At 41.7% G+C, this 60,545-nt stretch overlaps 2 protein-coding genes and 1 long non-coding RNA gene across 3 annotated transcripts; 1 reads left to right on the top strand and 2 right to left on the bottom strand.

Moving 5' to 3' along the window:
- Window positions 1-6,547: 6,547 nt before the first annotated feature.
- On the bottom strand, window positions 6,548-11,739 carry LOC140582895 (uncharacterized). The gene is made up of 13 exons (XM_072707365.1): window positions 11,477-11,739; window positions 11,039-11,124; window positions 10,601-10,825; window positions 10,313-10,471; window positions 10,067-10,214; window positions 9,691-9,848; window positions 9,431-9,574; window positions 8,855-9,068; window positions 8,609-8,767; window positions 8,355-8,512; window positions 8,063-8,266; window positions 7,761-7,975; window positions 6,548-7,661 (listed from the first exon to the last, which is right to left on the bottom strand). Exons 2-13 carry the CDS (start codon window positions 11,050-11,052, stop codon window positions 7,006-7,008), a joined length of 2,454 nt encoding a protein of 817 aa, XP_072563466.1. The 5' UTR covers window positions 11,053-11,124; window positions 11,477-11,739; the 3' UTR covers window positions 6,548-7,005.
- Window positions 11,740-23,123: 11,384 nt separating this feature from the next.
- LOC111833180 (uncharacterized) lies at window positions 23,124-44,657 on the top strand. The gene is made up of 2 exons (XR_011985702.1): window positions 23,124-23,510; window positions 43,723-44,657. It is a non-coding gene; the product is annotated as an uncharacterized lncRNA (long non-coding RNA).
- Window positions 41,784-51,387, bottom strand: grxcr1b (glutaredoxin and cysteine rich domain containing 1 b). Its single transcript, XM_072707366.1, has 4 exons — window positions 49,599-51,387; window positions 43,770-44,009; window positions 43,483-43,548; window positions 41,784-42,166 (listed from the first exon to the last, which is right to left on the bottom strand). The coding sequence occupies exons 1-4, from the start codon at window positions 49,998-50,000 to the stop codon at window positions 41,987-41,989; spliced, it is 888 nt and encodes a 295-aa protein (XP_072563467.1). The 5' UTR covers window positions 50,001-51,387; the 3' UTR covers window positions 41,784-41,986.
- Window positions 51,388-60,545: the final 9,158 nt, after the last annotated feature.

The raw sequence follows: 60,545 nt of genomic DNA on the forward strand, positions 1-60,545 counted from the left end.
TCTCTGGCTCTTCTGTAAATGAACTTGAGATGGTGGAATTAGTACAGGATTGTTTTTTTACTCAGTTTGTTAATACTCCTACCAGGGGAGAAGCCCTTCTTGATCTGGTTTTCTGTAATAACCAGGATAGGATTGGAAAATTAGAGGTTTTAGACCCATTGTACGGTAGTGATCATAACATGGTTAAATTCGAGGTTAATTTTAGTGTCCGAAGAGCAAAGTCGAAATTAAAAGTATACAATGTTAGGAAGGCTAACTTTAATGGTATGAGACGGAAATTAGAAACTGTAAACTGGACAGAGTTAAATAGCAAAACAGTAGAAGAAGCATGGGAAGTTTTCAAAAGCACATTGTTGCAAGTGCAAGAGGACTTCATACCTGTTTCCAGCAAAACTAAATCTAGGAAACGACAACCAAGGTGGTTTACTAAGGAAATTAAGAATAAAGTCAGGAGGAAAAGGGCTCTGTTCCAAAAATGGAAAATAACTAATGATTTCAAAATTAAGCAGGAGTATCTAAGTCTACAGGCAGAGTTAAAAAATGACATTAGGCTATCCAAGAGGGATGTAGAAAGAAAAATTGCATTGGAGGCTAAGCATGACAGTAAAGGTTTCTTCCAATATTTTAACTCCAAGAGAGCACTAAAAGCTGAAATCACTAATTTGCAGGATAGTAAGGGACTTATAATTGATAATGAAATTGATATGGTAAATGAGTTTAATGATTATTTTTCAAGGGTGTTCACAATAGAGAACACAAGTAACTTACCACCAATTAATACGAATACAGCATCGTCTATGACCAATATATGTATAACTGAGGTTGATGTGATACTAAGCCTAGCTAAACTCAAAATAAATAAATCGCAGGGGCCTGATGGCATCTTACCTATAGTCTTAAAAGAGATGAGGGATATTATTAGCCAACCTTTAACTTTAATATTCCAGAAATCGTTATCTGCGGGTGTGGTACCATCAGATTGGAAGCATGCTAATATAACACCCATATTCAAAAAAGGGGATAGAAGTAATCCAGCAAACTATAGGCCAATCAGTTTAACTAGCATTACTGGAAAAATAATGGAAGCTATAATTCAAGTGAAAATGGTAGATTACCTAGATGCAAATAACATCATAAAGGATAGCCAACATGGATTTAGGAGAGGTAGATCCTGCTTAACGAATCTACTTGAGTTCTTTGAGGAAGCTACAAGTGAAATTGATCACAAAAAGGCCTATGATGTGATTTACTTAGATTTCCAGAAGGCCTTTGATGTTGTCCCCCACAAACGTCTCTTGCTAAAGCTTAAAGCTGCAGGGATTTTAGGAACTGTGGCAACTTGGATCAAAAACTGGCTAACTGACAGGAAGCAGCGAGTATTTATTAGAGGCACAATGTCACAGTGGGCCTCCGTTCATAGTGGGGTACTGCAGGGTTCAATTTTAGGACCTCTATTGTTCCTAATTTACATTAATGATATTGACACAAATACATACAGTAAACTGGTTAAATTTGCAGACGACACCAAGGTGGGCGGGGTAGCAGATACTACTCTAGCAGCAGAGAGGCTTCAACGGGATCTGGATTTAATTAGCGAATGGGCTGATACATGGCAGATGAAATTTAACACAGATAAATGCAAGGTAATCCATGCAGGGAGCAGAAATATAAAGTACAGATATTTTATGGGTTCCACTGAAATAAAGGTAGCTGATTACGAGAAAGATCTCGGTATGTATGTTGATGCTTCCATGTCCCCCTCTCGCCAGTGTGGGGAAGCAATAAAAAAGGCGAACAGAATGTTGGGTTATATCTCTAGATGTGTGGAGTTTAAGTCAAGGGAGGTGATGTTACACTTATATAATTCCTTGGTAAGACCCCACCTAGAATACTGTGTGCAGGTTTGGTCACCATACCTCAAGAAGGACATTGCTGCCTTGGAAAAGGTGCAACGAAGAGCTACGAGAATGATTCCTGGTCTTAGAGGAATGTCTTATGAGGAGAGGTTAGCGGAACTGAATCTGTTTAGCCTTGAGCAAAGGAGACTAAGGGGGGATATGATTCAGGTCTATAAGATTCTAACGGGTCTGGATGCTGTTCAGCCAAATGACTATTTCAATATTAGTCTAAATACTAGAACTCGTGGCCATAAGTGGAAATTAGCGGGAGAACATTTTAAAACAAATTTGAGGAAGCACTTCTTTACACAGCGTGTAGTTAGAGTATGGAATAGTCTTCCTGCTAGTGTAGTGGAAGCTAAAACCCTGGGTTCCTTTAAATCAGAGCTAGATAAGATTTTAACAACTCTGAGCTATTAGTTAAGTTCTCCCCAAACGAGCTTGATGGGCCGAATGGCCTCCTCTCGTTTGTAAATTTCTTATGTTCTTATGTTCTTAAGAAACCAATTTGAAATGATTCGAGCTTTGTGACATGGTGCATTATCCTGCTGGAAGTAGCCATCAGAGGATGGGTACATGGTGGTCATAAAGGGATGGACATGGTCAGAAACAATGCTCAGGTAGGCCGTGGCATTTAAACGATGCCCAATTGGCACTAAGGGGCCTAAAGTGTGCCAAGAAAACATCCCCCACACCATTACACCACCACCACCAGCCTGCACAGTGGTAACAAGGCATGATGGATCCATGTTCTCATTCTCTTTACGCCAAATTCTGACTCTACCATTTGAATGTCTCAACAGAAATCGAGACTCATCAGACCAGGCAACATTTTTCCAGTCTTCAACTGTCCAATTTTGGTGAGCTCGTGCAAATTGTAGCCTCTTTTTCCTATTTGTAGTGGAGATGAGTGGTACCCGGTGGGGTCTTCTGCTGTTGTAGCCCATCCGCCTCAAGGTTGTGCGTGTTGTGGCTTCACAAATGCTTTGCTGCATACCTCGGTTGTAACGAGTGGTTATTTCAGTCAAAGTTGCTCTTCTATCAGCTTGAATCAGTCGGCCCATTCTCCTCTGACCTCTAGCATCAACAAGGCATTTTCGCCCACAGGACTGCCGCATACTGGATGTTTTTCCCTTTGCACACCATTCTTTGTAAACCCTAGAAATGGTTGTGCGTGAAAATCCCAGTAACTGAGCAGATTGTGAAATACTCAGACCGGCCCGTCTGGCACCAACAACCATGCCACGCTCAAAATTGCTTAAATCACCTTTTTTTCCCATTCTGACATTCAGTTTGGAGTTCAGGAGATTGTCTTGACCAGGACCACACCCCTAAATGCATTGAAGCAACTGCCATGTGATTGGTTGATTAGATAATTGCATTAATGAGAAATTGAACAGGTGTTCCTAATAATCCTTTAGGTGAGTGTATTTGTACTTCTATACACATCAGAATGATAAAGAGCGTCTCCAACAACTCACCTGGATCTGAAGCAGGCAATTTGTGGGTGCTACAGTCCTGATTTCAATTTTTTTTCCCAGGACTAGTTGTGAGCAAAAAATTTGTGCACACATGCATCTGAATTAGACACTGAAGAAGACCTTGTCCTTCATTTAACGACACCAAAGGGCTCTGACCATGCGTTGGTTTTTCATGCACTGGGTATGAGAATGTGTTGATGATCTAGGTCTGAGGGAAGCGGGGATTTGGAAGGACGGGATCTATAAAGGAAGGTAAGGCACAGGAGATGCTGAGAACACAGAATAAAAGCTCAGTAGGTCGCATGAAAACAAAAATACCTGACATACAATGTGGGGGCAATCGAGGCATTAAAGGCAGTGGGACAGATGCAGTCACTTAGTCGTCTGACTAGGGTAGGTATGGGATGTGACAGTAAATTTCTGAAAATTTCTTAGAGGTGCTATATACTGGGTTTTATTAACATTGAACATGATTGGGGTGACAATTTCACAATAAAAATACATATAGAGCGCTTCAAGTGATACAAAAGTTGCTGTGTCCCATAGGCCTCATGAAGTACTACAATTGGTACTAGGTTTTGGGTCACAGGCTCCTATGGCCTAGGAGCTATTGGGGAAAAAAAGGCTAATTTTAGAGAAAAAAAATCATATCAAGTACACAAAGGGTTAAACTTGAATGAAAGTTGTTGTGTCCTATAGGCCTTAGGTAGTACTACAATTGGTACTAGGTTTTGGGTCACAGGCTCCTACGGGCTAGAAGCTATTGAAAAAAAGGCTAATTTTAGAGAAAAAAAATCATATCAAGTAAACAAAGGGTTAAACTTGAATGAAAGTTGCCGTGTCCTATAAGCCAAAGGTAGTCCTACAATTGGTACTAGGTTTTGGGTCACAGGCTCCTACGGGCTAGAAGCTATTGAAAGAAATCTATTTACCCACTTTTCCCTTTTAGAATGATACTTCAAAATGCAATAAAGTGTTAAAAACGTGTAAAGTTCACTGTGTCCTGTGCATGTCAGGTAGTTGCAGAATATGCACTCATTTTGGAGTTACTGGGTCCCATTGCATTGAAGTTATTGCAAGCAATCAGTATTTTATTATTCAGTGGTGCGCGAGGCTGTGGAATTGATCTGGCTGTCTTTCAACCGCCTTTTGCTGGCTAGTGTGAGTGATGCACCACTGCTAAGTCTGGAGAGTGTGGATCTGAATATCCGTCGAATATCCAACCTAAAACTGATTTCACCTCGGTATGGATCGTCACTCCCGGCGCTAGGGTCGTGGGAGAGGGACTGGGGCGATGCCCCCGACTGGGGAGAGCCACAGTCCAACTGATGAGAGGCGCGCGGTACTCGTAGTCGTGATCCGGGAAAAGAGGTCGATGCCAGGAAGATCAGTCCGACGAGGAGACGCAAAACTGGAACACACAGGGAGGGACGAACAGGAGGTTCCAGGCTTGGAGGTGCAGGTAGGTCAGGTACGGGATCTGGACTAAGTAAGGAAGGGGAGAATGTAAGGAATGAACACAAGGCTGACAGGTAAGATAAGGGCAACCGGGCAGACGGAGCACAGGAGAGTTGCTCAGTAAGGCTATGTGACATCAGCGCAATACTTCACGAGGGTTGTTTGGCATTGCTCTCCTTTTAAAGGGAGACTAATTGTCCGCAGATGTAGCTCACCTGTCCTGCCCCGCCCCCGTGGGCGTGACAGTCTGAACATCAGTGCTCCCGCTACACTACCACGGCCACGATGCTAATAATTACAAGAGTAACATGCCAGCATTTAGTTTGATTAACTTGATCTGGTATTTAAAATCTAACATTTGAAATAAACCAACAACGGCCAGCCAAACAACATAAATATGCACATGTTAACATGATTAAGAATATTTCGTATCGTTCATAATTGGCAAGAGAGTAACTCAAAAATGTACCATTTTTACACTTTACTAGCATGAACTTAGCAAATAGGAAACTCCCCGGTCACGCTTCCTGTTGTGGCTGAGCGTGCACATGACGTCAGTGGCTGAGCGTGCAGATGGCTGAGCGTGCACATGACGTCAGTGGCTGAGCGTGCACATGACGTCAGTGGTTGAGCGTGCACATGACATCAGTGGCTGAGCGTGCACATGACGTCAGTGGCTGAGCGTGCAGAAGGCTGAGCATGCAGATGACGTCAGTGGTTGAGAGTGCACATGACGTCAGTGGCTGAGCGTGCAGATGGCTGAGCGTGCAGATGGCTGAGTGCACGTTCTGAGCGGCTGCAGCCAGGCCCTTTTGTCTTGATAATTATACAGATGAATTCTGGGTAGTCGTTGTGTGAGCGGTATCAGAGAGAAATTGGAGTGATTTCAGCCTTAACCAAATTCTGCCCGCTCACGCTCTGCTCCACTCCACTCAAATGCTCTGGTGTGACCTAGTGTGCACCTAGCAATATCTTGTTGGTTCCTGCCTCATGCCATCTGCCATTTTTTTATTACATTAAATATAAACAATTACTTGATGAATGATCAGATTAATCTGTAGATTACTCGATTATTGATACTGTCGATATTGACACCTCTAATATTGACTCTAACCTATTGTCAAGCACAACAGATGACTGGTGATGACTTAGAGCTCCCAGGACCATGTCTGACTGTGACCAAGGGCTCATGTGCTGGCTGCTGGTGCCGGAGCCGGACTGGAGACGGTCACGGCGAGAGGGACTACAGCCAGATCCAAGATGGCTGTATGTGCTGACTGAAGAGTCTATAAATCCCTCACACTGCTTAATCTCCAGTAATGTTCTAAATGTGCCCCTGTAATACATGAATCCTTAACTCTAACTCTATGACTAAACACTTCTGGCACATGAAACACTGAGGAACATTGGAAGGTTCAGGTTCAGTTTCCTTTATTTGTACCCGTAAGGAAACACACATGGTACCCAGACCCCAAAGAACTTTTGTTGATCACTGACATGACATAGTCATAATAGAGTTCCTGGCCTGTGGGGAAGTTCTTTCCAGTGTATTGAAAGGTCCACAGTATAGCCATTGCTGGAGTCATATACATCATGAATGGAATGCTTTCTCTGTCCCCTTTTCATTCAGCTCCCACTCATTAAGACCTGGCAGAGGTTACCCAGATGAAGTGTGTTGTATACACGCGGTACAATAAAGCACTCCAAAAATATGTCTCTCCAAATCTTTTTATTTCACTCCATTCCTTTCCCTGCTCCTCACCCCCGTAATTCTCCTTAGCTCTCTTACCAACCATCTTTTCTTATTGTCCCCAGAGGAGAGGAGAATTGCACTATACAACAAGGTGCACAAGAAGGCACTCGGGCACAGAGGATGTGACAACCCAGACCAGGAACCAGAACGCAGGCAGAAAAACCCAAAACAAGGTCATAGGACTCCGAGCTAGTCCAGGTCCAGACCTATCCCAGTGTCACGATTCGGCGAGCAGGGAAGCAGGAGAGTAAGCCGAACTTACGGGTAATCAAGGGTTTTAATGGTCGGACTGGCGACAAACACCAAACATTACAACAATACATGACACCACAATGACTGATCTGGGGAAGACTGACTGAGACTCGGACTAAATACACAAGACAAGGCAAAAGGAATAGGCAACAGGTGATGACAATCAGGAATTAACACGAGGTAATGAGGTGGGCATGGCACACACAAGGATCGGACGGAGCTGGACGTGACACCCAGTAAAAGACTTTCTATTTTCCTCATAGTCAAACAGCAATTCTTCATCAACATTAATGTCTCTGAGGGCAATAAAGAGTATGACATCGCTGTCATCCAGGGCGTAAAGCCTTGATCTGAGGTTGGCCTGGCCCTGAGAATGATTAATGAATCTCCCAGGCGTGTCCTTGCCTGGATGACAGTCACAATTCTCATTATGTGCATCAATGTACATGGCCACTCCGCTACTATTCTTATAGAAAACCACGTTTTCAGTCTGTCCCTGTGCTGCAAACGCATGAATCTTTAGGCCGTCTTTTAGTGACCCTGTCTTGCCGTGATAGTCGCATACCACTTCACCACTGGCAAACACCCGTGTGGCAACAACACCTCTTCCTTTGCTCGGAATGTCATAAATGCACAAGCCTTTCCAATTCTGTGTCCTCACCAGCTTCTTCAGTATCTGACAATCCATATCAGTGTCAGTTGAGTTCTTCCGCTTCCATTGATCAAGGATGAACTGTACATCCGGAATATTTACAGTCCAGCCTTGTTTTTCTATCAATATGCGGATGTGCTTCTTTGTGGGCTTGCGCCGACAGTGCTCTGTGAAGAACAAGAATATGGCTTTATTAATCTATTATGTTCCACTGTGGTATTCCACTATTGCAGATATAAAGCCAAAGAAATATCATCACCACTCACCAAGAATATGCTGGTTACGCAGCAACCTCTGTTCTGAACGCCAGTGGTCGTAGCAATACCGATCGCAGGCGGAACCCACGATTTTAATTCGGTCAGTCTTACTGGGACACTTGTCATCCAGTGTGACTGGAAAGGCCTTCAAAAGCAGGTCATATGCAGTCTGCTCGCTAAACACATGACAGGAAGTGAAAGCCTCCGGCTCGTTACTGCTGGACCTGGAATGAAATGTAAGAATATTTCAAGTATCCATTAATTAAGTTGAGAAATATAAGAACAAATATGGGATGTTATTATATACTTACTGTGATTCACCACTGATATGGCTAAGAATCTGTGCAACAGAAATCACGTTTTCAGGTTCCCTCATGCGATCATATTTCTGTGTAGTGGTTGTGGTGTGAGCAAGGTACTCCGCCACTAAAGATTTCTGTGTGTCATCTAAAGCTTTTGTTGCTGTCTTAAAAGCACGTTGTGCCATCTGGCTTGTAATGATTGGCAGCTGGTACCTTCAAGAGAGAAGACGACACACGTTAACACCTCTTCATCGGTCACACAATTGGGCAGAAAGAAAAGAGGTATGTGTAGTGCACTCACTTTTCGTGGAGATGGTGGATATCGTTGGAGCAGTTGCAAATTTTCTTGCCACTGGAAGAGATGAAGAACGTCTCATTACTGTTCCTGAGGTCTTCATCAAGCTTCCTTTTTCTGGTTAACATGGTAGGACGGATGTATTTGTAGAAGAGATCAAACCACTGTGAAAATAAGGAAAATGAAGTGATGTGATGTATTTAGTTTCAAAATACATAGAAAATAGTTATTCTGAAAATAACTTCTGAACATTTGCTTACATTCTCCTCTTCCTGTGTTAGGGCAAAGCAGCAGGTAATGTGCTCTTCATTAATTTTCATAATAGGCACCTGTGTCTCCGTGGTTTTGTGCTTCACCACACTGACTACACAGTATCCAGGGTAACCTGGAATTCTCTTCCTGTTCCTCCAGTCCTCAACCTACATAGGGCACAGTCATAGAAACGGTCCCTTTTAATGCGTCATAATGATTGAGACCAAGTACAAGAAGAAAAAACAAAAACTTACGGTCATGTTCTCTACCAGCCCTGGCCGCTGCTGGTGCTTGAGTACCAGAAGTGCCTGTAGGTAGTAAAGCACCATCTGCTTCTGCTGACAGGAGATTGTCTTGTATCCTGGTTCCAGCAGCTTTCCCATGATTGCTAAAAAGTCTCCGCGGGCAGCGCGGAGGACCGCCAGACACTGGGGGGGCTTTGGGGACTCTCGGGTGAAAGATTCATATCTGTTTGGCATTAAGGAAACAATTTATGAGAAAAGAATGCCATTCCGGCAGAACAGATAATAGCTATATGCGTGTGGGTGTGTGTCTGTATGTGTGTGAGTGTGTGAAAAATGTTCCGCACAATGTGATAAAAACCTGTCATTCTGACGGTGTGGGGACCATTTTTCAGGTCTCTACAAAGATCTGGGAATGCAATCAAAAACCTAAAAACGGCAAAAGTCTTGAATTTTGTTTGGTTTCTTATGGTTAAGGCTAGGGCAGGGTAGGGTTATGGTCGTCATGTTGGTCAAGTTGAGTTTTCCCCAGATATTATTACAAACCTGTGTGTGTGAGTGTGTGTGCATGATAAGACAAATTCCAACCTTTTTTTCGTAGCCTCTTCGCTCACTTGTTTTGAAAGGGCTGCCTGAAGGCTCGCAACAAAATCAATGAAATTGTTGCACATCTGATGCAGCTGGCTGTCTTCAGAACACAAGTCAGTGCTGCGCGTGTGGAATTTAATGAACCTGAATTTGATAGAAAAGTAAAGAGATAACCACAGCATAAGTTTAAAGTATTTTGCAACAAGTCACATGTGAAAACTTTTACAAGTACATTATGTTTTGCAGTGACTGATACAGGCCTCTTCAGACTCTTCATATAATTTTGGATAGTCTGCTTGGAAAGCCCAACATCAGAAAGTTCCTTGAAGTACTTTCTGGTATCTTCATGCTTCCTAACAAAGTCCAAGCTGGGACGTGAGGGATCGATGTAGAACAGGAATCGGGCAACGTTTTCCACCTGAAACACATCAAACCAATTTAACAAAGTTGTCATCATCTTATCATACCTGTGCCATCTGGTTTATCAGTTGAAGGAGATGTAGCAGGCACCTCTGAAGAGGGGGCACGTCTAACACAACATGACCCTTTGCCTAGAGGTCCTTGACCAAGATAAAATAAATTTCCAATATAAAACTTGAAGTGAATAATTATGATAAATTATGAAGAGCACATTACCTCCTGCTTATAATTTTCGTTGATTAAATCTGTCATAAGGTACGCTCCAAAAGCCCTCAGGAGAGGATGGTTTGTGGAGTGCTTCTGATAGAGTCCTCGCTTCTCCATGGCCGCCCGCACTGAAGTAGTGCACTTAGAAGGCCTCTCCCTGAAATGACTATATGTCAACTATATGTTTTTTTAAATCCTGAAATTGCAAAAAGAAATGTGACATAGTGATTTGTGTCTTTAAACAGACACTCTTACCTCTGACAGAGCTCTTCAGATCCTTCTTCAGTGGTTTTGCCGGCTGCTGATCCTCCTGCCCCATCTGGTGTCTCCGTCAGAGGAGCCGGAGCAGGCTCCACTGGAACAGGGGGCACGTACAACACTGCATTTCCTCTGTCTTCCAGCTCCTTGATCAATCTGTAATGCAAAATGATTTACATTTCCAATATAAAAACTGAAATTGTGGTAAAAGTTAATGTTTCAATAAATTATTAAAATGAGAAAATTGCGTGCAAACAAGGACATAATCACAAAAAGAAATTATACCTGTTGATAGGAGAGGGGTTTTGCAAAATGGACACAATGAGTCCATACTCCCACAAAATGCCGGCCTGCAGCAGCTCTGCAACTCGTTTCTTTGCAGAGTCGAGGACGGCAGCGATCTCCTCGGCTGTGGCATTCTTCATGCAAGTCCTCTTTAAGTGCACAGACAGGCTGGGATATGTCTTCTTGCATCGAGTGCAGTAGAGGTAATGGCGGTTGGCAGAAGCACTGAGGGAGAGAAAATTTGTCCATTATTTTCTAAGTACAGCTACAGCAAAGCACAGGCTTTCAACAAAATATGCATGAATAAATGAAGCATGATACAGTTAAATAAACTTGAAATGATGTACTGCGTTGTAGCTAATTAAAATAACATAAAATATTAATTCTAAAACCAAACTTTATAATACTAGCAGTAAAGGAGAAAAAACATTCACTTACTACAGAGAATCCATTCTCAAATATAGGAGAGTTGTCCAGAAAAAAGGAGAAAAAAATGTATTCTTCCAAAAAGGAGAGGTTCCGACCTTGGCAGAGCAAGAAATGAGTGATGTTTTACTTGTGGAACTAGGTAATACAGGTTGTACCAAACCAATCAGAGAATATATTTCAGATGGCCTAATTATAATAATGCAAATTTCCCCTGAGTAAATAATGCATACCGATCTCTTTTCAGTTTTACACTCAGGTTCTCAATGTAACATTCCTATACTTATGGCCGTTCTTATCAAATTGAAATTTAACTGAGAGCCATTATACATGAGGAGAACTGAAAAATGTTCTTAACTGACAATCTGTGAATAGAAAACAATCCTGATACGGTTTCCCAGCTTCTCACCACATCTGCAACCACATGGAAATGAAAACATAGTTACTCACGGTTTTTTTCAGCAGTAGTTTTTAGGATCTGAATACAAACTTGTATAACGTGTAATTTGAGAGAAAAAAAGAAAAAAGGGGGACGATGAATTTCTCACGTTCAAAGAAGCACCTCCGCTTAGTTTATTAACAGACCAAAAGAACAACTCTAAAACGGCTTTGCTACTTCCTCCCTTTCCACAAGATGGCTGCCCCCATTCGAAACACGGGGCTCTTAAAGGGACCGCACTCTCCCAACACAAACTCGCTCAACGCACATTACCTGTTACATTTCTCTAACGCATAAGGTACAATATACCATAGCTAAACGCATAATCCACCTTGAGCTCTAATTGTGGTGAATTATGTTCGTAATAGACTGAGCACTGAAATGTAGTGAATAATGCTGTTGATGTCCCCTACAACAAGCCATTTGCAATGTATTATATGTTTGAATGCTGTTCCGTTTTATTTTAATCCACTAATATGCTGTAAAAGTGATTTGTAGGCCACCATTTCTGGACACCATTTTAAGAAATACTGAATGAATGTTTTTAAAAATACTCAGGAAAAAGTAATGCTACCCGACAGCTGCATACTATGGAACCCCGTTTCCGCCTCATAAAATAAAAATTAGTTTATTAGTTTTAAAATAGCTTATTAGTTTAATAATCATAATTATGATATTCTAAGTCAAAATCATGAGATACTAAGCCATAATTATGATACAAAGTCGAAATTATAATATACTAAGCCATAATTACGAGATACTACATCGAAATTATGAGATAGTCTAAACCAATCACATTTCTTTATATCATAGGCGTAGATTTAGTCGGGAATTGTTGGAGTAAGCCGTCTCCACCGGGTCCTTGGATGAGAAGAGATTCGCAGTTGACACGGGGAGAAGTTGCAAATCACCGGTTTATTTTCTGACAGATTGCAATCCGGGAGCGGCCGTCTGACATACATTCAGCTTGTACAGGAGGAGGCTCTGCCATGTGTATCAGCTGTATCCCTTTTAAAGCCCTTTAATTGGGCATCCCCCCCCCTCTCTCGGTACCTTCCATCTACGTGACAACCACATGTTTGACACTTGCCCTCGTTAGCCGGCTCGTAGTTGTCCTTCTAGAAGGCTAAAAGATAAGTAGGAGCCGCTGATATTCTCTGTCACCCCCCCTATCTGTTCCGGGGTGCGTTTCTCGAACAACGACGGAAGTTAGCATTAACGATGCATCGTACTATGGTAGTTCAAACTAACCAACATCCGACCAACGACTGTTTCTCGAAACCGTCGTACCACAGTTGTTCGAACCACGTTAGTTAGTTAGTTAGTTAGGACTTATGTAGTTGGAACTACAGTGGTTTCAGCGCTGATTGGTCAGACTCACGGCTAACCTACCGTAGTTTAAACCACAATGGTTCCAGCGCTGATTGGTCAGACTCACGGCAAGTCGTGCGCAACAACTAACAACGCACTTTCACAGCCGGTCGCGTACAAACACTCGCGAACTGTGTAAAATATATAATAATCACACACACACACACATGTATATTTATTTGTGACATCAATTTCTGTCAGTCACATAACGCCAATAAAATGAAAATTAGCAATCGGGGAAAAATAATGCGACGCTCCTTGGAGTGATAAACAGAATAACTTTTATTCCGACGTTGTCGCTTACAGAATATTGTTATACTGGCTGACTGGAATACACAGGTGTGTGTAATAACCAAACATTACAGACGTAATTTCCCGAGAACAAAGGCATGGATTCGTATCTGGCCGCTGTAGTGTCATTCTGCTAACATTACCCACCCCTGTGCTAATTAATACTTTGCAGTCTGAGATTTGCTCACTACAGACAGTTACCGTACTTATGACCAGAGACCCACACAACAATTACGTTTCAAACTACATTTTCAGACAACTTCACATTATATGTGATCGTAGAGCTAAATTATTTCTTATTAGGTATTAAAGATTATTAAATTTCTTACTTACACGGTGACTATACCCTTATTGCACTGTATTTTCCACCATCGCTGACGAATTTACATATAACTACGCTTCTAACTACAGCTCGTGAGCTGTAGTTCGAACTACACAACTTAACGACAGTGTTTGCGAACGTTCGTTCGAACTATGGTTTCGAGAAACACCTGCGTCGTTCAACGATACATCGCACCACGTAAGTCCGCAGTATCGTTACCTATGTAGTTTGAACTATGGTTTCGAGACACACCTGCGTCGTACTTACATAGTTTGAACCACGCAAGTTGCTAACGTAGGTAGCAACGATGGTTTCGAGAAACGCACCCCCGATTAGGTAGCCTTGCCTTGCCGGCGCGCCAGTCAGTTCTCGTTTTGATTAGTTACAGCTTTATAGAATCATTCCCTTTATTTCCCCTTATAAAATTATTCCCTCAGAAGCCCCCCTCTCCCCCAATGTTCAGATGGACGGACTATCCCGCTCAATAACATCATATAATATAATTCTTGGTTTACTAAAAGTGAAACACATACTATAAATAGAAGTCACCACGTAATGTAAAGCTTTTGTTTCTGACCGTTTTCACCAAGTGAGCCCCTACCCCCAGTTAAAGTGATGTAGTGTAAACTTCCGCTCCGGGCTGCGTTTCCCAGCAGCAGCCCTACAAGCAGAGGCAATAGGCGAGCGGGAAGGCGCAGCACGGCATTGATCGAAGGTCAACTCATAGACCCCGTATCGTAACAAGCAGTTAATCAATAAAATAATGTGTGAAACGGTGGGATTTAATCGTCTCGTTTCCTATAAATTTCAAAAGGTTACCTTGTTTGGTTGCAACTAGCTTAGTTAACATAACAAATTGCAGCGCTGATAAGGCAACCGGTGGGATTTAATCGTCTCGTTTCCTATAAATTTCAAAAGGTTACCTTGTTTGGTTGCAACTAGCTTAGTTAACATAACAAATTGCAGCGCTGATAAGGCAATAGCATTTGTGTCAGTCATCCCACGGTGTTTTCCGTAACAAAAACGATGCCAGACCTGGCAGTTGTTTGAAAGACACCATAGAATAAAGTTACTGTGTTATCAAAAACTCATTTAGTTCATAAACAGTGCTGGCAGAAAGTCCAATTTATAGCCAAGAATAGATTCAATAAATCCCCTATAATTACTTCTGTGGGTCTTTAGCGCAGAAGATCTCCTAGTCGAACCGTAAGGATGATCGCTGTGTACTGGATCAAAAATCTGTCTGGCTTGCTTCTGTAAAAAAAGATAATACAGCCGGTAAACTGAATATCGAATGGATTTATTATTGGCTTCATATATTTCAATATGCCTCCTTGGACCATTTGACATGAATGTTGTTACACTGCAAAGAGAATGTATTTCATAAAACATGGGAACCCTTTATGTCCTATATTGGTTTCAGGTTCTTCTTACAAGAGGATTTACATAGCTTATTCCTGTACTGTCTGCTTGTGTTGCCATGTCCCATTTTGATTACACGCCTGTCTAGATGTATGACTCTGTGAGCAGAGTTATTCTGCTGTTTTGTTTTATTGTGTTGACATGTTTGTTTATTTTGTCTCTTGTATTATACAGAAAAATCAATTTCCTACCTTAGCTATGTCTATCAAATGTTCATTCTTGCACAGAATCAATTTTTTGTCACACATTTGCAGCAGAATCTCAAAAAAGACTGCTATTTTGAAAGCAAATTTAATAAACGTTTAATGCTCATAAATGTAAAGAAGACAAATGTCTCAGTCAGAGGCAGTTCAGGTCTGACAGTTTCACAAACTGGGCGTCAGAATTCAGATCCAGACGACATGCTGCAAGAGGCCTCTTACCATTGCCTCACAGATGTTGAGGAAATATAATTTGTGGGGCATTGCTTATACATGATCTGCTATTTACAAATTAAATTTATTTACCATCTACACATTATAGCAGACGTGACACATTTACAAGTATTTTGATCATTTACATCTGACATTTAACACCAGAACCATCGGAGATTTCCTTCTTCTTCTTGTTTTTTCACCCCCTTTAACTGCAATGTACGGCGTATTGACACCTTTTGTTTCTGCTAATGGTCCATCGCGTTAGCATAACATTCATCCATTAGAAGCACAATGGGAAAGTCATTTAAATCGTCACAGCTACAGAGTTCCTGTGTACGGTGTTCATTTTAGGACATCCTCAGGTCTTATGAAAAAATCCGTCAAACTTCAGACAAAACGGCATCAGACATCGAACTCAGACAAAACGGACTCGGGTGTCAGGAAAAAAACCGTCAGACTTCAGACAAAACGGCATCAGAACTAACGGACTCAGACAAAACGGACTCGGGTGTCAGGAAAAAAACCGTCAGACTTCAGACAAAACGGCATCAGAACTAACGGACTCAGACAAAACGGACTCGGGTGTCAGGAAAAAAACCGTCAGACTTCAGACAAAACGGCATCAGAACTAACGGACTCAGACAAAACGGACTCGGGTGTCAGGAAAAAAACCGTCAGACTTCAGACAAAACGGCATCAGAACTAACGGACTCAGACAAAACGGACTCGGACAAAACTGCATCAGAAAAAGCTTAATTTATTTTTTTTTTTAATACATTTAATATAAAAATGTAGAACTATTATTGTTCGCTATTTTCCTTAGATTTATTTTTTTTCCAGACATTTGTTCAAGATGTCATCTGGCAAGGAATGCTCCAACTATGGCAGTTTGACACTGGCTTTGTTTGAAGCTGTTATCACAGTGTAAAATCTAGTAGTCTGATAGCAGAGGTGGAAAGAGTGCTGAAAAATCCTACTGTCACTACCTGTATATATTATTATTATATGATGTAAAGTTACTAGTCCACTAAGTTATTGAGAAGAAAAGTAGCCTTTTGAAAAAATGTTGAAATAAAATACATTTGTCTTACTTATGTGGTAATTATTTTTAATTTTGAATTTGGGGTGTAATTAGATTTAAATCCCATAACATGTTTGGCTGGTAGAGGTGGTAATAGAAAGGTGGTTGTCACATTTAATTTTGTAGATGCAATGATAATGTTGTTATTCAACCAGGGATTTAAACAGAGGGAAATTAGCTGTGTACTGGGCTCACAAGGACATCAAGTTAGGTAAGCCTACATTTAGAAAAGTGTGTTGCTGTATCAGCATTGATATGACACATCTAGCGTGACCACCTAATCCATGTCAGGAGGGACACTATGAGCTACTCCAGGTTTTACAAATACTTTAAAACTGAAAGGCTCCTTGGCTAATTAGTTCTTCTAGTTCTAAATAATAATTTTTGTGCTTTTACTGGTTTGTTTCCTTCATTCAAAGACTCATCCAGCTGTTTCACAGTAACATTACTGACACATGCATGACTGAAGGAGACTGACCAATCAGCACACAGCAAGAACTCCTTGCTCAAGTGAAATTCAGGTCCTTTTAATTGAAATGATTGAAATGGTAGTTTGCAAACCCTGTCATAGCTCATAGTGTCCCTCCTGACGTGGATTAGGTGGTCACCCTAGACACATCTCTGAGACTGGATAGGATGTGGTGTCTTTTGATAAAAAGAAAAAGTCTATGTTGTGGTTGGTTTGTGGCATAACAGTGAAAGACACTTGAGAAGAATTTTAGAACGTTTGGGGTTGAAGCGGAGATGCCCCCAGCGACCTGTCACTGAAATCCACAAAGCTTTTTCTTTATTTGAAGCTGCAGTAGCTTTTTGGCTTTTCCAAAAGCCTGTGCTGCACCTGTAATGCATATATATATCGTACCTGAAACCTATGCAAAGTGACTACTTCTCACAGTAACAATAGTAGAACTCACAAATGGGAATAATTTGGGCTTTCCTTACTGATAAATGCATTGGCACTCCTTGAGCTGGAGTCATCTGCAATATAAATGGGACAGTGCTTTGTAGAATCCTACTACTGCCACAGACATCTCTACAGTAAACTTGTGAAAATGTGTTGTCTCAAGGTAATACATTTGCTTGTCTGACACTAAATACTAATCAGATCATTAAATTAGGAGTCAAAATATTTTACATGCTGTGCAACAACCATCACTAGAAAAGCCTACCTGTTTTGTCTGCTGTCAATAGCTTTTTCACGTTGGTATCAAAGCCTTTTTGAGTAAGCTCACCTTCAAATAAAATTTTAAGAGGTAAGGAGTGAAAATAATGTAGTACTAAGCAGTAGGCACGAGGTCTTAGAAACAAAATTAATGACTTAGAGGCTTTAATTTCTTCAGACAATTACGACATTATAGGAATAACTGAAACATGGATGAGTGACAATGATGGTGATGAATATAATATGGATGGTTATACGTTGTTCCGTAGAGACCGGATAGGCAAGAAGGGAGGTGGTGTTGCAGTATACGTAAAAGAAAACTTGCAGGCAAGGGATCTCACTGATAAAAATAAAAATTCAGAAGCTGTATGGATCAAACTTGATGCTAAAGATTCAAATGGCCTAATTGTCGGGGTTTGTTATAGGGCACCTAATGTAGCTGTAGAGGAAAGCAGAATATTATATGATGATATCAGGATTATGAGTAATAAAAATGATGTGGTGGTTATGGGTGATTTTAATTTACCTGGGATACAGTGGGACACAGTCTCTGGCTCTTCTGTAAATGAACTTGAGATGGTGGAATTAGTACAGGATTGTTTTTTTACTCAGTTTGTTAATACTCTTACCAGGGGAGAAGCCCTTCTTGATCTCGTTTTTTGTAATAACCAGGATAGGATTGGAAAATTAGAGGTTTTAGACCCATTGTACGGTATTGATAATAACATGGTTAAATTCAAGGTTAATTTTAGTGTCCGAAGAGCAAAGTCTAAATTAAAAGTATACAATGTTAGGAAGGCTAACTTTAATGGTATGAGACGGAAATTAGAAACTGTAAACTGGACAGAGTTAAATAGCAAAACAGTTGAAGAGGCATGGGAATTTTTCAAAAGCACATTGTTGCAAGTGCAAGAGGACTTCATACCTGTTTCCAGCAAAACTAAATCTAGGAAACGACAACCAAGGTGGTTTACTAAGGAAATTAAGAATAAAGTCAGGAGGAAAAGGGCTCTGTTCCACAACTGGAAAATAACTAATGATTTCAAAATCAAGCAGGAGTATCTAAGTCTACAGGCAGAGTTAAAAAATGACATTAGGCTATCAAAGAGGGATGTAGAAAGAAAAATTGCATTGGAGGCTGAGCATGACAGTAAAGGTTTCTTCCAATATTTTAACTCCAAGAGAGCACTAAAAGCTGAAATCACTAATTTGCAGGATAGTAAGGGCCTTATAATTGATAACGAAATTGATATGGTAAACGAGTTTAATGATTATTTTTCAAGGGTGTTCACAATAGAGAACACAAGTAACTTACCACCAATTAATACGAATACAGCATCGTCTATGACCAATATATGTATAACTGAGGTTGATGTGATACTAAGCCTAGCTAAACTCAAAATAAATAAATCGCAGGGGCCTGATGGCATCTTACCTTTAGTCTTGAAAGAGATGAGGGATATTATTAGCCAACCTTTGACTTTAATATTCCAGAAATCGTTATCTGCGGGTGTGGTACCATCAGATTGGAAGCATGCTAATATAACACCCATATTCAAAAAAGGGGATAGAAGTAATCCAGCAAACTATAGGCTAATCAGTTTAACTAGCATTACTGGAAAAATAATGGAAGCTATAATTCAAGTGAAAATTGTAGATTACCTAGATGCAAATAACATTATAAAGGATAGCCAACATGGATTTAGGAGAGGTAGATCCTGCTTAACGAATCTGCTTGAGTTCTTTGAGGAAGCTACAAGTGAAATTGATCACAAAAAGGCCTATGATGTGATTTACTTAGATTTCCAGAAAGCCTTTGATGTTGTCCCCCACAAACGGCTCTTGTTAAAGCTTAAAGCTGCAGGAATTTTAGGAACTGTGGCAGCTTGGATCAAAAACTGGCTAACTGATAGGAAGCAGCGAGTAGTTATTAGAGGCACTATGTCACAGTGGGCCTCCGTTTATAGTGGGGTACCGCAGGGTTCAATTTTAGGACCACTATTGTTCCTAATTTACATTAATGATATTGACACGAATACATACAGTAAACTGGTTAAATTTGCAGACGACACTAAGGTGGGCGGGGTAGCAGATACTAATCTAGCAGCAGAGAGGCTTCAACGGGATCTGGATTTAATTAGCGAATGGGCTGATACTTGGCAGATGAAATTTAACACAGATAAATGTAAGGTAATCCATGCAGGGAGCAGAAATATACAGTACAGATATTTTATGGGTTCCACTGAAATAAAGGTAGCTGATTACGAGAAAGATCTCGGTATGTATGTTGATGCTTCCATGTCCCACTCTTGCCAATGTGGGGAAGCAATAAAAAAGGCGAACAGAATGTTGGGTTATATCTCTAGATGTGTGGAGTTTAAGTCAAGGGAGGTGATGTTACACTTATATAATTCCTTGGTAAGACCCCACCTAGAATACTGTGTGCAGGTTTGGTCACCATACCTCAAGAAGGACATTGCTGCCTTAGAAAAGGTGCAACGAAGAGCTACGAGAATGATTCCTGGTCTTAGAGGAATGTCTTACGAGGAGAGGTTAGCGGAACTGAATCTGTTCAGCCTTGAGCAAAGGAGACTAAGGGGGGATATGATTCAGGTCTATAAGATTCTAACGGGTCTGGATGCTGTTCAGCCAAATGACTATTTTAATATTAGTCTAAATACTAGAACTCGTGGCCATAAGTGGAAATTAGCGGGAGAACATTTTAAAACAAATTTGAGGAAGCACTTCTTTACACAGCGTGTAGTCAGAGTATGGAATAGTCTTCCTGCTATTGTAGTGGAAGCTAAAACCATGGGTTCCTTTAAATCAGAGCTAGATAAGATTTTAACAACTCTGAGCTATTAGCTAAGTTCTCCCCAAACGAGCTTGATGGGCCGAATGGCCTCCTCTCGTTTGTAAATTTCTTATGTTCTTATGTCTTACATCTGATTTACCTTTGATATTCTAAACACACACACAGAGACACACACACACACAAATTAACGTTAGTGAAACCTGTTTATTATAGCTTGACGGCTCGACTTTTCTGAAAAAATCATTTGCAACTGTAAACATGAAGACTGCCATTCTTACTCAAGTGGTAATCTGTACAGTCAATTAGATAGGAATGCTTAATTATCAAATTTAAATTAGCCCAGAACATCCTGTTAGCCTTATGAGGCAGTTTACGTCGATAGCAAGAATGTGCCAACATTAGGCAGAATAAACAGTCGTTACCGTTTTCGAGGTCTTTTTTAAGATCCTCATAGGCCTTTACTTTGTCCATAACCTGACAAATATACGGATCGTCAATTAAACTTAAAATCATTGCCACTACTTAAGCTAGCTAGCACGGATTCGGTCCACAAAATAACAACATTTAAATATTACAATTTTGAAATATAATAAAAAGCTAACTCTCTTCATCATCCGCTGTCGTAGCTTGATGACGCTTCATCAGGCTTTGAGGTCGAAAAATTTTTTTAAAATTTTTTTCTGATGCCGTTTTGTCCGAGTCCGTTTTGTCTGAGTCCGTTAGTTCTGATGCCGTTTTGTCTGAAGTCTGACGGTTTTTTCCCTGACACCCGAGTCCGTTTTGTCTGAGTTCGATGTCTGATGCCGTTTTGTCTGAAGTCTGACGGTTTTTTTCCTGACACCCGAGTCCGTTTTGTCTGAGTTCGATGTCTGATGCCGTTTTGTCTGAAGTCTGACGGATTTTTTCATAAGACCTGAGGATGTCCTAAAATGAACACCGTACCTGTGGCCCTAAAAAAGCCCGACAACCCACAATATAGTCGTGTTTACGTAACTCAGTGCGGAGCCGCCAACCGTCACACATACCGATTTCAGTATTGAGGAATAATTAAGTATACATTTTACCCTTTGCGTGCCTCCATACGGATTTTTTTTAAACCCAAGTAACATTAGAGTGCCCCTGAATGTTTGGATTTTAGTTTTTTTTATTCTGTAAAACGTCACGACCTAAATTATATTAATACATTATGCATAAATAATACTAATATTATTATATTCTGTTACTGTTCTCCCACGCATTAATGCGATATATTTCCCAGCTTTATAAATTTGTGTAATCTTTGTTAAGGATTTATAATAATAATAATAATAATAACACTTTTTTTATTAATCAATTATGAATCAATACATGCTTTACTAGATGCATCTGTCTCATGTTGTTTTAGATTAAATTAAAAAAAAATTATATTCTTTAGGTCATGATCGACTGGACACTCGAGGCACCTGTCTAAAGAATTAAACCTTTCATGCATGAATCATGATCCACTGAGTCAAAAAAACATATTTTAAAGTTTTGTTAACTTCATATGTAATATTTTCAGTTATGCAAACTGTACTCAAGTGCACTGCATGCATTTGCAACATAAAAATGTAATAGCAATACTGCATTTCTACAACAATACATAAAATATCTAGTGAAATAAACACTGAAACAGAATTACAATCAAATATATAAATTGAAGTTTTATTCAAAACACCACAATTAATGCACTTATACTCAAAACAAACTCTTCAAATGACAATAAAAGCAATCTTAAAATATAAGCAGTGCAATGGTCATTTTATTGTTAATTAGTTTTAGTGTTACTATTTAGTAGTCACGAATATCAAAATAATATATAAATAGCCAGTTTCAGGAAGATAATACTGACTTTTTGTAATAATGTGGTATTTCCTTGGGTGCACTGTAAAAAGCTCTTCAGGGGTGTTGTCTATAGGAATTAATTTTAAAAAGTATATTTCTTCCAATAAATTGATCCCCTTTTCTTTTTGAATTCATTTAAGTTTTACATAAGTAAAAAGTGTGATTGTTTTTGTAACTTATTATTACCTGTCAAAAAATTGTTTTTTACTGACCTTCACAAAAAGTTGCTTCTACAAAACTCTATTTAAGTGTTTATATCCAAAGTAAAACGTCACGACCCGCTCACGTGCTGCAGCAGAACAACGACATCGTTGCTCATTGTCACCTGTACCGGACCAGTTTCGGATTTCTTTGGGGTTTTGGGGGGCTTTATACAACGTGCAACACATGTAAGCAACTATTTACATCGCATAAAGTTAGATTTTAGCTGAATGAGCACGCATTTATTGAACTATAAAATGTAAAAGCGTCGCCAGGTTTCAGACAGTAACGTTAAGTTTGTCAGTTTTGCAGGCGCCATGCGGCCGTACCAAAGGTCTTGAAATTAACATTAATCTTAAAACAACTATCGTTAACGTTAACGTAGGATTGGTATATGTGAGATATATTGCCAGATTATGTTTCTGATTAGTCTGGGTACTAAAAAAAACATTTTGTTTGTTTTAGGAGTCTAATAACGTTAGCCTCGGTGAATGTGAATTATTTTGTCTCAAATCACTCGTCTTAAATGTTCTGCCTAGCAAAACACTAGTAGCATGGTCTCTCACCCTCGTACATGTACAGTTAAAACAGTGGTCCCCAACCTCCGGGCCGCGGACGGGTACCGGTATTTCATTTTGAAAATCCTTGTATTTTTAAAGATGACCGGATTATTCTCTCGGATACGTCTCGTGCGCCATTCCGAGAGCAACCGTCCCCCCGGTCCGCGAATTTTTTTTGACCGCGGTGATAAAACGGTTGGGGAACACTGAGTTAAAGTTTACGTTAACTGATAGATTTGTAGTCACAGTTGTTGCCCTTACATGATTAAAAAGATGAGGACATTATATTTTTGACGCTTCTCTCTGCAACGTATCATAAAAATTTGTATATGGCAGCTGTTATAGCCTAGAGCAGTGGTTCTCAACCGGTGGGGCGCGCCCCCCCGGGGGGGTGCGGACACTCTCGCGGGGGTGCGCAAGTAGGCTACAGGATGGGAGGAAAAAAAACTGCAAATAATTGCAAATTTGTGATTTGTTTGGATTCATCGGATCTATTTTCGCTGCTAAAATAGACCAAAACGGTCATTATTTCATCAAAAATGTAAGTGACTTAATATTATTAACTTGTATGTTGAACTGTTATATGAAATCAGTGTCACATTTTCAATCGTGAGGTGATGGTAAATTAAGTGATGGTCAATTGTCAGCTCTCTTGGTCGTCAGGTCGTGTGATGTATGCTGCTGAACTGTATTCAAATGTTATAAATATAAAACACCACATTTTGAAATTTAACTGCAGTATGTCAATTTAGTTTATTTGTGTGTGCTGCGCTCATAGACTTTAGAAAATGGCGCTCATTTGTTTGATTTCTCCTCGAGAAGCTGCGCAAGCCTCAAAAGTTTAAGGTCCTTGAAACTAGGGTTGCCACCCGTCCTTTAAAATACGGAATCGTCCCGTATTTGAGAATGAAATTGCGCGTCCCGTTTTGAATCAATACGGGACGGGTTTTGTCCCGTATTTTTTTATCATTTTTTTTTAAAGCAGCGTCTCATGCAAATCATCCCACACGCATTTTATGAAGATGTCTCCTTTCCTACTTTTGATTGGGTAATACTTGATGTCATCATTAGTTTGATTGGTCTTTTTAACTGTCCAGTGAGGAGGGCGGGTCTTTTAAGTAGGGTCTGCAAAGTGTTGGCAGAGAGTAATATTGAAAAAATGGCAGATGCTTCTCCAGGTAACCCCCGGCGTCTTAAAGTTTCAGAGCTTAAACGCAAGCGGCTGCAAAAATACCGCAGAGAGTGGGAGGAAACAAATACTTGGCTGCAGAGTGTTAGCGGAAATTGTTATCAAGCCAACTGCACAATTTGTCGGAGAGCGTTCTCTGTGGCTCATGGTGGTCTGTCAGACGTGACAACATGCCTCCGGAGAGCAGCATTCCCGCAATGACAGAGCTCACAAAAATCAAAGCACAGTCAGACAGTTCTTCGTACCCCAAGTCTCTCCCGAAGCAGACATGGTAATGACAGTATAATAATACATAAATAAATAAATAAATAAATAATTGCTAAATAATGTTAAAAATGTGACCCAGTCTGTGAAAACCTAGCTGGAGTAATTTTTTTTTTTGTAATTTACTGTTTTCTACATGAAATAAAGAACAGTATGTGAAAATAATAAAAATATATGTGTTTAATATTAACTGAGTAAAACCATGTCAACAACTGAAATCACAGTGAAATGAATTATGGCTAAAATCAAACTTTATCTCAGAATTAGATTTGGCCTGGTTTTCACACACTGGGTCACAAATTGTAATTTGTAAAAATTCTGTAAATAGCCTACAATGTAAGTGGATCACATTCCAATGTAATATTATGATTTGTTAAGGTTAAGTCAGACACATAAGCATTAATTTATTACATGAAACATTACATTTAATACATTAATAAACAACATAATGCCCATGTAAAGAAAATAGGGGATGTGGCCCCCGCTGCAGTATGCGTCCCTTATTTTTTTGTATAAAAAGTGGTAACCCTACTTGAAACTGTCGTATTCGTTTTTCATATTCGTCTTTTGGTGGCTCTCAATTGTCAAAAACACCCCTCAAAATATTTGCTACGGATACGAAAATTGCAGAAAATCGAACCATCCGAATTAATTTTTATGACGCACGGAAGTTGCAGAGGCTGCAAACGTATAAAACGTGAGGTCGTATTTAGTTATATATATATATATATGTGTGTGTGTGTATATATATATATATAAAAAACGAATAAACTAGTCAGAATATAGGCTACAGTTAAAGCTTTCCTTTAGTTTTTTTGAAATACACGCACGCACGCAGCCACGCACACACACATATGTTTAAATACATTTATGTTAATAAATAAACAACAATAAATTGTTGTAACAGCAATATCTCCAAGTTTTGTTTTTCACTGTAAAAATGTAATGATTTGCCAATGCAAAGTGAGTACCGCCACCTTTTTCCCCACTTCAAGCACTGATTATAGCACAAACAAATCATCCTCCTGACGACTTTTTTTTTTTTGTCAAAAGCGACAAATCCAGTGACTTTTACTGGTGTTTTTGGAGACTTTTGTGGTGAAAACAATTTGCGACGTACTTTAAAGAGGATTATCGCTCTTTTGCGTGGGTTCGAGATCCGTTTGTGTGCACAGCAAACGAGCTATCAATTGATATGCAGGAACAGCTTATTGAGCTGAAGAGTGACAGTAGACTGAAGGAACTCTTTAGCTCCTGCCCTCTTTCGTCATTCTGGGCAGCATTGATGCAGGAATATCCTGAACTCTGTGACGTCACCTTTAAGATTCTCCTTCCTTTCGCGTCGACATATTTGTGTGAGGCAGGATTCTCAAAAATGACTGCACTCAAAACTAAATACCGCAATCGTGCACAAATCGAGGATGATTTGAGGCTATGTTTATCAAACATTGAGCCAAGAATTGAGGATCTTTGCAAGGCAAAGCAGGCTCAGGTCTCACATTAACATCACCTACCTGCAAGCTTCTGTAAAAAATGCAGATGATGCCTACTATTAGGCCTAGTAATAATAACAATAATAAAGCATAAATTAATATCAGAGGTCTGGTGTCAATTCCCAATTATAGCAATAGCCTAGTAATGATAATAGGCCTATACTGATGATAATAATAATAATAACAACAACAATAATGCATGTAACCTCATTATTATATAGCAATAGCCTAGTAATGATGATAGGCCTACTACTACTCATAATAATAATAATGTCTGCAAGCTCACATTAGAAGTCTGGTGCTACTGCCAATTATAACAATAGCCTAGTAATGATAATAGGCCTACCTACCGCTACTGATGATGATAATAATAAATAATAACAATAATAATGTGGGCCTAAAAATAATAGCCTAGGGCTATCTATCTATCTATCTATCTATGCAAGGTGGTGTTTGGGATGTGGGGGGGGGGGGGCACTGGGGCCCCAACTGCAATGAGCCAGCTTTGGGGGGGACCAGCTTGCAAAAAGTTGAGAACCACTGGCCTAGAGTAATAAACGTTGGAAACGAATACCTCTCTTTCTTTATTAATTTAAAGTTATGGCAATGTTAACTAATTATTTCAAGTGGATTGAAGAAATTGTCTAAATTAATAGAGTAATAGAGTAAATTAATTAATTAAAATGAAAAAGTTTATTTTTTTATTTTAAATGTTACTTATTTTAACTAAGTATGATTTGGTCAATATGCTGCTCTTTGTCACAGTGGTTAAACTCAAATGTTTTGCTTTATATTGTAGACTCTACTTAATTTTTTAGCATACAGTAAAATGAATAATACTGGTTTTTACCAAATCAAAATAACAAGAAGTTCACTAAACTTACAAAAAGTAGTTGGAAAATGTTACTTTAATTTTTTTGAGTTGAATCTAAGTAACAGTTTTTACAGTGTGGAAACGATTGATGATGACGATCTCGTCCAATAATATGTAACTGTCTAGCTTCATCTTAAAGAAAACTAACTTTTTTTAAAAGAGTTCTTATGAGAATTTTTTGTGCTCACAACTGAAGAATGATAAAATACAAGAATATTTATAAAAACTTTTTTTATGTTCTCTTCTGTGTGTTATGTAGTGTGCCAAAACAAAAATTCGTCTCGGAGGAGTGGTCTAGGAAATGTCGCTAATCCTTGTGCTGTTCTTCTTGGCCTATCCATGCACTAAATCTCACTTACCCTAAATCTCTCACATATAAATCTGAGGCCTTTCAGAAGGTGATACTTGGATGCTTGTAAGTTTTCACCCAAAATGGCGTCCATTATGAATAAAATGCTTGATGGGCTACAACAGAGTTACTCAGCTTGCTATGGGTCCACATGATCAGGTGTTGCTATTCTTGGGAAAAAAACCTGCAGACACCGTGGCCTTTATTTAAATTAAACAGGTTGAATATCCCAAGTGTACTAGTTAAGTTCTTTGAAATATTAACAGTAAAGAGTAAAAGTTACATCCTAAAATGTAGTTTTCTGATGGTTCTTCAGACTACTGTTTCAGTTTTTGTGGAGTTCAGACCCAGGTCCTCAGTATAGTGATGGAGAAATTTGGGTCCAGAATATGGCCAATTCTTTTTTATTTTGTAATGGTTGTACATTTTGAAAATGTGCACACTTTTGTTTGGTAGATTTTTATGAAGCAGATTCAGAAACTGAACATTTGATTTTTGTGCTTTGTAATAGTACAGTTTATTTCATGACCATAAAACCTGTAAAATGTGTCATGACCGGCTCGTACGATCCTCCTGTTTGCCACGCCCACCTCGTTACATCATGTGAAATCCTGATTGTTCTCAGCTGTTCTGTATTTCCGTCCCTTAGGCTACGTTCACACTGCCAGCCACATCGTTCAATTCCGATTTTTTGCTGAGATCAGATTTGTCTATCTTGACGGTTCATATTCATAACTACAAGTGACTTGTATCTGACTGTAATGTGAACGCATCGGTCCTCCGAAACGTCACGCATGCGCACATTGATACGTTTTTACACGGGTAAAAAGCTCAAGAGTGAACTTTTGAGCGTTTGTGCCGCTTAGGCGCCATGTTTTCTGCTGGGTAAATGACGCTACGCAACGTGGAGACGTCATTCGAGGCGACTGGAATCGATAGGGAAATCGTTTGCAAAAATGGCAAACAATTCCAAGGAATTGAAACAGTGGGAACCGGTTCTCAACAAGAATTAAAAACTTACACAAAAGTAAAACAATAATTTTGTATATTTACTAAAAGCAGACATCCCAACCTGCAAAAACTAATTTCAGGGAGGTCCCCCCCGCCAAGAAGGGAAATGACTTTATTTCTCACAAGAGAATTTCTACATTGGCCATATGTATAATTTTTTGTTAATTAATTTTTTCTAGTCAGCCCACTAAATTTCGAAGGCTCCACTGAACCGATAACTTCGGTCCTCGAGAAGTTAAATAAAAGCCCGCCCGCACTGAAATCTGATTGGCTTATTTTGCTAAGTAGACCAATCATGATGCTGTCTGTCTAGCACCGGCTACATGAACAGGCACACACGCAGGGATCCATACATACGCACACTCTCTCTCTCTCTCATTCCGTCGTGCGCGCGATTTTCTCAAGTGCGCGATGGACACGTTACTGTCTCGCGCGCATGCTCTTGTGTGCTTGCTCTAGTTTCCGGGATATTTTATTCAATTTGCGGGCATCAGGGAGCCGCTATCAATATGCGGGAGACTCCCGGAACTTCCGGGAGACTTGGGATGTCTGCTAAAAGCAACTAAGAAATGGTACTGAAATTATTTTATAGTTATCTTAAATAATTAAGTAGAAAGAGCAGATTTTTTTTATGGTGCTGTTTTTGGACATGAATAATTGAAGCCATTTTACTTCATTCATTTACTTCCATTCCATTTCATTCCAAGTAGATATCACTTAAAGAAAAAGCTACTGAAATTTTCTCAAAAAATTGTTGCAATCATTTTTAAGTAGATACAACATCATGCTTTTTACAGTGCAGATGCTGAATAGGGCCCCTTAATAATGCTTATAATTTGCTAAATTTGGGGTTACTTTACTCAGTGAGTCAAAAATCTCATCCTAAGTGAATCTTATATGATGGTAATGTGAAAGACTTAGCTTAGTTTATTAAATTAGTTTCCTAAAATTGGGTATACAGTGGTACCTCAGTTGTCGAACTCATTAATTTCTTAAAAGTCGAACCAAACAGTTAGAAAAAAAATACCTAGAGCTCAATCTGAATCTCAGAAGTCAAACCGTGAACGCCGACCTAAGATAACTTGTAGGGGCGGGGAAATGAGTCATGCAGCACGTCTCTCAGCGGAAACAAAGGGTCAAGCTTCAGTCTCAGCCTCGAATTTGCTGTGATAGCATCATGCATGTTTATACTGGCTGAATACAAATATTTAGACAGTAAGAATACATTTAGACAATGATAGACAGTAACAGTAATTATTATTATATAATAAAATACATTTTAAAATAAATATTTCTTATTCATTATTTTAATATTAACAATAAACCATCAATACATTTAATTATAATAATACTGTCCTGCCGAGCGGGGACGGAACGGAGACAAAGGCGCAGACGTCAGGGTATTGTGGAATACGGGGTTTAATTACGGGTAAGGCAGGCAAAATGCAGACGGACAATACAATGACCGGACTGGGGAAACAAACTGAAATGCGGACGAAATACAGAGAGCTAATAAAAACAACCAGAAACATCTGATCACACAGGGATTCCACACAGGGTTAACGAGGGGGTGTGGCACACGGAAGGAGCGGACGATCGGGGCAGAACACATTGTTTAGATACATTTATTTTCTTAATTTACAAATTACTGTTTTCATAAATGTGCTTAGATGTGTTTAGTACAGTATACGCTCTTCTTGTTTTATCCGGTTCATTTTGTGTTTAAATGCTAAAAAAAAAAAACATATTTAGGTGTAATTTTTGGGGGCCGGGAACCAATTAATTGTTTTTTTATTATTTCTTATGGGGAAAATTCGATCACAACTCGAACTTTTTAGGATTCGATCTGGAGTTCTGAACGAATTAAGTTCGAGTATCGAGGTACCACTGTACTTTACTAACCAAAAAAAAAATCATTCAACCCAAGAAAAGTGACTGCAAATTACCTCATCTTATTTGAGTAAATTTTATATGTTTTTTTCCAGTGCATATACTGAATTACAGTACATGTTTTAATCAGTGAAATGGCAAGGTGCCCATAAATATAGCTCAGTTTTTTTAGTAATAAGATTGAACACAAATAGTAAAAAACTATCAGTGTGCATCGCTGTCTTTGTACTGGGCATAAAGAATTTCCGATTAAAATCCACTTACCTATCTTCTGTTGAAAGATCTTACAGCCGAAAAAATTTATATTGCATATTATATTGGCTAACTTGACCGCGGTACAACAATAATGTTTATATTAGATGTTCAAAAACTGAAGCAGAATTTAATTAAGTAGTTTTTTGAGCCGTACTTCATGTTCACACAATTGCATGTGCTCAACGGCCGGAATACACTATAATTTTTTGTGTCCTCACGATATTACGCGCACAACAAAATAATTTGTTGGCTCAAGATAATATCCATCCATCCATTGTCCAACCTGCTGATCCTACTGGGTCGCAGGGGGTCTGGAGCCTATCTTGGAAGCAACGGGCATGAGGCAGGGAACAACCCTGGATGGGGGGTTAGCCCATCACAGGGCACACTTGCACACCATTTACTCACACATGCACACCTAAGGACAAATTAGCAATGCCAATCAGCCTCAGTATGTCTTTGGACTGTGGGGGGAAACTGGAGCACCTGAAGGAAACCCCACGATGACACAGGAAGACACATGCAAACTCCACACACATGTGACCCAGGTGGAGACTCAAACCCAGGTCCCAGAGGTGTGAGGCAACAATGCTAACCACTGCACCACCATGCCGCCCCAGATAATATCCTTTGAGCTCAAAATAATTAAGTTGTGAAAAATGTATATATATCCTCTCCTGGAGCCGACACCTTATCGTGGAGGAGGGGTTTGCGTGTTCCAATGATCCAAGGACCTAAGTTGTCTGGGGCTTTATGCCCCTGGTAGGGTCACCCAAGGCAAACAGGTCCTGGATGAACAACCAGATGAAGTGCGGCTCACAAGGCCCCTAATGATGAGTAAAAACATTGATCCCCGATTTCCCTTGCCCTGACATGGGTCACTGGGGCCACCCCCTGGAGCCAGGCCTGGGGGTGGGGCTCGATGGCATCCATGGGGCCTGGTCGGGCACAGCCCAAACAAGGCACGTGGGCCCCCCTTCCAATGGGCTCACCACCTGTAGGAGGGGCCATAGGGGTTGGGTGCAGTGTGAGTTGGGCAGTGGCGGGGACCTTGGTGGTCCGATCCTCGGCCGCAGAAGTTAGCTCCAGTGACATGGAATGTCACCGCTCTGCTGGGGAAGGAGCCTGAGCTTGTGCACGAGGCTATGAGATTCGGACTAGATGTATTCGGGCTCACCTCGACGCACGGCTTGGGCTCTGGAACCAGTCTCCTCGAAGGGGGTTGGACACTTCCACTCTGTTGTTGCTCACGGGGAGAGGCGCCGAGCTGGGGTGGGCATACTTATTGCCCCCTGGCTGGGCGCCTGTACATTGGGGTTTACCGCAGTGGGCGAGAGGATAGCCTCCCTTCGCCTTCGAGTGGGGGGACGGGTCCTGAATGTTGTTTGTGCTTATGCGCCAAACGGCAGTTCAGAATACCCACCCTTTTTGAAGTCCTTGGAAGGGGTGTTGGAGAGCACTCCTCCCGGGGACTCTCTTGTTCTGCTGTGGGACTTCAATGCTCATGTGGGCAATGACAGTGAGACCTGGATGGGCGTGATTGGGAGGAATGCCCCCCCCCCCCCCCCGATCTGAACCTGAGTGGTGTTTTGTTGTTGGATTTCTGTGTTTGTCATGGATTGTCCATAATGTACACCGTGTTCAAGCATAAGGGTGTCCATATGTGGACTTGGCACCAGGACACCCTAGGCCGCAGTTCGATGATCGACTTTGTGGTCGTGTCATCGGATTTGCGGCCGCATGTATTGGACACTCGGGTGAGGAGAGGGGCAGAGCTGTCAACCGATAACCACCTGGTGGTCGGTTGGCTCCGCTGGTGGGGGAGGAAGCCGGTCAGACCTGGCAGACCCAAGCATATAGTGCGGGTCTGCTGGGAACGTCTGGCGGAATACCCCTGCCAGAGGGAGTTTCAACTCCTACCTCCAGCAGAACTTCGCCCATGTCCTGGGGGAGGTGGGGGACATCGAGTTCGAATGGGCAATGTTCCGCGCCTCCATTGTGGAGGCGGCTGACCGGAGCTGTGGCCATAAGGTGGTCGGTGCTTGTCACGGCGGCAATCCCCGAACCTACTGGTGGACACCGGCGGTGAGGGATGCCGTCAAGCTGAAGGAGTCCTATCGGGCCTTTTTAGCCTGTGGGACTCTGGAAGCAGCTGATGAGTACCGGCGGGCCAAGCGGAACGCGGTCGCTGAGGCAAAAACTCGGGTATGGGAGGAGTTTGGCGAGGCCATGGAGAATGACTTCTGGACGGCTTCGAGGAGATTCTGGTCCACCATCCAGTGTGCGTGGGAGGTTGCCCAACCAGTCTACATGTGCTTTGTGGACTTGGAGAAGGCATTCGACCGCGTCCCTCAGGGAGTCCTGTGGGGAGTGCTCTGGGAGTATGGGGTGCCGGACTGCCTTATAAGGGCTGTTCGGTCCTTGTACAACCGGTGTCAGTGCTTGGTCCGCATAGCCGGCAGTAAGTCGGACTCGTTCCCGGTGAGGGTTGGACTCCGCCAGGGCTGCCCTTTATCACTGATTCTGTTCATAACCTTTATGGACAGAATTTCTAGGCGCAGCCAGGGCGTTGAGGGTGTCCGGTTTGGTGACCTCAGGATTAGGTCTCTGCTTTTTGCAGATGATGTGGTTCTGTTGGCCTCATCAGATCGTGACCTTCGGCTCTCACTGGAACAGTTCGCAGCCGAGTGTGAAGCGGCTGGAATGAAAATCAGCACCTCCAAATCCGAGACCATGGTCCTCAGCCAGAAAAGGGTGGAGTGCTTTCTCTGGGTCGGGGAGGAGGTCTTTCCCCAAGTGGAGGAGTTTAAATATCTCGGGGTCTTGTTCACGAGTGAGGGAAGGATGCAGCGGGAGATCGACAGGCGGATCGGTGCGGCGTCAGCAGTGATGCAGGCGCTGCATCGGTCTGTCATAGTGAAGAATGAGCTGAGCCAAAAGGCAAAGCTCTCGATTTACCAATCGATCTATGTTCCTACCCTTACCTATGGTCATGAGCTGTGGGTAGTGACCGAAAGAATGAGATCGCGAGTGCAAGTGGCCGAAATGAGTTTTCTCCACAGAGTGGCTGGGCTCTCCCTTATAGGGTGAGGAGCTCGGTCATTCGGGAGAGACTCAGAGTAGAGTCTCCACATTGAGAAGAGCCAGATGAGGTGTCTCGGGCATCTGCTTAGGATGCCTCCTGGACGCCTCCCTGGTGAGGTGTTCCGGGCATGTCCCACTGGGAGGAGGCCCGGGGAAGACCCAGGACACGTTGGAGGGACTATGTCTCTCGACTGGCCTGGGAACACCTCGGGATTCCCCCAGAGGAGCTGGAGGAAGAGGCCGGGGAGAGGGAAGTCTGGGTTTCCCTGCTGAGACTGCTGCCCCCACGACCCGACCTCGGATAAGCGGAAGTTAATGGATGGATGGATATATATATATAACAAAACAAGAAGTCTAAGATATGAATACGACGGAGAGTGGCACGGTGGCATAATGGTTGTCGCTGCTGCCTCACAGCAAGAAGGACCTGGTGTTCGATCCCGAGCTCGGTGCTTTTTGTGTGGAGCGCACACGCTGCCTCGTGTTCGCGTGGGTTTCCACCGGGGGCTCTGGTTTCCTCTCATGGTCCAAAAGCGTGCAGAGCAGGTTGAGGTAAATTGGCCACATGTGCGCGCACCATGTCTCGGATTGGTTCCCGGGATAGGCTCCGTTTCTGGACACACAACCCTTTCCATGCCCCTTGCCAGTGATGGAATACAACATGGTCATGGGAGGTGAGGCTTTGTCTGACCAGCTGATCCAACATTGTACAACACAGCACAGAACCTTGAAGTGGTACAGGAAACTCTTTCTTCACTTCTTGAGCATCTCTGCAACCAATGCCTACATTCTCCATAAAGAATTCACGCAAGAAGACTTACAAGGCTTTCATGGAGGAGCTCGGCACACAGCTGTGTGGTGTGACACAGGATGCACAGAAGACCCCTGCAAAGAGAACCAGTAGTGTTCATGTGCCAGTTCTTGGGGCTGAGCTTAGCACTGACAGCAGGAAGAAGGCTACAGTTGTGATGGATGCAGATGGTCTATTGAATAAGAGTGTCACTTCTAGGTCCTGCAAGAGCTAAACTGGTTGGTAACTTTAAAACTGTAGTGATTATCGAAATGATAAAATAATCTGAAGGAAATATCTTCTGCACAGGTGTTTTTTAAGTCCTGTGGCATGTATATTCATCTCCTTTAAAGTAAATTTACCTACGGGTACAAATAAAGTAACCTGAACCTTCCAGTGTTCCTCACAGTCTTTCATATTTGCCTGATCTAGGGAAATTCACTCCAATAGCCACTAGGGGAGCTGTCACCTTCTTTCAGCTCTGCTAGATTCACCCATAGAGATCCAGGGGACCCCATACTGGACCCCAGATTGAGAAAAAAGCCTCTCAAGCAGTCACTGACCAGCATACAAGAGCCGATCCCACAAAGATCCATTCATGTTGCAATAGTAAATAGCTAATGTAATTTACTATATGCTGGAGATTTATTCTTGTCTGATTCAACACCATGAAAGTTGGACTTGTGGACATGTGATTGTTAAGGCTTGCAAGTGTGTGACTTGTACTAGTGCTGCAGTTAAACTTATTTTGAAAACGCATGTGCAAATACTGAGGAGGATCTTTTTAAAAGTAAATTCTTCACAGCAGTCCCAGTCACTTTGGAAATGAAATGATCCACTGATACCAACCTTGGATCAAATTAAAAATGGATAAAAATGAGAATTAGAAGTATCACCCATCCCCATAAAGCAGGTCCGTTCCATTTTATTTGTTTTTATTTTAGAAGGTGTTGCCACCTTTTGTTGCACAAAGCGCAGTCATACCATTTGGGGGGGGGGATTTGCATGCCAGCCTGACTGGCCTGAAAACATTATTCTCCCCCCATTATTACTGGTCGTCCAGCCCTGCCCTAGGAGCCTCCCCGACCCACTGTGGCCCTCCCAGAGTCGGTCGCGTCTGCCTGTCTGTCAGATGTGGGATCTCTATATGCTGAATTTGCTCTCCCACCCCCTGCGGGTGTTCGCCCAGTGTCCATTGTACCTCACTTAGGACGACTTTACACGATGGTCAACTGCATACAGTTTAGCCCAGGGGTCTTTTGTCAGATATGTCTATAAATACATTTTATATAAACTCAATCCAGTAGTAGTTCAAGCCAATCAAACATGCTTGATTATTGTCATCTAGGCCCTTTATTCGGCTCAAATGTTGAACAGGTGCCCCACTGGGACAACAGAGACCAACATACCGTAAACTGTAACCATACCACGTTAACGAACACAGTCCCGAACAATGTTGCGATAATAAAATTGTACAATCTACAGAGATGCACTTGCAGTCTGAATCACATGAGCAGTGGACATCAAAACAAAGAAACACAATCCACAGCCCATGTACACGCACACATCTTAAAAATCTATGAAACGAAATATAAATCAAATAAAAAAATATATAACAATTATAAGCATCAGGCAATAATGTTTATGGTTTTCGCACTGTAACCATTAAGACAATTTATATTTATTCATAAATAAACAGGTTAATATAGTTAATGCTCATCTTAATATAGGACAGGCCCACACAATTTTATAATGTGTAAAGAGGGGGTCCTTCCTTTGTCTCTCCATCCCCTTCAAGGGGTCCCTGGCCTCAAAAATGTTGATGACCTCGAGTTTGGACCATTTGTTTGGGTTTTCCGTTTTGTTCGACTGTTTTCTCGTTTTAGTTATGAGTACCTAATTAAGTGGCCATTAACTGTATAAAGTTGAAACCAAAAGTGAAAATGCTCTTTCGCCATCTAGTGGATAAAGAAAGTATCTGCTTAGGATGCCTCCTGGACGCCTCCCTGGTGAGGTGTTCCGGGCATGTCCCACTGGGAGGAGGCCCGGGGAAGACCCAGGACACGTTGGAGGGACTATGTCTCTCGACTGGCCTGGGAACGCCTCGGGATTCCCCCAGAGGAGCTGGAGGAAGAGGCCGGGGAGAGGGAAGTCTGGGTTTGAAAAGTGAAAGATCACTTTTCTAATCTACAATTACTTCTTGTTCATCAGTAAATAAAACGAGTTAGATGTCAGCCATGTATCAATAAATTCAGTAATAATTTATCTGACAGAAACCACAAATAGCTAAAGCCCAAGGTTGAAATTGGAAAATCTTACATAAGAATTCAATTTTATCCCAATTTATGATTGTATAAAATGTTCAGTCTTTTTTCAAGAATTTCTACCTACTTTTCTGTGAAACCACAGAATCGTCTCACAGCATCAGGATTTAAACTTGAGTGGAGAGTGGTGTGCTGGTCCTCTGTTTGCGTCACATCTAATCCTGCATAAGGAAGAACCTGACACAGTTTCAGATTAACATTGCACTAAATGAATTCACGCACAAGGCATCTTTTAATTTGTTCAATACATACCCCTCCCCATTAAAATCCCTTAGATCTTGTGTGAGGCTCTCCCTGATCCAGTTTAAAATTGTACATCTAGTGTACCTGTCTAAAACCAAATTATCTGAAATTTACCCTAACATTCCTGACGTGTGATAAGTGTAATTCATCCCCCTGTAATTTAACCCATGTGTTTTTTTCTGTCTTAAACTCCAGTTGCATTGGACTCCCTACTTTGACATCATTTCACAGGTTTTGGGAATCAGACTAGAACCTTGTCTGGTTTAAGTCAGGGGTGGCCAATCTTATCTGCAAAGGGCCAGTGTGCATGCACGTTTTCGCAGCAACTCCCTATTTATATTACTTATTTATATTACTTATTGTTCATATTCACACCGAAGTTCCAGAACCTCGTCCCTGGGCTGTCTCGACCTGGTACTTTTGTGGCTCCTGGCCACGTTTGCGTGTTGCTTTCACGCCACACAACTAGAACTGAGGCTTTTGTGCTAAACTAGCATTAGAGGTGCAAGAAGTTTGCAGGTTAAATTTCACACCTAATTTCATCTAAAACTACACTGGAATGCCAGAAAAATGGAGGATAAATAAGCCATTTTGTTAGTTATTTGATGGGTTAGTTATTGGGGGGATCAATCGCGATCAAAGCAGGACACAGTGTGTTGCCCTGAGACTGTAAACCCTCAGGTCGTGAGTTAAAGTATTATCAGTTTTTCCTGTGTGTGTGTTGGTATTGTTTATCTTTGTCTTTGCTTTTTGTCCTCACTTTTGATTTACCTTGCTATGCCTATGTTACAGCATAGTTATTACTTTGCCAGTTTGCCCAGTCCTGTTCCCGGTGGTTGCATGTTCCTTAGTTGTGTTTTGTTTCATGGTTTTAGTTTATTTCCTTATTTTTCCTTGTTTGTTTTCTGACCCCTCATGGTCCTTTTGCTTTGCTGTACTTCCCCATTGTGTTTTTAGTTTTATTCAATAAAACCTTGTTGTCTCAGAGCCCTAAGTGGATTGTCACCTTTTTTCCATCTACACTATGCCACATAGTCATGACAAATAATTGCAACTGCTCAATTTTTGCTCAGCTATATCTCCTATGCCAGTGCTTGTGGTCAACCAATTAGCAAGCAGTCGCTTTAAGGGCCTCCCCAGTAGTTCGTGTTCAAACCAAAAGTACCTAGTCTGGAGTAGCTACTGGGTAATTCCATATCAAATCAGCACACTTTCGAACCTCATCGTCTTGGATTTTAACAAAACTTGCCATGCTGATTTGGTCACATGAGTGATAAAACTGAAATTGGGAGTGTCTGGGATCAATATTGAACGAACAAATGTCAACACATCCTAGCCGCCAATTATCATCATATGCAGCCACGACATAACCTTTGATGCTTGCAAAGTTGAGTGATTCCCTAAGTGTGCACTTACACTGGACTGATTTGCACATCTCATTCACCTCTGTTGAATGCAGGGCATTTATTAGCCATATTTACTAGCCATGTGGGCCTTTTCAATAGTATGGCAAGTACAGCTGTACACCTGTGCTTGTTATACTATTTCATGTCAGTTTGGCTGCCATTAAAAAGGCCCATTAGTGATATGAAACCATGTGACGTTACCTTTAAGTCAAGATATCTCAGCAACAGCTTAAAAACCAAAGACCAAATTTTCTGGAGATGTTCAAGACATTATGATCTAGCTTTAGTAAAAAATTTATCAATTTTGAAATATTGTTTTTTTTGTTATTAAATGTTTTGTATTTTAATCAGTTATTACATAGTAATTATTCATATGGGGATGGTATATTATTTGTTCAATCTATAGAGCTGCACAATAGCTTTAAAACAATATGAGGACCATTTCTGTGCAGCTTATATTAAGGTAAATATAGCCAGTCAAAGTCATAGCCCCCCAAAAAGTTCAAACTTTGTTCGCTTAAATCTGACAGCGAGGTCCGAAAGTGTGATGATTTGACATGGAATGACCAGACTAAAAAAGGGTTCTGAAGGAGTTCCTGCGGTGTGAACACTACAAAATGCCCTTGGTTCCGGAAAAAGGCTCTGGTTCCAGAAAAAACTTAAAGTGCATATAGTGCATAACAAAGCCTCCTCCTTCACAACCCACATCTGCTCATGGATGGTCACTCCCTCCTAGCATCCAGTCATGACAGTTTGTCTCCATTGGATGCCCTGTTTGCCCATCCAGTTTCTAAGCCCTTGTCTGTTACTTTAGTTCTGGACTTTGCATTTACATTGCCTTAGACTGACTTCTGAACTTACCTGCTTTTTTGTGCCTGATTTTGAGTGTTTTTTGGTGTTTGTCATCCTGCAATTTGAATCATTAAACTGCTTGATCTTCACTTGAAACCCTTTGAATTCAATGGCACGTAATTTATAGGGGTGCCACTTTAGTGTCTGCTCTACCAGCTCAGTTCACTTTTCAGCTTGTGCTCTACCAGCTCAGTTCACTTTTCAGCTTGTGCTCTACAGGCTCAGTTCACTTTTCAGCGTGTGCGCTACAGACTCAGTTCACTTTTCAACATATGCTGCACCAGCTCAGTTCACTTTTCAGCTTGTGCACTACAGGACCAGTTCACATTTCAGCTTGTGCTCTACAGGCTCACTTCACTTTTCAGTGTGTGCTCTACCAGCTCAGTTCACTTTTCACCGTGTGCTCTACAGGCTCAGTTCACTTTTCAGTGTGTGCCCTACAGGCTCAGTTCACATTTCAGCGTGTTCTCTTCAGGCTCAGCCCACCTAATAACAATGTAATTTCAACCTTTCTTTTGACTTTATTCTCAATGTCACCCCTATTTACCTGAACATTAAACAATAAAGTGTTGAAAATGTGCATGTGTTATCGGAACATATTTATTTATGCTCCACCCAGTGGTAGAGTGTGAAAGCCAGTAGAACACATTCTAAAGGTGTACCGTTCATAGCATCAACTACCCAATATGAGAATGTGTAAAAGTTTTATTTTTAACTAGCTCAATGTGAATGTCTGATATTGATCACTTTTATTATTTTTCACATGACTACATTTCTATACAACATGGCTTAGATTTGTTAGCAGCAGTAACTAGTTGATTCACCCACCCATCCATTTTCTGAAGCTGCTTATCCTATTCAGGGTGGCGGGGGGTCCGGATCCTATCCCAGAGGCTATGGGCGCAAGTCGGGAAACAAGGGGGGTGAACCCATCGCAGGGCACATTCACACACCACACGCACACCTATGGGCAGTAACCGGAGGACACCCTGTGACGTGGGGAGAACATGCAAACTCCACACACATGGAATCCTGGTGGAGACTCAAACTAGTTGATCCATTTAAAAAAAAAATTAAATGCTATAAGCTGTGAGGCATACAGTTCATGCCGATCTACCCAGGAGAGCAGAGCCCTGGGATTCGCGTGGCAGTTTCCATGAACCCCACATATCTCCAATACTAAGCCTGCATCTCGCCCTGACATTGTGAATGATAGTTGTGTCTTAAATAATTGACAGCGAACTAAGCCGTCTAAATATGTGACTAACAATAAATAATTCACAATGCAAATGTGTTCTGCAGAGCCTTGCTTTTCGTCCTTCTTTGTGGGTCAAAAATATGCCTCCATTCTGCAAGGAAGAAGATTAAATATTAATCAGTAAGACCACACACCTGCACTAAAATGTAAGGTTTAAGAGTCCTTCCCTTTATAATACAAGGGAAAAGGGGGCCCTCAGGCTCTTAGTAGCAGGTGTAATGGCTTAAATTTATATCTCAGAGCAGAAAGGGTTGCTGAAATCTGTTCCTGCTCTCAGTACTTTATGTCACCACTAAAAAACTGATGCAGAGTATTTTCTTCATTAACCTTCATAGGTCTCTATAATTTAATGTAGTGGTCTTTAATAAAAAATTACAGCTGAAGCTGTTGAGTGTAATCTCCATCTCAGGTTCCTTTGGCGTCATCCTGTCTCTATGAAATTGACGATGACCATTATTGCTTATTATTTATCATTTGTTTTCCTCCCAATCAATGCAGTGACTGTGTGTAACACAGCATGGCAGAAGCAATTAAGGTTCTAGCATCTTCTGTAGTGAATGTATGAGTAATAGTACATGGCATCCCAGGTTTGGAGTTTATTTTGCATGGAAATCTATTAATGTCAGCGATATGCCTCAAGCTGGTTAATAACGCCCGATATCTACCAACATGCATAGCCTGCAGCTTGTATCATGAAGCAAGATTTCTTGGCCGGATAATTTGTCAGATTTAAGGTAGTCTTGGCTAAATGTAAGTGAACAAAGATAAAGTCCATTTAGACTGGGTTACCTTAAATCTGACTGATCATCCAGCAAAGCAAGAAATCTGGCTTCTTGATACAGACCCCTGGATTATTCAGAGGACGGTGTTGTTTCTCAGTGTTACTGAATATCGGATTTCCTTGGTTTTGATGGATTTATTTGATGTATACTTTGTTACATTGAAGATTAACCTGATTACTACAGGCCCTAATTTTCCAGATATTGCAAAATCACGGGCAGCATGGTAGCTTGCACCCCTGTGCTGTCTGTATGGATTCTGCATGCCCCCACCCCCCACCCCACCCAACTCCACACGCCAATCATATCACTGCACAGAAGATAGGAGCGTGAGCACCCTGGCGCAATATCTTTTGCCCAGTGATACGATTGGTGTTTAGAATTTAGTAGAAAAGAATAGCTAGTATGTTAAACTGCTCACTAAAAAGTCTGTGGATTATATTCAACATCTGGGTCATGATTTCTGGTAAGACGTTGCTGTTGAATCTTTCAAATGTACTTTTCTGGCACTTAAATAAACATTGAAAGAATGCCATTCATTCCCATTATATTTGGGAGTAGCCCAACATCTCTAAGGCCAAAATTAGGCAATTCCCGACAGAACAATCTAGATGGATAGATAGCACCTCTTGAAGTTTTTTTTTTAAATCAAGTCATCTGTAGGATCTCACAGTTATCTAAGAAACCAAAGTTTTTATTAACATTCACAGGTTGTATTCACATGAGAGGATTTTAAAAATAATATGTTGGTATTTGGTTTGTTTGGGTGGGTGTACTCCTGCTTTATGTTTGCCCTGCATTTTGTGGGATAGGTTCCAGACCCAACCACATGACCCTGCTTAGGCTAAGCATTAGGAACATAGATGGATGGATGGATGGAGGTGTTGTCAGTCCCATGTCTGTCCTCTAGGGGGAGACAAAGAGTTTGTGTATGTGGATTGTGTGCGGCTGCAGCCCTAAGAGGAGCATCTGGGGCAGGACTGCAGGCCGTTCTCATTGCAGGCAGTGCATTTGAGGGCCTTGAATGAATCTGTGAAGCAGTTCCGGAATAGAGACATCTTGCTGCCATGGCACACGGGGCACGGGATGAAGGCAAAGTCCCCACAGGTGGAGCAAGTATGCGGGTGCTGCACCTTCTGGAATGAAGAAAGGAAAATTCAGAGTTTAGCAAATCCTAAGCCTTATTTTATGTCCTTAGAATCCATTAAATCTTGCAAACAAACTATAAATCCTGTACCAGTGTCATTATCCACAGACCAATTAATTGCACACTAGTGAGGGACATACAATACTATTTAACAATTATTCTTTCATTCCGTATTATTGTTGCTCAAGATTTGCAGACAGCCATCACGTACACCAACAGGCAGTGTTCCTGCTAGCTACCATTTGCCTGGATTGCTGCTAATTCAATGTCCAGTCAAATAGCCATTTGTATGGTTATTTTGGCTCTTGTGATTACTGTTTGCCTGCCACCTTTGGTGGGTTTACTACTTATTTAATTATCTTGCTATGGGTGGGTGAGCTCAGGGATTTGCTAACCTTTGAGATTTGCTGACACATAGCAAATCAGGCTTGGCTTTGGCCAAAGAGGCTCAACCTCAGGCAGTCCCAGTTTGTGCTCTTGAAAGCTATACCTTTACCCATTATGTGAATTATCTGAATGTAACCCCCATTTATTATTGATGTCATTTTACGAGTCCCCATACATTTTCCCTGGCCCCTGGTTAATCCATAATTGATACAATCCACAGCTAATCCACCCTGTGGTGTGACGTGGTTGATCCACAAGGGGGAGTAACACCACCTTTTCAGGCAGATGCTATTATAGATCTAAAATTCCTTCCCATGTGCTACTCCTTTAGCTAGTGCCAATGGTAGTTAGCAAGGTTACTGTGTACCTTCAGCTAGCTAACTATTGTTAGAACAAGGGCACATTTTATGCTTAGTGTACCTTACATTTTATATTTGCATCCCATTTTGGTGCCGTCAGCCATTGAAGTGGCATGAAACCATGCCTGCATCGCAGTGTTTATGTTTTTTTGAGGAGCCAGGGGGCGGGGACTGAGGAGGCCGGGTGTAAATAGCCAGACAAATGACTATTTTCACCCGGGTGCAAATAGACACTGAAACTCAACTGACATTAACTTAATGTCATTTGGGGAGAGATATTTCATGAAACATTGCTTTGAAAGGTATGTAACAGAGAGTCATGGGTGTCTACACTGGCGTGTTTTTGTGTCAGTGTGACAAACAATGGGAATTAAGAGCAGGTATGCTAATGAGTACCATAAAAGTTGACGGAAATTTTATCAAAATTTATGAAAAGTAACAAAGGAACTGAAACCAGTAGCAAAATTTAGATTTCCTTGATGAAACGTGGAATGCTACACTAAATCAGATTTTCGTATAGTTTCTGATGTAACCAAAAAACACCCCAAACCATTTTTACCTCGATTTTGGTGAGAAGATCCTGAAGCTCTCCTGATTCATTCATACCCAGAATTTTCTCAGCTCCCTGGGAAATAAGCACATAGTGAAAGTGAGCTGAAATGCCACATTTCTGCTCTATAAGTATGTCATTTGTAGTTTTCTTAATGAAATAACATCTAAACAAATTTTATACAAATTAAATTGTTTACATGTATTTGCATTGTCCTTTGCCTGAAGGATTATAGGTTATATATTGCAGGAGTACTTCAGCAATATCTGGGCTTCAAAGAGAGAGGAGGCCCTGACCCCAAGGTAGTGTCCATCAATGAAGACCACCGGCAGAGAGGGTAATTCTCCCACCCGCCGGCACCTCTCTTCCAGCTCCTTGCCGAAGTTACTGTTCAAGGCCACGTTTCTCTCCAGGAACTTGACCCGGTGGTTCTGGAAGATCTTGCGCACCAGCTCGCAGCGCTCGAACGTGGTTCGCACCACACGGAAACTGGTGGTGTAGATCGCGATCCGCCCAAACTCGAGCCTCACTGTTGGCTGGGGAAACACAAAGAGCATGTTGCCAGGTTACCATGGCTCATATTCAAAGGCAGTGGCCCATACAAGCTATTTGTACTCAGTGCTATGATTGTTTCATCACATAAATAGCGCTAATGGTAAAAGGGTATTAATGGCAGACCTGCTGATTTGGCTCCAATCTTTCATCAGTTTGTTTTTCTGTGTTGTGCCCCATATTATAGGTGTATATTGGTAATATGGTAATATTGGTAATAACTGCTCCCTCCATAATCTGTCTGACTCCTCCCATACTGTTTTGGTTTTGCTGTTTTTTTTTGCACATAATACTGCCAGACATGCACTGTTACTGCTCCCAGACACTTTATACCATCTTTACCGTCATATACTGTCCCATACTATCATATACTGTCATATACTACCATATACTGTCTTATGCTGTTTATGCTATGCATTTTACACTGTTGCTAAATTACTATTTTTCAGTACTATGTTGGTTTTGGTGTTGATTTTTATTTACTACTTTATTGTTATTTTATCTTACTTTTCTATTTTTATTTTATCTTTTATTGTCATTGAGTATGGAAGTTGCTAACTCAACTAAATTGTACTTGGGCGGTGACAATTGTATGTGTGCAATGACAATAAAAATATTCATTCATTCCTTAATTCATTTATACATTGATTTATTTTTTCATGTCAGCTCTGTACATGCAAATCCTGCTTACTAGTAGCTAAAAACCAATAGCACAATACTATGAAAACACTAGGCAGGTTCCTCAAAGTCCTTATGTGCTATAAGCAATGCAAATCTAAAGCATATTTATTCACTTCAATAATCTAACAATAACAAAATCTAATAATAGCCAAAGACACTGGACCCATGAAAATGACTTATGACAAGAAGGGAATTGTTAACAAACTGATTGTGCTTTAAACAGCAGAAATTCTGAAACCACAATACATGATATTGCAATTACTTTCACTTTTACGTTAAGAACAGGAGGGGGTCATATGCCTTGGACAGTCTTCATTTAATTAAGTTTGACTAAAATGGATAGATTATCAAAATAGCATGTGGTCATTAATTATGACCACATCAAAAAGTAGGAATTTCATCCAAAATGAGTATAATAGGCATTCTGCAAAAAGCAGTCAGTTAAAAATGTACAGTGAAACACAATTTGAAAAGCTATAAAAATTTAAATTCATGGGAAACATGGCTACTCAGAAACAATTTTCATACATCTAACTTAAGATTACCATTGATAAACACAATGAAAACAATACTTAGCAAGGAATAAAAATCACACAACAGACATTTAACTCACAAACTCAAAACAGAAAAAAAATTCACCAGACTTCACAATATTTACTGTCAACAGCATTAATTTATACAAAAGAGCATAATTCAAGCAAGAGGAGACTTCTTGTCAACTGTACAAATGTCTATAAAAAACTACAAGATTTTACAACTTAAACTATTAAAATATTCAGACTTTTATTTCTTCATTGCAATATGTCTTATGAGGAGAGGTTAGCGGAACTGAATCTGTTTAGCCCTGAGCAAAGGAGACTAAGGGGGATATGATTCAGGTCTATAAGATTCTAACGGGTCTGGATGCTGTTCAGCCAAATGACTATTTCAATATTAGTCTAAATACTAGAACTCGTGGCCATAAGTGGAAATTAGCGGGAGAACATTTTAAAACAAATTTGAGGAAGCACTTCTTTACACAGCGTGTAGTTAGAGTATGGAATAGTCTTCCTGCTATTGTAGTGGAAGCTAAAACCATGGGTTCCTTTAAATCAGAGCTAGATAAGATTTTAACAACTCTGAGCTATTAGTTAAGTTCTCCCCAAACGAGCTTGATGGGCTGAATGGCCTCCTCTCGTTTGTAAATTTCTTATGTTCTTATGTTCTTATGTCTGTACCGCCTTTATTTCACACAATGACTCTCAGGTGGGTCATAGTTAGAAAATTCTAAATTGATTTATAAGAAAACAGATGAGTTCTGACAAACGCCTTTCCCATGGGTGGGGGCCAGATCAGACAGCAGACACCTCAGCCTAGACTGAAAGACTTTGCGTGTTGTGAGCTCATGTGACTTCGAACCATTAAGAGAAAATTAGCCGATGGAGGCTGTTGCATAATGTCTTCTAAGTGGCTTAAATTCACCACTGGCTCTGTTTTGCAAGTCTGAAGCCTCCGAAACAAGCTCTTCACAAAGCACAGCTCTATGGAAAAACCTGCCATCTTTGAATATCTAGCTATATATATAAAGTAAAACTTAAGAATAATGATAAGGTCCACTAGGATATAACATTTTTAACACATACCTTTACCTCAAAGCTGTAAACAACTGACAAATGGATTCCAGCACAAAGGCATCAGCACTGATAATTATGTCAGATGGGCAATAACACATTCAGCTGCACAGTCAAATAATAATATTATACATCGATACACCATTAACTTCGGCCAGTTAAAGTCGGACACGGTTGTTTTTATATTTTGTTTATTGGATGTTATATCTCTAGGCTTGGATCCACCTGATTATGCAGGTTTAGTGTTCAGTGTTACATCCAGCTCAGATTTTCTGTATGATTTCTGTAGACCCTGACCATCAAGCCCTGTTAGCTTCCAGCTACCAGTCACCAGGGGCCCTTAGTTCCAGGTGTGGGCAGGGGAAAGGATACATCTGCCACAAGAAGACTCCAGGGGAGGTGATGGAGACAGAAGGGAGATGGGGGGTATTTATGGTATGTATTGTCCAGGGGCGCTCGACACATAAACAGATTCCGATTGGTGACACAGGAAGTCCCGGTCTCAGCGGTTCCCTCTCTGTGGAAGCGTGCCACCCCGCAGCAAACCCTTGAAAAAACACAACCACAGTTCAGCCAGTTTGGTATGAGCCAGACAGCCCCTATTCAGGCAGTTTGGTATGAGGCAGACAACCTCTATTCAGCCAGTTTGGTATGAGCCAGGCAGCCCCTATTCAGGCAGTATGGTATGAACCAGACAGCCCCTATTCAGGCAGTTTGGTATGAGCCAGGCAGCCCCTATTCAGGCAGTTTGGTATGAGCCAGGCAGCCCCTATTCAGGCAGTTTGGTATGAGCCAGACAGCCCCTATTTAGGCAGTTTGGTATGAGCCAGGCAGCCCCAATCCAAGCAGTGTGGTATGAGCCAGGCAGCCCCTATTCAGTCAGTTTGGTATAAGTCAAGCTGACCCTGTTCAGCCAGTATGGTATGAGCCAGGCAGCCCCTATTCAGGCAGTTTGGTATAAGCCAGACAGCCCCTATTCAGTCAGTTTGGTATAAGTCAAGCTGACCCTGTTCAGCCAGTATGGTATGAGCCAGGCAGCCCCTATTCAGGCAGTTTGGTATGAGCCAGACAGCCCCTATTCTGGCAGTTTGGTATGAGCCAGACAGCCCCTATTCAGGCAGTTTGGTATGAACCAGACAGCCCCTATTCAGGCAGTTTGGTATGAGCCAGACAGCCCCTATTCAGGCAGTTTGGTATGAGCCAGACAGCCCCTATTCAGGCAGTATGGTATGAGCCAGGCAGCCCCTATTCAGGCAGTTTGGTATGAGCCAGGCAGCCCCTATTCAGGCAGTTTGGTATGAGCCAGACAGCCCCTATTCAGGCAGTTTGGTATGAGCCAGGCAGCCCCTATTCAGGCAGTTTGGTATGAGCCAGGCAGCCCCTATTCAGGCAGTTTGGTATGAGCCAGACAGCCCCTATTCAGGCAGTTTGGTATGAGCCAGACATCCCCTGCACTGGAGATAACTTCAGTGGAACAGAGATTTGGCTTCTTGCCAAAAAAGAGATTGGGCTCCACTTGGAATGATTCCCCCTTTGTTCCCAGAGTCACACACCCTTGATGACCTTTTCAAGGCCCCTGTGACGTGCCAGAGCTGAAACTGGAAACCCTCCTTTTAGGCCTCAGTGGGACCCGTCACAATGTAATCACCTGACCCCCTGAGTTTGAGAATAGATTTGTAAGGTTTCGGGGGAAGACCAGGTCTCCTTCAAAGTAGAGAAAATCCAAAATTCCGTAAATTTTAATCTATGTCTGTGTGAAGCTGTGAGACATTATAGACCTCAGCCCTTTGACTTGCAGTGAAGTACATCCTACAATATCAATGAAATCAAGTGACCGCAGGAAACTGCTATGTCAGCAGCAGAACATTGGCAGCAGAACACTGGCAGCAGAACACTGGCAGCAGAACACTGGCCCACCCTTCCATACCTGCTTAAATTTGCCTAAAGAGTTGGGCTTGTATGGGATCATAAAATGAAACCGTGAAACTGTAAATATGATTACTTTGCATTTTCAGTCACTGACCGAGTTAAGCCACTTCCCTTTAATTGTATTACTGAGTGCTCTTTAATTAAACTGGGCAGTTATTTACAGTGCATGGTAATCAATTATCCAGTGAATTAGGTTCAATATAAGACTGAAATAAACAAACAAGCAAATAAATTAATAAGCAAACAAATAAATAAACAAGAGACTTGCTTGTATTTTCTATATAGCCGACAAATACACATGTGGCTGATATTTTCAGTCATAGTACCTGTATCTGAAGCAAGTAATAAATATTGCTTCTCTGTCTCCAGGATAAAATTGCATTTAGTGGAGAAACAGAAAACTTATGCATATCGATGGACTTGCTAAAGGTGTGTTTTTTTCCTTATTTTATTTCTTCAGCTTCCCACAGTCATTTGCCAGCTTCTTAATGTTGATGCTGCAGTTTCACTAGAAGGCAAAGACTGTAGGGTTCATTAGCATGATATAGCTCCCCCCTAACACTTACTGAATTGGTCATTAATCTTTCATTTGGCAAGCATGTCGTCTAGCCTGTGACATCATTTGGTAGTGGGACGGTGAAAGAGAAAGTTCAAGAGAGTCAGGATGCCGTGGCCAAATACTGCAGCTCCAAACTCAAAAAGAAACACTTACTTATATTGGTGCACCTGTCTCAATCTCTCGCAGCTTCTGCATTTATGATTGTACAAAAATGTTTGTGCTCTATCCAGTACGGAAGCAGTTCCAGAAAAAAAACACTCATTTCTCACATATAAGGGCTTTTTCATTGGTAACTAATGCACTGGCTTCAAAGGTTAGTTTATAAGATTCCATAAAAGGTGATGACAACTTTATGTTATTTTCATGCTCATTCTTGTGTTCTGTAAGACATTGAATTTTTAAAAAGAATTACAGTTAAGTACAATTTATAAATGTAAAATCTTGTTAAATATCTATAAAATGGCAGTTTTAGATATTTCCAGTGTGATTTTCTGGCCTTAGTTTAGATAACTAGTTAAGATATCAGGCTGGATTGCTTTGCTATATATGCATATATAAATTAATATAAATAAAATGCAAATATGACAACAAATAGAAATTGGAAATGAAATATAAGCTTGGATGTTGCATTTGAATTTTGATTTTCCATTTGCATTTTTGATTTTGCATTCAGGTTTACGGCAGTATCCTAACTAATGGAGTATGTCAATAGCTGATGTGGAAAACGGAGGAAAATGAATGAAAAAGAAGAGAAGGTGAGTGAATGAGGCAGTATGTGGCAGAGGGCTCCTTACCCCATAGACACTGCTGAGGCTGCTGAAGAGCGCCTGTCCGGCGCTCACTTTGTGCTTCACACCACGCACAGTCCCGTTTTTGCTGAGGATGTTGACCCGCCTGGTGCCGAAGGGTCTGTCCCGGCAGGCCCCGGCGTACATGAGCAGGTCGTCCGGCTCGCTCCCACTGTCGTCCGGCTCGGGGCCCAAAAGGCCGTTGAGGTGTCCGCTGGCATCGTTGGCCGGGGGTGAGCCGTCCCGCTCTGCCTCCGAGCTGCTGTTGCCATCAGAGTCCAGCGAGTCCGAAGGTCCCTCGTCTTTGAACACCTCCTTCAGGATCCGACCACTGTTTGCCGATGACACCCGAAACCTCACTTTTTTCGGAGGCTTCTCGTCCCCAGCTTTCGTGTTTGCTCCCTCCATTGGAAAAAAGCAACACTTTTACATGATCCCTGTTCTACATTGTGTCTCAATGAAGTTTTGTTGGGTTACACAACATGGCAGTCTTCATTTGTTTTCTTTCGCGTGGCCATGAACCCACGCGTTCAGCAGCCCAGGGACTCTGCGGGAAGAGGTGTCCGTGTTGCCACCGAGTCGGTTAATAATAAATGAAATTCTGCTATAGTTACCCTGCCAACTGACCAAGAGGAAAGCGATAGCCTTGCGTTAAATAATTTAGCTTTCTCTGCTAACTTTTCAAACAGCAGAAAAATAAAGTCTTTTTTATGAACATTCAAGAAAGCTGGGGCTATGGAAATATCCCTATTCCTGCCACTTTTAGCAAAAGAGGCATGATGCTTCTATAGTGACCAAATGCTATAGTGAAAAAGTTCTAAACAGTTCCTGTTATACTTGACCCAGATGACCCATTACAAAGTGTGACTAAGAGTTCAAATAAAATAGACCTGCCTGCACCACATATGTATAGTAATTCATAAAAATAACGAATCATACCTATAAGGAATAAATTGTCTGTAAACACAATATGGATGACAATTTTACTTAATAATCTTAATTACAGGTCCCTTTTTATAGATAACAACTGACATTTCTTTATTTGAAACTATAAGTTAGAGCAAGTTCTTTGTAATGACACATCACCACAAGGGCATCTGCCTGATGTAACCCCAGTGTGATCCTGTTAGCGTAAAACATTTAGCTGTGCGACTTTACATTTGTAACTATACACTATACAAACTATACAAAAATAAACTGGTTTTCTAGTACTTGATTTCAGGTGTTTTGTCAAACTTTTAACTGAAATCTACCAGAAAAGCTCCAGTTTTATGTGTAATACATTTGATCGCAGGTTATATTGACCACAGTATACTGCAGAAAATGCTCTCTTATGAGGGAGGCTTAGGCAGCACACAGAGGGACACACTTCTGCTGTATATATGAATCTTTCATGGCCCTGCATCTTGGAGGGAACACCCAAACACCTGCTGCTCAAACCGGAGATTAGATGACCTCTAGAGACATGGTCTATCTCACAGGTGTAGCCAAGATCAATCACACTGATTAAATGCAGCAAATTATATGCAGACTGACACACCTATCCATCTGCCTTTCACTTACTTCTCAATGGGAATAAGACCAAGTGACATGTCATGCCAAAAAGAAAAAGAAATGAAAATCGGACACTGGAAGATTAAAAAAAGCAGGTGTTTCTTTTGATAGTGTGGGTTAAGGTGGTTCAGTATCACATCTGTCTGATTTGTCTTATGACATTGACAAGGCTAGATCTGTCACTTTAGTTTCATGGGTATAGGGTGAGTATTGTTAAAATGGGGCACTTTCTGGAAAATTTGCTTTCTGGAAAAAATCATCTCAATGTCTTTAATCCCAAATTTATACCATTCTAAATTCATTAATGCCCCTTGAACACTAAATAGAAAATAAATTAAAGTTTTGTGAAACACATATATTAACTGCAAAGTATCTGTCCCATTTTGCCTGCTGTCCCATTTTCACAATACTCACTCTACATGGAAAACTCCAAAACAATAAATTGATTTTGTGTTTTCATATAGCCAGACTATGTTTAGAGTTTACTTTTCTCACAATAGGTAAGAAGATAGCGGCAACATGATTCGGTATATTACTGGGTCACCCACAGCTGGTGTCAGTACCAAAACATGACTCAGCATATTACAGGGTCACCCACAGCTGGTGTTAGTACCAAAACATGACTCAGCATATTACAGGGTCACCCACAGCTGGTGTCAGTACCAAAACATGACTCAGCATATTACAGGGTCACCCACAGCTGGTGTTAGTACCAAAACATGACTCAGCATATTACAGGGTCACCCACAGCTGGTGTCAGTACCAAAACATGACTCAGCATATTACAGGGTCACCCACAGCTGGTGTCAGTACCAAAACATGACTCAGCATATTACAGGGTCACCCACAGCTGGTGTCAGTACCAAAACATGACTCAGCATATTACAGGGTCACCCACAGCTGGTGTCAGTACCAAAACATGACTCAGCATATTACAGGGTCACCCACAGCTGGTGTCAGTACCAAAACATGACTCTACATACTACAGGGTCACCCACAGCTGGTGTTAGTACCAAAACATGACTCTACATACTACAGGGTCGCCCACAGCAGGTGTCAGTACCAAAACATGACTCTACACACTACAGAGTCACCCACAGCTGGTGTTAGTACCAAAACATGACTCTACATACTACAGAGTCACCCACAGCTGGTGTCAGTACCAAAACATGACTCTACATACTACAGGGTCACCCACAGCAGGTGTTAGTACCAAAACATGACTCTACATACTACAGGGTCACCCACAGCAGGTGTCAGTACCAAAACATGACTCTACATACTACAGGGTCACCCACAGCAGGTGTTAGTACCAAAACATGACTCTACATACTACAGGGTCACCCACAGCAGGTGTCAGTACCAAAACATGACTCTACATACTACAGGGTCACCCACAGCTGGTGTTAGTACCAAAACATGACTCTACATACTACAGGGTCACCCACAGCTGGTGTCAGTACCAAAACATGACTCAGCATATTACAGGGTCACCCACAGCTGGTGTTAGTACCAAAACATGACTCAGCATATTACAGGGTCACCCACAGCTGGTGTTAGTACCAAAACATGACTCTACATACTACAGGGTCGCCCACAGCAGGTGTCAGTACCAAAACATGACTCTACACACTACAGGGTCACCCACAGCTGGTGTCAGTACCAAAAACATGACTCTACATATTACTGGGTCACCCACAGCTGGTGTTAGTACCAAAACATGACTCTACATACTACAGGGTCACCCACAGCTGGTGTTAGTACCAAAACATGACTCTACATACTACAGGGTCACCCACAGCTGGTGTTAGTACCAAAACATGACTCTACATACTACAGGGTCACCCACAGCTGGTGTTAGTACCAAAACATGACTCTACATACTACAGGGTCACCCACAGCTGGTGTTAGTACCAAAAACATGACTCTACATATTACTGGGTCACCCACAGCTGGTGTTAGTACCAAAACATGACTCTACATACTACAGGGTCACCCACAGCTGGTGTTAGTACCAAAACATGACTCTACACATTACAGGGTCACCCGCAGCTGGTGTTAGTACCAAAACATGACTCTGCATACTACAGGGTCACCCACAGCTGGTGTCAGTACCAAAACATGACTCTACATACTACAGGGTCACCCACAGCAGGTGTTAGTACCAAAACATGACTCTACATACTACAGGGTCACCCACAGCTGGTGTTAGTACCAAAACATGACTCTACATATTACTGGGTCACCCACAGCTGGTGTTAGTACCAAAACATGACTCTACATATTACTGGGTCACCCACAGCTGGTGTTAGTACCAAAACATGACTCTACATACTACAGGGTCACCCACAGCTGGTGTTAGTACCAAAACATGACTCTACACACTACAGGGTCACCCACAGCTGGTGTTAGTACCAAAACATGACTCTGCATACTACAGGGTCATCCACAGCTGGTGTCAGTACCAAAACATGACTCTACATACTACAGGGTCACCCACAGCAGGTGTCAGTACCAAAACATGACTCTACATACTACAGGGTCACCCACAGCAGGTGTCAGTACCAAAACATGACTCTACATACTACAGGGTCACCCACAGCAGGTGTCAGTACCAAAACATGACTCTACATACTACAGGGTCACCCACAGCTGGTGTCAGTACCAAAACATGACTCTACATACTACAGGGTCATCCACAGCTGGTGTCAGTACCAAAACATGACTCTACATACTACAGGGTCACCCACAGCTGGTGTTAGTACCAAAACATGACTCGACATACTACAGGGTCACCCACAGCAGGTGTCAGTACCAAAACATGACTCTACATACTACAGGGTCACCCACAGCAGGTGTTAGTACCAAAACATGACTCTGCATACTACAGGGTCACCCACAGCAGGTGTCAGTACCAAAACATGACTCTACATACTACAGGGTCACCCACAGCAGGTGTTAGTACCAAAAACATGACTCTACATATTACTGGGTCACCCACAGCTGGTGTTAGTACCAAAACATGACTCTACATACTACAGGGTCACCCACAGCTGGTGTTAGTACCAAAACATGACTCTACACACTACAGGGTCACCCACAGCTGGTGTTAGTACCAAAACATGACTCTGCATACTACAGGGTCACCCACAGCTGGTGTCAGTACCAAAACATGACTCTACATACTACAGGGTCACCCACAGCAGGTGTTAGTACCAAAACATGACTCTACATACTACAGGGTCACCCACAGCTGGTGTTAGTACCAAAACATGACTCTACATATTACTGGGTCACCCACAGCTGGTGTTAGTACCAAAACATGACTCTACATATTACTGGGTCACCCACAGCTGGTGTTAGTACCAAAACATGACTCTACATACTACAGGGTCACCCACAGCTGGTGTTAGTACCAAAACATGACTCTACACACTACAGGGTCACCCACAGCTGGTGTTAGTACCAAAACATGACTCTGCATACTACAGGGTCATCCACAGCTGGTGTCAGTACCAAAACATGACTCTACATACTACAGGGTCACCCACAGCAGGTGTCAGTACCAAAACATGACTCTACATACTACAGGGTCACCCACAGCAGGTGTCAGTACCAAAACATGACTCTACATACTACAGGGTCACCCACAGCAGGTGTCAGTACCAAAACATGACTCTACATACTACAGGGTCACCCACAGCTGGTGTCAGTACCAAAACATGACTCTACACACTACAGGGTCACCCACAGCTGGTGTTAGTACCAAAACATGACTCGACATACTACAGGGTCGCCCACAGCTGGTGTCAGTACCAAAACATGACTCTACATACTACAGGGTCACCCACAGCAGGTGTCAGTACCAAAACATGACTCTACATACTACAGGGTCGCCCACAGCTGGTGTCAGTACCAAAACATGACTCTACATACTACAGGGTCACCCACAGCAGGTGTCAGTACCAAAACATGACTCTACATACTACAGGGTCGCCCACAGCTGGTGTCAGTACCAAAACATGACTCTACATACTACAGGGTCACCCACAGCTGGTGTCAGTACCAAAACATGACTCTACACACTACAGGGTCACCCACAGCTGGTGTCAGTACCAAAACATGACTCTACACACTACAGGGTCGCCCACAGCTGGTGTCAGTACCAAAACATGACTCTACATACTACAGGGTCACCCACAGCTGGTGTCAGTACCAAAACATGACTCGACATATTACTGGGTCACCCACAGCTGGTGTCAGTACCAAAACATGACTCTGCATACTACAGGGTCACCCACAGCTGGTGTCAGTACCAAAACATGACTCTACACACTACAGGGTCGCCCACAGCTGGTGTCAGTACCAAAACATGACTCTACACACTACAGGGTCGCCCACAGCTGGTGTCAGTACCAAAACATGACTCGACATACTACAGGGTCACCTACAGCTGGTGTCAGTACCAAAACATGACTCGACATATTACAGGGTCACCCACAGCTGGTGTCAGTACCAAAAACATGACTCGGCATATTACAGGGTCGCCCACAGCTGGTGTTAGTACCAAAACATGACTCTACACACTACAGGGTCACCCACAGCAGGTGTCAGTACCAAAACATGACTCTACATACTACAGGGTCACCCACAGCAGGTGTCAGTACCAAAACATGACTCGACATATTACAGGGTCACCCACAGCTGGTGTCAGTACCAAAACATGACTCGACATATTACAGGGTCGCCCACAGCTGGTGTCAGTACCAAAAACATGACTCGGCATATTACAGGGTCGCCCACAGCTGGTGTTAGTACCAAAACATGACTCTGCATACTACAGGGTCACCCACAGCTGGTGTCAGTACCAAAACATGACTCTACATACTACAGGGTCACCCACAGCAGGTGTCAGTACCAAAACATGACTCGACATATTACAGGGTCGCCCACAGCTGGTGTCAGTACCAAAAACATGACTCGGCATATTACAGGGTCGCCCACAGCTGGTGTTAGTACCAAAACATGACTCTGCATACTACAGGGTCACCCACAGCTGGTGTCAGTACCAAAACATGACTCTACATACTACAGGGTCACCCACAGCTGGTGTCAGTACCAAAACATGACTCTACATACTACAGGGTCGCCCACAGCTGGTGTCAGTACCAAAAACATGACTCGGCATATTACAGGGTCGCCCACAGCTGGTGTTAGTACCAAAACATGACTCGACATATTACTGGGTCATCCACAGCTGGAGTCAGTACCAAAACATGACTCGGCATATTACAGGGTCACCCACAGCTGGTGTTAGTACCAAAACATGACTCGACATATTACTGGGTCACCCACAGCTGGTGTCAGTACCAAAACATGACTCTACACACTACAGGGTCACCCACAGCTGGTGTTAGTACCAAAACATGACTCGACATATTACTGGGTCACCCACAGCAGGTGTCAGTACCAAAACATGACTCTACATACTACAGGGTCACCCACAGCTGGTGTTAGTACCAAAACATGACTCTACATACTACAGGGTCGCCCACAGCTGGTGTCAGTACCAAAACATGACTCTACATACTACAGGGTCGCCCACAGCTGGTGTCAGTACCAAAACATGACTCTACATACTACAGGGTCGCCCACAGCTGGTGTCAGTACCAAAACATGACTCTACATACTACAGGGTCACCCACAGCTGGTGTTAGTACCAAAACATGACTCTACATACTACAGGGTCACCCACAGCTGGTGTTAGTACCAAAACCATGACTCTACATACTACAGGGTCACCCACAGCTGGTGTCAGTACCAAAACATGACTCTACATACTACAGGGTCACCCACAGCTGGTGTCAGTACCAAAACATGACTCTACACACTACAGGGTCACCCACAGCAGGTGTTAGTACCAAAAACATGACTCTACATACTACAGGGTCACCCACAGCTGGTGTTAGTACCAAAACATGACTCTACATACTACAGGGTCACCCACAGCTGGTGTTAGTACCAAAAACATGACTCTACATACTACAGGGTCACCCACAGCTGGTGTCAGTACCAAAACATGACTCTACATACTACAGGGTCACCCACAGCTGGTGTTAGTACCAAAACATGACTCTACATACTACAGGGTCACCCACAGCTGGTGTTAGTACCAAAAACATGACTCTACATACTACAGGGTCACCCACAGCTGGTGTTAGTACCAAAACATGACTCTACATACTACAGGGTCACCCACAGCTGGTGTTAGTACCAAAAACATGACTCTACATACTACAGGGTCACCCACAGCTGGTGTCAGTACCAAAACATGACTCTACATACTACAGGGTCACCCACAGCTGGTGTTAGTACCAAAACATGACTCTACATACTACAGGGTCACCCACAGCTGGTGTTAGTACCAAAAACATGACTCTACATACTACAGGGTCACCCACAGCTGGTGTTAGTACCAAAACATGACTCTACATACTACAGGGTCACCCACAGCTGGTGTTAGTACCAAAAACATGACTCTACATACTACAGGGTCACCCACAGCTGGTGTCAGTACCAAAACATGACTCTACATACTACAGGGTCACCCACAGCAGGTGTCAGTACCAAAACATGACTTGGCATCACGTCACAGATTGATGTTCGTTTATGAACATATGGGGTTATGGTGATAAAGGTCTCACACATAACAGTTACATTTCCTGACTCAGACGGTAATCTTATGTATCAGAGGTATTAAAAAATGTGTGAATAATGTTTAGGTTTCCAATAAATTAGATGTGGTCACACAATGTATTTCAATTGAGATTACAATCATAGCTTAGTGAAATAAGGATATAATGAAACGTTAATTATTTTTTTAATCAGTGTGCTTGCATAGGCCTACCTGTATGTTTATGCATGCACCACAGAACTGGAGGGGGTGAGGGTTCGACCTGAGTCAAGCATCATTAAGAATGTGATAAACAACCACAAAACTTACCTACAGATAACTTAATGCAAACTGATAAAACTTTATCAGTGAAAGCTGGAATTATATCCAGTTTGTTAAAACAGAAAGTTATGTCTGAGTTTTTCAGAAGCAGACTGAGAAGCAGACATGACTTGTTCATATGTGTTCCACGGTCCATTCGTATGTGTGTCTCCTGCTAGTTCACTTTCCTCCCATAGTTCAGACACACTTTAGATAATTTGGTGTGACTGTGTGCGCTTGGTGTCCTCTTCTTCCTGGCAAGTTCCAGGGTCACCATAAGTAATACATGGAAATGGAAGAATGTATAGATCATTTAAAAATGTTTCACGTTACAGTAGCAGATTTAACATTTCTTTACCACAGATAATTAATTGACATATAATAAATAAGTGACATTAAAGTCAGAATTCTGAGAAAAAAGTCAGAATTCAAATAATATTTTCATGGTGGCCCTAATCCTCTTCTGTAATACATACACGAAAATATTTGTTTATTAACTAGATTATTGATTTGATGTGATTTTTTTTGCATCTTACAGTATTTCCTGCCCATTCATCTTTCACTTGTTCATGCTGGTTCTGGTCACAGGGGCCCTGGAGTCTATCCCAGGCACCATAAGGCGCATGGCTGGGGGACACTCTGGACAGGATGCCCATCCATCACCGGGCACATGCATGCATACGCAGTCATACCTGATGGGCAATGAACCTCACTGCATGTCTGCGGGAGTTTGGGACTGTGGCAGGAGACCGGAGGACCCTGTGGAAACCTATACAACACATACAAGCTCCACAGATACACAGGTGGAGGTATGAGACCACAGTGGTACCGAATGAGCCTCCGCGCCTCCCGCAACAGGATGTTCTAACAGTAACTGACATGACTATCAAACATATCTGATGATCTTTTTCAATCTTTGCAGATACATGGCATCTATCAGTTAACAATAGAATCAGAAATCTGTCTTTAAAAAAACAACAGTGTAATAATGGTAATACTTAGCTGTCTACATACCAGGAGGAGCGACTTCCAACAGCAGCGTCAGCAGGTGTTTCGTGGCCCTGAAACCCAGACGTCACTGGAGTGGCTCCACGATGCAGCTGAGCAGTGATGTTGCTGTAGCAGGAAGACTGGGCTGATTAGAGCCCCTGTGGGGCCTCGGGAGTCAGCAGCAGCCTGGAGGAGCCCCAAAGGGAATATTTCACATCAGTGACCCTACAGTGACACTTTGAAGCTGCCCTTGTAATCTGGATATGTGCTCTCACTGAGAGAGAGAGAGAGAGAGAGAGAGAGATGTCAGCTTTTGTGCTTGAATGTGTGTGTGACAGCTTGCGTGTCTCCATTGTCAGCATGTGATCATGCACGTATGCAAGTGTACTGTGCATACATGTGAGTTTGTATGTGCGTGTTCTTGTCTTTGTGATGGAGTACAATGATCCCATCTGTCATTTTCTGCTGTACATTATGTAAACAAAAACTCCACTGTAATTCTAGAGGGATTCATGTTTCCATCTGCTGATCTGGGAGGTCAGGGGTGAAGACAGAGCACAACCCACTGAGCCAAGGTTCAGCAGAAAATGTTTATAACATACATCTGGTGTTGTGGCAGAGCAGGAGCCTTGCTTTAAAAGAGAATCCTGCTGTCAGTATGCAAATTTTTGTCAACCATGATTTCTGCCGTTCTCAGCCATGACAATTTCCCAGTGATTTTAAGCACTGTTTTCAGATGCATGAAAACATTATTGCCATATACTCAAAAATAAGAATCTTGCAATAAAACAGGTTTTTCTGTTTTAAGTGAGTGAGCTGGATCCAAAAACAAACATAACTATGAAGAATCTTTATGTTTTTCTATGTAAAGTACATTTTGTAAAATGGATGACTTGTATTGTAAATAACATAATGACCAGTTCCACTCTATACTGCCAGTACCGTATCTGTGTGTAACAGTTGTGTAATAGCAAAAGTTTGTGATAGATTTTTTTCATTCTGCATTTTCATTCTTCAGTCTGGGCACTGAATACAACACATTATTCTTGAAATACTGAACCCAAGGGTCTCTCCATTGGTCCATCTTCTATCCACTGATCTGAAGCGTCCCTTGGCTCTAGCAAACGTAATGCTTACAGAGCTGTGCAGAAGTCTTAGGCAGTCAAAGAAATGAAAAGCTATTTACCTGGCTAGTAAGTATATTTGCATGGAAAAAACACACAATTTCACATTAGAATGCATGCAAATAGAAAGTAACAAGAATTTCTTCTGTTCTCCAAAAAAGTAATGATATACAGCCAAGAAAGAAATAAAGAGACCACAGAGCAATATTTTGTTTCACTCATTTCTCTATTTATGGGTGTGCATATGTGAATTTTATTTATATATACAGTATATATAATAGTAATAATCAA

This window comes from Paramormyrops kingsleyae, chromosome 25, assembly GCF_048594095.1.
Source record: "Paramormyrops kingsleyae isolate MSU_618 chromosome 25, PKINGS_0.4, whole genome shotgun sequence".
Classification (NCBI taxonomy): domain Eukaryota; kingdom Metazoa; phylum Chordata; class Actinopteri; order Osteoglossiformes; family Mormyridae; genus Paramormyrops; species Paramormyrops kingsleyae.

What these genes read in the sequence shown, in the direction of transcription:
- LOC140582895 (XM_072707365.1), bottom strand. An exon ending in TCTGAAGAGCTCTGTCAGAG is followed by an intron (nt 10,215 to 10,312) that starts GTAAGAGTGTCT and finishes TAGTCATTTCAG; the next exon opens with GGAGAGGCCTTCTAAGTGCA. An exon ending in TATATGAAGAGTCTGAAGAG is followed by an intron (nt 9,575 to 9,690) that starts GCCTGTATCAGT and finishes TATCAAATTCAG; the next exon opens with GTTCATTAAATTCCACACGC.
- grxcr1b (XM_072707366.1), bottom strand. Translation starts at nt 50,000, where the DNA reads ATGGAGGGAGCAAACACGAAAGCTGGGGACGAGAAGCCTCCGAAAAAA. An exon ending in GCCTCAGCAGTGTCTATGGG is followed by an intron (nt 44,010 to 49,598) that starts GTAAGGAGCCCT and finishes GTGTTTCCCCAG; the next exon opens with CCAACAGTGAGGCTCGAGTT. An exon ending in ATCTTCTCACCAAAATCGAG is followed by an intron (nt 42,167 to 43,482) that starts GTAAAAATGGTT and finishes TCTTCATTCCAG; the next exon opens with AAGGTGCAGCACCCGCATAC.